Source organism: Miscanthus floridulus, chromosome 9 (assembly GCF_019320115.1).
Source record: "Miscanthus floridulus cultivar M001 chromosome 9, ASM1932011v1, whole genome shotgun sequence".
In the NCBI taxonomy this organism is placed as follows: domain Eukaryota; kingdom Viridiplantae; phylum Streptophyta; class Magnoliopsida; order Poales; family Poaceae; genus Miscanthus; species Miscanthus floridulus.
Genome location: NC_089588.1, coordinates 137,658,028 through 137,730,116, shown reverse-complemented (window position 1 = coordinate 137,730,116; position 72,089 = coordinate 137,658,028). Strand labels below are relative to the sequence as shown.

General features: G+C 44.5%; 2 protein-coding genes and 1 long non-coding RNA gene across 9 annotated transcripts; 2 read left to right on the top strand and 1 right to left on the bottom strand.

The window, feature by feature from the left end:
* The first annotated feature begins 6,982 nt into the window (after positions 1-6,982).
* Positions 6,983-9,136, top strand: LOC136483219 (uncharacterized). The gene is made up of 3 exons (XR_010765356.1): positions 6,983-7,031; positions 8,522-8,670; positions 8,797-9,136. It is a non-coding gene; the product is annotated as an uncharacterized lncRNA (long non-coding RNA).
* A 3,814-nt stretch (positions 9,137-12,950) lies between these two features.
* LOC136484330 (disease resistance protein RGA5-like) lies at positions 12,951-17,922 on the bottom strand. Its single transcript, XM_066481574.1, has 4 exons — positions 16,861-17,922; positions 14,490-16,448; positions 14,295-14,363; positions 12,951-13,269 (listed from the first exon to the last, which is right to left on the bottom strand). Exons 1-2 carry the CDS (start codon positions 17,688-17,690, stop codon positions 14,501-14,503), a joined length of 2,778 nt encoding a protein of 925 aa, XP_066337671.1. The 5' UTR covers positions 17,691-17,922; the 3' UTR covers positions 12,951-13,269; positions 14,295-14,363; positions 14,490-14,500.
* Positions 17,923-40,290: 22,368 nt separating this feature from the next.
* LOC136484332 (cysteine-rich receptor-like protein kinase 25) lies at positions 40,291-53,857 on the top strand. Of its 7 annotated transcripts, none has more exons than XM_066481583.1 (13): positions 40,291-40,445; positions 41,204-41,409; positions 41,514-41,772; positions 42,383-42,452; positions 42,546-42,666; positions 43,346-43,546; positions 49,965-50,017; positions 50,620-50,776; positions 50,883-51,132; positions 51,340-51,547; positions 51,922-52,045; positions 53,069-53,267; positions 53,369-53,857. In XM_066481583.1, exons 2-12 carry the CDS (start codon positions 41,254-41,256, stop codon positions 53,261-53,263), a joined length of 1,794 nt encoding a protein of 597 aa, XP_066337680.1. In that variant the 5' UTR covers positions 40,291-40,445; positions 41,204-41,253; the 3' UTR covers positions 53,264-53,267; positions 53,369-53,857. The 7 variants fall into 7 exon arrangements, with proteins under 7 accessions (XP_066337680.1, XP_066337676.1, XP_066337682.1 ...); XM_066481579.1 differs by having other exon boundaries at positions 42,215-42,452; positions 53,369-53,855; XM_066481582.1 differs by having other exon boundaries at positions 40,292-40,445; positions 42,215-42,452; positions 53,081-53,267; positions 53,369-53,853.
* The last annotated feature ends 18,232 nt before the right edge of the window (positions 53,858-72,089 follow it).

Below are 72,089 nucleotides of genomic sequence, written 5' to 3'. Positions count from 1 at the left end.
TCTGATGGTGGCTAGGGCGAAGGAGGTGGTGCGGTTGCGTAGTGGCAGCCCCCGCAGCGTGCGCGGGCTCCCCTTTCGACCCCTTCTAGTCGACGCACGCAGGCTCGCCATCCCTCTCTCCTCCTATCTGCTCCCTTCAATAGTGGCACGGGAGGTGGAGGTGGCATGGTCACGCGGAGGCCGCCCCTAGCTTGCGTGGGCTCACCTGCTGCCTCTTGGCCCCTTCTGGGAGGCACACGTGGCCCTCTCTCCCCATTTATTCTCTCTTCGATGGTGGTGTCGGTGTCTGATGACCGGCAACCTTGTTACGGGGTTACCCGGAATGAGGATTGGTGGGGATCGACGTAAGCTAAACTCGATGATGAATGCAAGACAACGATTTATATAGGTTTAGGTTGCTGAATAGCATAATACCCTACATCCTGTGTGGCGTGTTGCCTTGCGTTGGATTGCTATGTCTGAAGAAGTTACAAGGGGATGCCCCTGTCTCTCTTTATATAGTCTAGAGGGCATGTGCATAATTTTAGTCCTACTTGGTTACAATAAAAGAGTTCTAATCCTATTACTGAGATAGACTTTCCGTAAATCTGACTAGGTCGGTCCTTCTTGCCTTGGAGGTCATGCCACCTTATTCTGCGCCTTCTTGGCAGACCGTGGGCCGGCCCATCTCCTTACAGGGTAGTTAGCCTTATGGGGAACCTTTAGGATCTTGGTCCGTTAGGTGGCTACGGTGGACAATGTGGAGCGGCCTCGTAGTGGCCAAAGGTGGAGTAGATGTGGTAGGCCGATGGTAGCGCAAGCATGGCATCACAGATGAAGCCCTGCTCTATGCTCATGGCCAATGTCATCTCGATCTGCGAGACACCGGCTAGATCTATGAGGACAAAACCTGGATCTATGATGTAACCTGGATCTCAACTTCTCAAGTAAGGCTCTCCTATCCTAGATCTCTATTTGCCTAGATATGCTGCAAGGAAGGAGGGTGGAAGATGGGCTCGACGGTGGCGATGGGATCAACAATGGGCTCGACGATGGATCTGGTCAACGACAATGCGGAAGAGACCGTGAGGCACTGGGAGGAGCGGACCCTATGGCGGGCTTGAAGTGGGTTTGGTATCAGGCTTGTCAGCTAGCCCCATGATGAGGACTAGGCTACATTTTTTTTTCTGATTTCGAGAGTTAGGTATTGTAGCCCGTCTCAGCATCTTTGATTAACAGAGATCATGTGCCACGGCCTACAGGAAGACAGTGGTGCCGCCTCGGTAAATGCAATTTGCCGGCCTCTAAAAATCAATATCCTACTAGTGTTAAATCTAGACTCTGACGAAGATATCAAAATAAGCAGCAACCATCTAAAGAAAAAGATACTCTCAAAGAAGATGTCACACCCCAAAATTTTCATTTTGGGTTGTGAATAGTTTTCACTGAATAAAATTAATGCTTTTATCATTTTTCTAAAATTTCCAAGATTTAATTAGGGTATTTGCAATTTATACTGTGAAAATGTAGATTTTGAAATAACTTTTATAATATAATATGAAGGGATGGAGACCCTATTCTGCTGGAACTCTGATGTAATTTTGTGTTTAGATTCTCTGGTCATTTTTGTAATATGTAATCGCTTTTGTAATAAACACTGCAATGTATCACTTTTGTCATCGCATGTGTGAATAAACAGATCCTAGCATACATGTGATGTGCATTCGGTTGTGTTTTTAAAATTAGGTGTGATAAGGTGGTATGAGAGTTGTGTTGACCGTAGGACGTCAGCCTAGTTAGCAATGGTCGTCTTTTGAAGCTATTTTAGTAAAAACAAAGTCTACTCTCTTGTTGTCTTTCTCCTTGATGCTTTGTTTCAAAGTAGAACTCTTCAACGTAACCCCTCGTATCTCCAAGACCAATGGAATGGAGCTGGAGATTCTACATCGAGAATTGAAGATGTTATGAGGATGAAGATTCAACGTCAACGTGAAGAATCGTCACACTAAAGAAGATCGAAGATTTCAAGATTGTTTTACCCCTATGCCCTTTATAGGAAGGTTTTCACCCCCCGAGCGTTTTTACGATAGCAACGATGCTAAGTTGTGTGCTAGTGTGCTTTCATCTAAGAACCCTACCATGTTAGTGTGCCCTTGTGCGGTTGAATGTTTTGTTATTATGATCTTAAGTGATTTGGTTCTTTGTTATGACTAGCTTCAGCAAATCTTGAGGCGAGATTCTTGTTAAGGGGTTAGTCTGTCACACCCTAAAAATTTCATTTTGGGTTGTGAATAGTTTTCACTGAATAAAATTAATGCTTTTATCATTTTTTCTAAAATTTTCAAGATTTAATTAGGGTTTTTGCAATTTATACTGTGAAAAATGTAGATTTTTAAATAATTTTTATAATATAATATGAAGGGATGGAGACCCTGTTCTGCAGGAACTCTGATTTAATTTTGTGTTTAGACCCTCTGGTCATTTTTGTAATATGTAATCGCTTTTGTAATAAACACTGCAATGTATCACTTTTATCGTCGCATGTATGAATAAACAGATTTTGGCATACATGTGATGTGCATTCGGTTGTGTTTTCAAAACCAGGTGTGACAGAAGAGCACTTAGCTTACCACTACTATGGAAATGGTTACCACTGCTGGGTACATCACTGGCAACTTATATCAGTGTCTACTATTTATAGCCAATAGTGATAGTGGATTATCACTGCTAGGTAATTTTAAAAGTGAGTGATGCTATCACTATTACACAAATGATTTTTAGCAACAGAGACATTTTTTAGTAGAGGCAGCTCAATCAAAATTTGTCTAAAAATGGTTCCCTTGTTGGCTCGCCTCTAGAAAACATTTTTAGAGATAACTTGGATTTACAACCTCCTCAAAAAAATGCTCCTATCTTTAGAGGCGGTTGGATCTGGAGCCGTATCTAAAAATAAGTGCAAGACAAAAAAATTAGATGAAGACAAACTTCGAGATATACAACTTTATAGTGGACACAATTTTCATTTGAAATTATTTAAATCTCGCAACTTTTGTTTGAAGTTCTCACAATTTGGAATTTGATTTTTCTAATTTTTTAAATGACCTCAGATGAAGAAATGATCATAACCTAAGGTGTAGATCTTGAAAAGACGTAAAACATTGTAGTTGATAACTCCTTTATTTGAAATAATGGAGGTCCCAAAATTTAGTTTTAAGTGCTTACAATTTGAAATTCAAATTTTGAAACGACCTCAGATTGAGAAATGACAAAAACATAAGTTGTAGATCTCGAAGGCCTATATAATAATTTTGTAGTTGACAACATTTTTATTTAAAGTTATTTATTCAAGGAAAATTATGTTTGAATTTCTTACATTTTAAAATTCAAGATTTTCAAATGATCTCGCATGGAGAAATGACCAAAACCAAAGTTGTTGATCTCAACAATATCTACAACTTTCCAGTTCAGACTTTTTTCATTTGATTTTGCTTAGGGTTCTAAATATTTATTTAAAATTTAATAAAGTGAATACGAGGGAATGTTTCTGTCCTTTAGCCATAAGTGGCTTTGAGATGTAGTATTTAGGGTATCTTCAAGAGACTCTTTATATCTTTTCTAATTTACAGAAATAGAGATTTTAGTGAAAAAACGATTTTTACTCAAATGACTCCAAATGACGATTCAGAGAGTAGATTTTACAAAAGGGTGTCGGAGATACTCTCAGGAGAAGAACACGCAAGACCTGAGATCGTGGACTGAAGCCTCCACGGCCGCCTCAAAAGTAGAGATAGCCGCCTCAATAATCTTTTACGCATTAGTATGTCACTACAGGTTAAAAGACATCACGGGTGGTGATAAAAGGGCATGGACGCAAAATTTTAGTCCAACACACCACGGACACCGGGGGCTTGGCGGCAGATGTGGGCGGCATGGTGGCGGCAGTAGCCGGTGGCTGATGCTTTCTTTTCTTTTCTTTTCTTTTTTCTCTTGGAAAGGATAATAGGGCCGGATTGCCTACTGCCTGTTGGCCAAACCGGCAGCGATGTCAGGTTGGCAACCGACGGTGATTATTGATTTTGTAATGGTGTACCAACAGCAGGTGCCACGAGTGAGATTTCACCAATTTGTTTAAGCCTATAATCTGAAAATTAAAGGTAGACCCTATCCCAGAGTCACAATAACAAAGCCGTACAATTTTCTTGACCCGTTGTTTTTGAGAAAATTTACATGGGTACATCAGTAAGTAACAGCGGCACTGAGAAAATGAAAAGGTAGAACGATTTTACACACATAATTCATGTACTCATTTTTTAGATAACGGATAAAATCTGACTTCGAGACATTTCAAAGAAAAGGCATCAGTCCAAATCATTATATAAATGCTTACCGACTCCATGCACTAAGCTTAACAGTAAACGTTAATAGAAAAAAAGGCCAACAATGGATCCAAAAAGGTCCATCGTCCTTGACACTAAGCAGGATTCATCTATTCATAGGGTCAGTTCGGAGTCATCCTGTAATGGTAATGATTGGATATAACCAAAAATCTATTATCCAGTCAATGGTGATGATTGCAGAAACATAGGAGAGAAGGTTGAACGAAAGCAGAGAAGCAAGATGCAAAAGTTGTACCCAGCATATCTTCATCTTTTCTTGCAGACATATAAAAAGTTGACCAGTTTGCATGGATTTCAGTGGTAATTTTTTTTGAAAAACAAGATTTCAGTCGTATTTGGGCATTTGGCGATCGGCAAATATAAACATCTGTATTCTGCTCCAGTCCGCATTCATCTGAAATTAGAAAGAAAGAAGGAAATTAAGGTCAGAAGAAAGGGGAACGGATCGGTGGTCTTCCTCTTCCGAGCACTCTGGCTCGTGGTGCGGCATGCATGTTCGCCTGCCATGCTCCTCCTCGTCTTGGACATGCGGTGACTGCTGGTCTCGGTGATCTTCGCGAGCTCCATTGGAGGCTGCCGGCGATGGTGCTACCCTTGGACGCCATAGTTGTGATGAAGACCTCCTCATGCTCTGGCGGCCACTGCTGATTCTGGTGCCAGCAGTGCTATGCTACGGTGACTGGTGATCCTGCCCCCATCCCCTCCCCTTAGCGTGTCTCTCTGTCTTGCCTTGTGCCCTGTCCATGGCGGACTCGCCGCCGTCTGCATCGGAGCTCCCCGGGCTCTCCTTCCGCCCTGGGCTTTTGGTTCAGTCTGATGTTTGGGACCGAATGCACAGGCCGATTTCTTGGTCGGTCCTTGGGGCTTCATCCTTTGCCCTGGTTGTCTCCTTTGGCAGGTGCAAATTCAAGCTTACTCCTGAGTCGGTCAGCCTAATCCTGCAGGCCACCATTGGGGGCTCTGCTCCCCACTTCAAAGTCTCGTTGCTTCAGGATCGTGCCTTCAAGTTTTTTGTTTCATCAAAACCCGTGGGTTTGTTCATTCATAGCTTGCTGTCTTTTGATTGTGAACTCTATTCACTTTCCTTCCACCTGTGGGGCAATGGTGGCCCAAATTGGCGAAAAGAGTTCCGCCTCTTCCAAGAAGAAGAGAGGCTCTCATGGCCATGGTTTCCAATATCGGCCGAAATCTCCTGATATTTTCGATATATCCTCTTTATCCATAGGTGCCGATAAGGAAATATCTATCTTTTTCGTACAAATTTTGTTTAAATTTACTTAGATTCAAATTAGATTTTATTTGAATTTGGTCCGATATTTCCGATATATCCTGTTTATCCTTTTTATCTGTGTCCCCCGATAAATTTTAATTTCCGAAAATGAAAACCTTGTCATGGCGCCCTGCTCAGAAGAAGGCTCCCAAATCCTTCGCGGAGGCGGTCAAGTCTACTCCTCTTTCAGGAGCCAATGCTGAACCCATTGGTAAACCTAAGATTTCAAATTCCTTGCTCAACCGCCTCCACTTCCCTCGGCGCTCGGTCTTCGATCGGCTCGATGCTTTCAAAGCTGCATCTTCCTCCACGAAGCGTGCTCATGCTGCCCAGGCTCCAAGGCGTGCAGACGCTGTCCAGGCCTCTGTCGTCTGTCCTCGATGCTTAATGGCCGGTCATCCGCGAGTCAAATGCCGTCGACCTATTAGGTGCCGCGCGTGCATGGGTTGGGGCCACACCGAAGCTAATTGCAAATCTTCTCTGCAGCCCGCTCAGGAACAACAATCTGAGGTCTTTAAGGGCAAGATGGCTGTGTCCCCTGGTTTAAATTGATGTCGGACAGCCCGTCCACCTCAAGCCCACCAAAATTTAATAGCTTTGGGGATTTCTTCTCCAATGAACCAACTAGGGCCTGCAGGGAGACCGTGCCGTCTCTTCATGTCCCTTGGCCTTGGGAACTCAAGGCAACGCAGCGGCCTAGGCCCAATAGCAACCCCGACCCAACTTTATTTGATGGCATTGAGATGGCCCTCGCTACGGGAAACAATCAAAATGCCGAGCGCTTTACGTTTGCCCGAGTGTATTATATCGGGCACTCGGCAAACGGCAGCTTTGCTGAGTGTTCCCTCCGAGACACTCGGCATACGATTACACTCGGCAAAATCGACGTCACCGTTCCATCTCATCAAAATTTTTTTGCCAAGAGTTTATTTTTGCCGAGTGTTTATTGACACTCGGCAAACTACTGTTTGCCGACAAATCAATGCCGTGTGCTGTATACCGAGTGTAACACTCGACAAAACGTTTGCCGAGTGTTTTTGGGACTTTGCCAAGTGCCCCTGTCACTCGGCAAATCTACTGTATCTCGTAGTGCCTCGAACCTACTTCTTGGACGCTTCATAACCCCTCGTCTTCCTTCCGTACCTCCACCGGCGCGGTCACGAAGGAAGCAGAAAACCCCTCTCACCTGATACAGTGCCACTCGCTCTCTGCTGCGCAAGCGCCTTCAAGCTCCCCCGACATGGCGTACCAGCGCGCCAACCCAGCTCCGTTTGCTCCAGAAGGAATGCACTATGAAGAAGTCCCAAATCGGGTGTTCATGGTTAGAGCCATGGCGCCGGCGATCAATGAGGACCTCGCCATCGCCATCATCGACCCTCTTCCGGGTAACGCCCTCAACTTTGGTGCTATCAGAGGAGTCATTAGATATTTTCTTTAGCTCGAAAAGAGGGTTGCTCTTCGTGATATTCAGCCTTCAAACCTGGGTCAAGCTTCGGTTCATTTTGGTCATGCTTATGATCGGGATACCCTCATTAGAGAAAGCCCACATCAGTTCGACAGTATCAATATCTCTTTTGTTAAGCATGATGAAGGGCGCAACTGGCGTAGAGCTGAATTCAACCATGAATGTTGGTTGATGTTGCTGGCGTTTCCTAGTGACTACTGTTCAGACAGGCATATTCAGAGTGCTTTGGGTGAGTTCGCCAGGGTTCTTCTTTGGGAAAAAGATGATAGGCTCCTTTGTCGGTTGATGGTTAGAGCAAGAGTCACTGACATTCAAAAGGTGCCCCAGTTCATTGTGTATTCTGACCCTGATACCGTTGATGATGATTCCTAGACTATACAGTGTGAGGTTATGCGGCATCACCAACAGGCAGAAGGCCCCCCCAGACGAGGACCCAATCCCAGAAGATATTGACATGGAAGCCGGGGTGCCCTTTGACTTGTTTGGATTGGGCCAGCCAGTGAATGGACTGCGGGGTCAAGCACAAGAAAACCAGCAAGAATAGCAGAATAATTGGGATCTCTGGCCAGCAGAACTTCCAGCACAGCAACAACCAGTGCAACAAGCTCAACTCATGAACCTCAATGACCCAACTGTCAATGATCAGGATGAAGGATTGGACATGAATCATCCACCTCTAGATCAGGACCTTCATGCAGTCATCATGCACCCTGTACTGCCAGATGATGGGCTGTTTATTGAACTCAATGACCTGCAAAACAACATGGTTGAGCAACACCTTTTGCAGCTAGAAAATGAAGTCTACCTGATGGAACCAGCACTAGAAGAGGTTGAGCTCGTGCAACTGTCAGATGATCTTCACCAGGGAATGATTAATGAGCCTCCAGTGGCCCCTGCACCCCCTGTCAACTGGATAGTGGATGAAATTCCTTTGGATCAGTTGGTTGGACCAGGAGAGGAAGGCTTTCCCGAACAGATAGAACAAGATCACCCTCAGGGGCAGGAGATCAATATGGATGTTCAGGATGAAGAACAGGATGGGGAGCAGCCTCAGTTATAGGAACAGAATATGCAGATGCACATTGGATACATGTTCAACCCCACGTTTGGCCCAGATCCTGCCTTCCTAGAATGGGAAAGATCCAAGAATGAGAAAGCTGCAGAGCTTTTGGCTTCCTTCTTTTCTAAAGCTAACCCAAATAGCCTTCATATTAAAATTCCTTCTCAATGGGCCCAATTTTTCACTGTGCTACTTTTGTCCCCCAATAACTTCTCCAGGGCCAAAGATTTTTTGTCTTCCAATGCCACCTCTTGTCTAAATTTGAACAATGAAACCATTGATTTTTTTTCTGCCACCAAAATGTCCTTCTGACAATGCCTTGCCTTGTCCTAACAACACTGATGTTTCAGCTCTGAACAATGACGCTGGAAACAAGCAGATCCATCAGGAGGAAAGCTTGTCTATAAACTTAAACATCACTCCTTCAAAAAAGAGTACAAGCAGAAGGGACACCCCTGTGGTGGATAGTGCTCTTAGAAGGAGCACCAGGCTTAAAGAAGTAAGCAATGGCTTCAAACCAAACTCCTGCTCAAGCAAAAAATGCTTAGCATGTTCCCCCAACCCTCCTTCAATTCCCATCCATTCCATTCAAACCATTGCCACTAAAATCTGTGATTTGAAACAGGATGAGGTGTCAGAAGAGGTCCTACTCAAGAAGAGAAGGCAGGCAATCCCCATAGCTCCCAAGAGAGGCAACAATGTCTCGGGCAGTCAGATCCAGGGAGTGAAGGTTGCAAATGGTGACCAGAAGCCAGGGAAGTACCAGGTGGAAGAATGAGGGCTCCCCACCTGAAGCAACAACAATTAAGAAAAGAATGCAGCTTTTGCTAATGCTATCAGATAGGCTTAATTCAGTTTCAATGCTCATTTTGCCAGTTGTAATGAGTAAACTAAATTTGTCTCAGTTAAGTTCATCAGATCTAAGGTTGTACTATTGGTGGGGTCAGACCACTAAAGAACCTAAGTTTCAGTCTTATGCTGTTACATCATGAATCAAGGTCATGAAAGAATCTGGAATGTTCTGAGTTGGAATGTGAGGGGTATAAATTCCCCCTCTAAGTGGAATGTTATCAGGGATAAGATCACTGAAACTGCATGTGACATTGTCTACTTTCAGGAAACAAAGAAAGAAACCCTTGATTTAGCCTTTTTTTAAAATGTATGCCCCTCTTGGATCGACGCTTTTGAATTCCTTCCTTCAATAAGGGCATCCGGTGGGCTACTAGTGGCTTGGAAAAGCTCCTTATTTAAAGGAGAACTAGTTTTCAGTAATGAGTATGCCATTTCGGTTGAATTCAACTCACAGCACAATGACAGTTGCTGGCTTTTGACAAATGTTTATGCACCCTGTCAAGCAGAGGATAAGTTAGCTTTCCTGGAATGGCTGAAAAGTATTCAGATGCCTGACAATATGGATTGGCTGATTCTGGGAGATTTCAATTTGATAAGAAGACCAGAAAACAGAAACAAGGAGGGAGGAAATATAATGGAAATGTTTCTTTTTAATGAGGCAATCAGTGCTTTGGGCCTAAATGAAATTGCCCTTCAAGGAAGAAAGTATACTTGGTCCAATAAACAGGCCTCTCCTCTTTTAGAAAAACTTGACTGGGCCTTTACCTCCAACTCTTGGCTTCTCTCCTACCTTGATACTTCTCTCTCTGCCCTTGACATGACCCCTTCAGACCACTGTCCTTGTGTGGTTAAAATTTCTAGCCATATTCCTAAAAGTGCCATTTTCAGATTTGAGAACTATTGGCTTAAACATGAAAGCTTTGTCAATATTGTTAATCAGGGGTGGTCCATCAATACTGCAAACCAAGACTGTGCAAAGATTATAACTGCTAAATTAAAAAATTTAAGGAAATTGGTAAAAGATTGGTGAGAATGACTGTCCAACCTGAAAATAGTCATCTCCAATATCAATAATGTTCTCCTTTTCTTAGATGTTCTGAAAGAATATAGACATCTAACTCTTGCAGAATGGAATTTCAGAGAAATAATTAAGAAAAAACTAAATGATCTCCTTGATCAGCAGAAGACATACTGGAAACAAAGAGGTGCAGTTAAATGGGTCAAGCTGGGGGACACTAACACTAAATTCTTTCACGCTAATGCCTCAATCAGACTTAGAGGCAACCTGATTAAGATGCTTGTTTCTGACCAGGGTGTCACTCTCCATTCTCATCATGATAAAGAAACTGCTATTTGGCATGAATTTAAAGAAAGGCTTGCTACCTCTAACTTTGATGCTTTCACCATTGACCCCTCTGCTTTTGTCCATGCCCATGATAACCTTGAATTTCTTGAAAATCCTTTCCACCCTCAGGAAATTGATGATATTGTTAAAAGCCTCCCAAATGATAAGTCTCCTGGTCCTGATGGCTTCAATAATGAATTTATAAAATCTTGCTGGCAAACCATCAAAGGGGACTTCTATAATCTTTGTAATGCTTTCCATCAAGGATCTCTATGCCTGAAAAGCATTAACAAATCCTTCATCACTCTCATTCCAAAAGTGGAAGCTCCAGCAACTGTGTCTGACTTCAGGCCTATTTCTTTACTCAATACCTCTTTCAAACTCATCACCATGCTCCTTACCAACAGACTTCAAACTGTCATCACCAAGCTAGTTCACACCAACCAATATGGATTCATCAGATCTAGAACCATTCAAGATTGCCTTGGGTGGGCCTTTGAATACCTGCACCTTTGCCACCACTCAAAGAAAGAAATCATAATTCTCAAACTTGACTTTGAGAAAGCCTTTGATAGAATTGAGCACCAAGCCATGCTGACACTAATGGAATTTCAAGGTTTTGGTCAAACCTGGATCAATTGGATGAAACAAATCTTCTCATCAGCCACTTCAGCAGTGCTGCTCAATGACTTGTCTATTCTGGAAGGACAATTGGGCTGGACAATGCCTAGAAGCCACCTACCCAGAACTCTTCTCCTTTGCCAAGAAGAGAGACATATCAGTAGCTGAAGCCAATGCACATGATGATTTAACCCAGATGTTTTACTTACCAGTCTCAGAGATGGCCTATAATCAGTTACAAGCTCTGAACCAGACAGTATCTGACACACACATCAGTGAGGACAAGGACATTTGGCAATATAGTTGGGGTAAAAACTTCTCATCTTCCAGAGCTTACAAGATAATGATGGGTCACACACAACATCACACTTCCATCCAGTGGATTTGGAAGACACCTTGTCAGCCCAAGCACAAGTTGTTCTTCTGGCTCGTGCTCAAAGACAGACTCAGCACAAGAAACATTCTTAGGAGGAGAAACATGTTCTTACCTTCATATAACTGTGTGCTCTGTGGTCTGGAAACTGAAGAAACAGTTCAACATCTGTTCCTGCAATGCCAATTTGCAAAAGAATGCTGGCACATTTTGCAGATTCACATTCCATCTGATGTTGATTTTCCAGAAGTCATGCACTTTCTGAGGGATGCCCTTCAATCTCAGTTCTACATGGCTGCCATCATTCTTATGAGCTGGGCTATTTGGACTTCACGCAGTGCTTGCATTTTCAATGGCTTGGTGCCATCAGTTGATTACAGCAGATCAACCTTTTACAGAGATAGAGTCAGCACAAGGCACTCACAATTGTTTGATCAATGGCTCCACTTGATATCTTAGTTGTTGTTCTCACTACCGGAATGCCCAGTTTTGCCGTGCTCCACGGCACACGGCGAAGCCCAAAAAACACTTGGCAAAGCCTTTGCTGAGTGTTACACTCGGCAAACAGCACACGGCGTACACAGTGCCGGCAAAAGTTTCTTTGCCGAGTGTTTTTTATCGAGCACTCGGCAAAGACTTTGCCGAGTGCTAAAACCGACGCTTGGCAAAAAAAAAAGCAACGTGACAGCGCGAATACGGTCACGGCGCATTTGCCAAATTTCTAACGGCATGGGCACTCGGCAAACATACCCTATTTGCCGAGTGTCCACGGGAAAAAAACCTCGGCAAACATGCCTTGTTTGCCGAGTGTTGCAGCTGTGACACTCGGCAAAGACTGGCCATTTTAGGACCAGAATGTACAGATTTTAGTCTCTTTGCCGAGTGTCACAGCCCATACACTCAGCAAAGATAGCCATTTTACGCCCAGAATGTATAGATTTTTGTCACGTGTCCTCTTTGCCGAGTGTATTTAGCATGGCACTCGGCAAATAGGTCTTTTGCCACCAGTGTAACACTCGGTAAAGCTACCATGTATATCCAGTTTATTTGGTTCGGTCACATATAACGTACCACACTCAAATGAACATTACATCCATCATAGATAGTTCATAATAAGCATCACAGACAGTTCATATAAATATATCGACAACACATAAATGTAAATAAACTTCAGAATCACAAGTAGGTTCATTCAAAATTACAAATGCAAATAAAATTCAGATTCGCAAGTAAGTTTGTTCACAGTCGCTCTCCAGGCTCATCAGAAATGCAAATAAACGTAGTCACTGTGACCACGGTGACCACTATGACCACGGTCGGTCATAAGGCTCATTCGATGCCGCAGATTGGAAATAGAGCAACATGAAAGCACATATATATGTAGAGTAGACTATGAAATTAAGCATAGTAACATGGAACCACATTTTTTGTCTACTCATTATAATTTCATTTAGCGGAAGATAGCATGTATCATTAAGTTTTAAATTTATAAAATTAGCAGCGATCAAATAATTTGGATTCAACAAAAGACATTAAGCTATCTGATTGATCAAGGGATGTCATGGTATTAACATCAAGCCTTCTCTATGTCACACCCGATTCTGAAGAGATAAACCAGGTGCATATTACATGTGTGCCAGGATCAATTTCCACACATGCAACGACTTCATTAATGGTCCAAAACACAGTGTTCGTACAAAAGAGCGTAAACGAGTACAAGTATCATTATTACAAGTCTTTATCAAAGTCTAGCGGCAACATAAACGATAGTGTCCAACGAAAGGTAAAGACGACGACGACATTGTAGCGGATCCACCTCACCGCAGGAAGGTCGACGGCAGGAACAGGAGCCTAACACCCAGGTAGATCTTCAGGAAACTCCTCCCAATCTTGTGTATCCGAGCAGCCTTTATTTTGTGATTATAGCAAGGGTGAGTCCTTGTCGAACTCAGCAAGTACATGCAGAAAATAAATGATATGCAAAGCTTAAAACCAAGGTAGGCTGACTCAGGCTTACTGCGGATTGGCATTTTAGTTGGCAAATTTTATTAGTACAACCTGATTACTAAGATAAGTGAAAGATCCCAACCATTAATTATCATGAAGAACATTATTATATCATCATCATATACCGAGGTAGCCACCTCCATCTGAAGAAACATCACCTGTTGTTCAACTGTCCATATTCTAATCATGTGAGGGTCTGGGCCGCTCATAACCATGAGCACGGCTGATATACCAGGTTTAAAACTCTGCAGAGATGTACATCTTTACCCTCAAGTCGTGATCCCCATATGCCCGAGGTAATCAGCCCCGAAACACTACCGAGGTGAGCAGGGTCTCACTACGAGACTCTTCACAGGTTCTAATTAATAGAATGCAACCCGCAAGGTTTTCCCTAGGCGCCGAAAGTTGTCCCCGTAGCCACGGGACCCGGACATCCGCAACTTAATATTCATTACCTATGTTACTCTCTTACGCCTACCCGGTAAGCTGCACCCTACTAGTAGAGGTCCTGCTAATATGTCAAGCCAGAGCCATATGGCTTGAGGATGTACGGTAAGTCCCAGGTGGTCGCTCCACGAACCGGTCCTTAGGGAGAGTAGACACGAGTACACCTGAAACAGGGAAGGGCTCCGGTGCACGCTCCCCCTTTCACCTTAAACCAAGTTGCTATAAAAGCATCTTTTAAACATCATCATGTTGCAATAAGCCATTAGTCAAGATTACATTTATCATCATGTGTCATTGCGGGTGGAGCAGCTAAGCATAACTACACAACCCATTATAAAACCCCAGGGGTAACAAGGAAGGAAAAAGTAGGGCTAATCAGGTCCATAGGGTTTACATAATTGAGACACATGCAATGTAAGTAAAGGTGAATTAAATAGTGAATAGGTAATCAAGATGATCAAACGGTGCCTGCACTTGCCTTGATCAAGCTCAGGCTGCTCAAACTCCTCCGGGACTTGCTCCTCGTCTCCCACGAACGGATCGTCCTCTAAACGCATCAAGCATCACACACGGGAGCAAAACATGCAAGCAAACATGCATTTAATTAGAACAGTACACCATTACAATGAATCAGAAGTAAACAAGCTCATAAAAGTGTTCTACGCATCGAGACCTGGATTTTTTTCATCCGCATATCTGATGCTTGGGAAGATTGGGATGGATTTCAGCTGCATGCCTCAGCGCAGCCTCCAATTCCCTTACCTCTTCCTTGCTAGCGCCTCTAGAACGCAAATAAATTTTGACATCCTGGAGTGATGGCAGGTTTCCCAGACCCAACTCAGGACCATCACCATTGCAGGTGATTTGTCTAGCCGCCTGTACACAGAACTCAAAGTTAAGAATTTCTAGCCTTGGCATAGCTCCTTGCTGAAACACTATAGGCCCTATAGATCCTCCGAACTGGAACAATACAAGGCATGGGAATAATCCAGCACCAATGATGAATCCCCCAAGGGTTCCAAGATTTTTTGGATCCACCGACAGTTTTAGCAGACGGAGAGCTGGCAACCTCCCAAGGGTTTCGAGATTGACCTGCCCGAAATCCCTGACAGCAATGGATAGGTATACAAGGTCCAGTAGATAAGACTGATTCATCCTTGCTGGCAGTGTTGAGAACCAGCATGGCCATTCTATATCCAATCTACAGAGATGTCGAGGGGCAACCCAGGCATCCAATCCACCAAAGTCCCATTGATTATCTCCAAATATCTTGATGTATAGATATTCGATATTTTGCAGCTTGGATAGGCACTCCACCAGCCTCCCACTCCAACCAATGAACAGCAAAATATGAAGCACTCTCAGTTTCATTAGCTGGCCCAACTCTTCTATAATGTCAATGGAGACGGTAATGTCTAAAGTTGACAGCACTTCAAGGTTTGTTAGGCTCCCAATCCCATTTGGCACTCTTGTAAACTCATCAATGTACAGGCACATCAAATTTTTGAGCTGAACAACAGTTGATGGCAAGCTAAACATATTGTTGCCCCTCACATCCAAAGTCTGTAGAAATTTTAGGTTTCCTATTTGTTGAGGAAGCTGAGCAATGTGTGTGGCACATAGTCCTAGGTACCTCAAGTGAAATAAATCCCCAAGGTACTCAAGGCTGTAGCCTCGTGAAAGATCGCAATCTTGTAAATTCAGGACTCGTAAAACTCGGAATCTTCGAAGGACTGGCATTACACAAAATGCTGATGGAAAGACAACAGCTGACCTTACATGTTCCAAGCTTGCAATACGTAGAGGCTTAGAGTTATCTTCTTTACCATATTGAAGAGACAACCTCCCAAACAACTTTGATGGAGATGTGTACCACACACCATTTAATATAGTAACTAAATTTTCTTCACTTGACAAGAAGCAAATAAGATCGTGCACCATATCATGTACATGACAAGCATATATCAAGCCAGTGTACCTCTCATATATAGGTTGGATCATACTTCTGTTCATGAGTTCATTGAAGTAACTGTCGCCAATTGCAAATAGACTCTTACCTTGGTTTTCACATTGAATAAAGCCTTCGGCTATCCACATCCATATCAAACGATCTTTTTCAATTTTATAATCTTCCGGAAACACGCTTAAATATAATAAGCAAGTTCTCAGATGGGAGGGCATTTCATAATAGCTAAGTGATAATATCTTTCTCATATTAACCACATCAGTACTATCGCTAAGACCAGTGCCAATAGAGTTGTACACATCATACCAATCAATCTCATTCCTTGCTTTAGATGCTAGAAGACTAGCTGTTGTAACAATAGCCAAGGGAACACCACCACATTTCTGTAGTATTCTCTTGGATACTTCAGCCAGCTCCTTATTCAGACATTTGTCTATGTCTTCAATGTTGTCCTTGTTTTCGTTACCAAATATTCTTCTGTACAACAACTTTTGGGAGTTACTCAGGGAAAGGGGTTTCAACTTGTAAGCACCACCAACTTCTTCCGCAACACCAAAATTACGCGTTGTTGTGATAATTATGTATCCAATATCATTATCAGGCAAGGCACGTCTAATAGTTTGCCAGACTGAGATATCCCATATGTCATCAATAACAAGAAAATACCTACACACAGGGCAAGTTATTAGCGAAAACTAATAAAATTACGATGGGAAGTTCTATTGTTCATGAACTAAATTGTGCCAATTAAGCTAACTGGAACAATGCAAATGAACTCATGAGTTAGACAAGATTAACATGTCCATAGACAAAAGAAGTCGACTCAGAATCTTAACCAAAAACAAAAAAAAGACACCCAGGGAAAAAAATTACTGTCATTGCTCATATTATTTCCACTGAACAATGATGTTTAAAACATAAGTGGCTGTATTTTTTTATTTAACTAGGACATGCATGCCCGTTTCTCATTAACCTTGTTTTTGGCCCTAGGACGTAGTATTATTGGAGGGCAAAACTTAACAGCGGCAAAACAATTCATATGCACACACTAATTGCAGGAATGCTTGGGCTTCCATACCTTTTATGTTGAAGGAATTCTCTGAGTTCATTGATGAGCTGCTGCTCGTAAACAAAAGTTTCATTGATGCTGTCATCGTATTTATTCCTATCAAGTTGATACAGGATGTCCTTGAATAGTTTATTCAAGTCAGGAGTTTGAGACACTGATACAAAAGCATAGCAATCGAATTGTGCACTAATCTTCTCATACACTGCATTAGCAAGAGTTGTCTTGCCCATCCCACCAAATCCAACAATGGAGACTATCTTGCCTTGCTGTGAGGGCATTCCGTTCTCTCCCATCAAAATCTTGATTAACTCATCTCTAGTTTCATCAATGCCAACGAGGTCTTTAATCATTGTGTACTGAGAAAATAAACGTGGGTCCACAGTAGGTTTGGTAGGTTTATCAACACCAAGGTTAACATCGTACCTGGGACACCTCTTGCGCACCTCTGAGACACGGCTCTTGATGTCTCTGATCCGAGTAGCAATCATATGTCTGTCCGTAGAAAATTGGAATATAATATTCATTTTGGCTTGTAATCTCCTCACAAGACTCAACTCTGCTGACTCGTTGAGCATGCCTGGCATCATCATGATTGTGTCAATAATGTCCTCTATGTCATCAGACAGCTTGCTCAAATCTCTGGCCCAGATCTTGTCCTGGATGTTAAGCTGGTCTGTCGGTGTATTGGAGAGCTTCTTGAGGGCAAACTCCATGCTCTCGAGCAAAGGTTGAAGAAACATAATCTCCTCTGTCATCCTCTCTGGCAGATAGTACTCGTCGGTGAGAAGAACACCAAGCCTGGTGATGACCCTCGATAGTGCCCCCGTTGCGGTCTCCATGGATCAGATCTGTTTGGATGGGCACAAAGGACGGAAGAGCTATTTGGAGTGAACCTAAGCCTGGTGATGACACTCAAAAGGCAAAAAAATAATGCTCCACCGCATTAATTATCTATTCCACCCATGATATCGATGCCCTCGCTTGTTCCACATGCCGCAGCATCTTTCTCTTTGCGCCGGGTGCCTACTGGTGACAGCTTTTTCTAGGCCCCTCCCATAGTGGCCATGTCATCTTCTTTCCCCATTTCCATGTGGGTAAATTTGCTGTAGCACATTATTTAATATTGATATTTGCTACTCCCTCCATTCCAAATTATAAGTCATTCCAAAAATCTTGGAGAGTCAAAACATCTCTAGTTTGACCAAAATTATAAAGATAATTACAAAAATTTATGACCATTAAATAAGTATACTACGAAAATATAATTAATGAAGAATCTAATGATACTTAGTTAGTATCATAAATGTTATTATCTTATCATATAAATTTAGTCAAACTTGAGATGCTTTGACTCTCCAAGATTCTTGAAATGACTTATAATTTCGGATGGAGGGAGTACTTAATATTGGCTTTGCTAGGAACACTTTTTGATCGTGGCAATTAGCGCCTTAGACACTATATTTACAAAATTTTGGAGAATTTACTAAAACTCTAATGTGTGAACAAATGTTTGGATTTTAGGGTCAGGTTTTAACGTGGGATCCACATATAGATCTATCCACACCGATCTCCATGAAGCTTAAAACTGTATGGCACATCATTTCGAAAAACTTCTATCAAATTTGCTGAAACTTTTACAAGGAACATGAAATTTTAATTCTTTTAATCTGGGGCTCACATGTAGCCATACTAATTATGATACTCCCTCTGTCCTAAAAAAGGTTGTAATTTTAAAACAGTGTTGTGCTATATTAAGTTTGACAAATTTATATAGAAAATAAAGAGTAAAATGCACCCTGGGTGCTTAAACTTTTCATGGATTCACACTTGGGTCCTTGAACTAAAATAGTGACCATCGCGTCCTCAATCTACTGTAGACTATCATCTAGGTCCTCCAACTAAAAACGTGACCATTTAGGTCCTTAAACTAATGTGGCACCCGAGTAGAGGTCCATATCTTACCACATCAACTCTATAAGCCTATTTTTTTAGGAACTCTATAAGCCTATTTAAAGGCAATATGATATGATCAGGTTCGAGTATATTTTCAGGCCATAATTATTTTCGGATTAAAGGCATTTTTGCGCACATGCATGCAAACATATTTACGTCGCTAGCCAATCATTCAGCAGAGCTCTCCGTGCATGTTGATTATCTCCTTTGCTGGGGTACATGCACGTCACGTTTCTGGGTACATGCACGTCACGTTTCTTTAACCGATGAAACGGCCAGCCAATATGTACGTATAATAATATATACAATGCTGAATATAATATGTGACTCGTTTTCAATCTTCATCCGTTCGTCCTTGCTCGGCAAGGGGGTCAATCGGCTTTGCCTCCTGCTAGTTTTTTATTGGCACCCGCCGCCATCTATACGAGTGCACCTCGACACATCTTATCCGTAGCGTCGTCAAGCATGCCGTTACTCTTCCGGCATCGGCACCGTCGTAAAAAACTCCGGCAGCTCGATCCTCATGGCAGCACGCACTCATGGTGAAGAGGCGCGGCGCAACAACGGCGATCCGACATTCTATAAATATTGGATGGCCGCTCGATCCTCATGGCAGCACGCACTCATGATGTATGTACACACACCTTGCTACTCTCTGTAGATCTCAGTTGTATACCACCACCAGGTTGTAGTCTCCTCTCCTCGCCCTTGGTGAAGCCGAAGCAGTCTGATGAGGAGGACAGGGGTTGTCTGTATAGTCCTAGTCCGTGATGGTGGTACCTAGCGCGCTACCTAGCAGCTATCGTGTGTGTGAAGTGTGAACCCGGGGGCTCGCATAGATATACACCATATTCGCTTGATCGTTTCTGTGGTTTATAAGCCGACTGATGTTATTTTGTTGTGAGAGAAAAATATTGTATCATTGCAGATAAGCATGACTGATACGACCAAAGCGATACATCTCGACCGCCGCTGGTGGACGATAGCAGATAGTTGGACCGGGGCCGGCCGATAGAGAAATCAATAAATGACGCTGGTGGAGGTACATGAAAGGACTGTGTGAAATCAATAATCGAAGAAAATCTAGCAAGTAGGTTTCTTAGAATAGGTTTTGTGTCCTATCATCTATCTTTTCTATCCTATCATATGCCTATCACACTTAGCCCTTGTTTAGTTTCACCAACTTTGCACCTTCAAATTTTGCACAGTGTAAGATTCTCTATCACATCACATCACATCAAATCTTTGAACACATGCATGGAGTATTAAATATAGGTAAAAAAATAACTAATTACACAGTTTGGTTGTACTTTGGGAGACGAACGTTTTAAGCCTAATTAGTCAACGGTTGGACAATTATTACCAAATACAAACGAAATACTACAGTACCACTACAGTGTTATGCGCTTTTTGGATGCCCAAAGTTTGGGCAACTAAACACACCCTTAGTCCTCGTGTAGACATAGGTTTTTTATAACATATTGGTCCTCATGTAGGCATAGTTTTTTATAACCTCGAAAACAGAAAATCTAGCAAGTACACTCTTAATCACCATTTATAATAATAAGTGTTGGATCAGTATTGTTTTCTAAATAATTACTAACCTATGCTGTTATGAACTGGGTTTGAACTTAACTCGATGATAAAAAAAACTCTAGTAATAATTAAATTTAAAATTTGAAAATTAAAATCTAGACATAGGATGCAACAAGTAGTTCCACTATAACTAAAATGAAAGTTTTAACTAAATAGATATTGAAGATACACTGAGGTGTCATGTTGAGGGAAAGAACTATGTATATGGAAGACAAAACATATGGATCAATAATTGATAGGTTTATCATAATTGAAGAGAAATCACATAGTATCTATACACATGTTGAGTTAGAAAATGAACAGAACGAAAAAGCATGCTAATTAATATACACATTTTTATTAGTTATAGTTATAATATGAACTCGGAAACTTATGTCTTATATAAGATTATAGGCCGCGCAAAGCACTGCTGAGAGCAAGTATAATAGCAGGCTGTAAGCTGGTTAAATGCTGAGGTGGAGGAGAGGGGAGAGGAGACAGAGAGGAGAAACGGGCTATAAGCTTACAGCCGGCTTAGGCACAAGAACTAAAAAAAACTTTATGGGATAGACAAGTGGACCATGTATTAATAGTGAAGAGCTAACTATTATATGAGTGGGCTAAGAGAAGGCTATAAAGAACCCAGCAAGCCGGCTATATTATTAGCCTTGTTCTGCTGTTCTAGTTAACAAAGTACTCCTATATATTAAGCACACATTTTGATATTTAGTTGGATAGTTCCACGAATGTGGAGCCTCCTTCAACCACCAGATGGTCCTTCTATTTATTCTATTATATTTTGATATTTAGTTGGATAGTTCCACGACCGTGGAGCCTCCTTCAACCACCAGATGGTCCATTTATTCCATTATATTATGAGTAATGGCAGCAGCTCTCCGATCCACTGCTTCTGATTGTACTAGGCACGCCATTGGAGACTTTTGTCCATCGGGGCTGCTGGCTCAATAATTCCGATGCATGCCTGCCTGATCAGCTGGTCGATATGTCTTCATCAGTCATCACTCATGACCGGTTTTTTAGGTGCTTATCCCTATCCGTCCATGTCACCTACCAGCTACACAGTAGTACTAGAAATTGATTGATCCATCGGATAGTCACAGACTTTTTGTTTGTCAGTCTTGTTCGTCGGCCTCGTTACTCCAGTAGACAATGCAATCAGTAATTAATCACCGTCTGTACATGTCTTCGTCAGGGCTGGTCCTGAGTTTTTTTTTTCACTAGAACGAAACTAAAATTTTAAGCCTTTTTATATAAATATGATAATACTACTACTAGTACTACTCACTGCTAGCCAGTTATACACACATATATGAAATGTTACTAATAAGCAGTTAATTGTATGCAAAACAATATTTATATGAAATAATTTGATCACGTCACGGACAGGAGTGTCGCGTGTGGTGCGGTTGGTCGCAGATATGCCCGGCCAGCCATATAAATTTGGTCAAACTTGAGATGCTTGGTGTCGGTTCATAAACCCGGGGTCCCTCATAGACCGGTTTCTCAACAAAAGCTCGGCCCAACAGACGACGGTACGAACGACGCGCAAACTTCTGGGCCGGCCCAAGTGCCTAATCAAAAGGCCAGAAGGGCGATCCATTCTCGGACCGGAAGGCCTCGCTAAAGAGGAACAACGCTCGCTTCCGACTCCGGCCCGTCTCTCCGACCGGAAGGCCTGGCCAAACACCACTTCTGACTCTGACCCACTCCTCCGACTGAGAATGTGCCGAACCCCTGCTTACAGCTCCTCTCCGACTGACGCAATAAGAGCCGACTGGGACCAACCGACCGGGGACGCCCGCTCGGTAGGGGCCAGGAAACGGACGGAGAAAGTAAGGCAGGGCATTCAAGTCAACCGCAAGACCGAGGACCATACCCTATACACCTGTAGAACAATACCAAACAAGGCATGTCAGAAGGGTGTCCTGCAACCTTCCTGACATGTCAGGGCCCAAGCAGTGTTGTGGGCGTCGACATTTTCCCTACAGTATTGTGGACGCCATCAACTCCCATTCCAGACAAACACAGTAAGGCTCTCCACACATGCCTCTGGGCATCAACAGTGTTGTGGGCGCCGACATTTACCGTACTAGGCGAACATGGTAAAACACCCTACATACCTCTGGGGATCAACAGTATGGCAGGCACCGACGTCTGCCATACTGGAAGAAGACGACACAACCTCCCACATGCATCTGACGTTAACAGTGTTATGGGCCCCTACAATCATCCTGTACCTGACGGCGTGTGCAACAAGACTTAGCATATGTACACTCACTCCCTCTCACTTGTAAGGCCATCCCCTTCATCTATAAAAGGGGATGCGCTCTCTCCCAACAGATAGATCGATCAGTTCACTTACATTTGATTCACCCTCTATAACTTTAGACACTCTAAAGTTATACATAGCACACGCTCGAACACTTAGCACATAGCAGAGCTCCCACCACTCACGGCCCTTCAGACCAGAGTCCGACCGGACCTCTTGTACACCCCATCTTTCTCCTTTCCGTTTGTAACCCCACAACAAACTTCGAGCACCTGGGCTTAGGAATAAAGTCACCGATTGACTCAAACTGGACGTAGGGCATGTTGCCTGAACCAGTATAAACCCTGTGTCATTGACTGCTAGGCTACCTCCGATCACAACATACGACAAAACTACAAATATTTACGTGTTGGTCACTTTCTGGACCGACAGTTGGCGCCATCCGTGGGGAAGATGCTTTATGTTCACACTTTTGGTCATCGGATGGCCCACTTTTCCACCACCTTCGCCATGGCGGGCTCAAGCGATATGACTCGCTTTGGCTCACTGGAGTTTCCCACACTCCCACCGGTGGGGATGTGGGTTCTGCCCGTCTTCGAGCCATCCCAGGCCTTCCTCTTTAGAAGCCTGGACTTCGTCACCGACTGGCTCGGCATATTACACCTCCGCGAGGAGGCACTTGTTCCGGCACCCATCGGAGGGGCGCCCTCCATCAGCTCCGGGACGCACGACGACTTCAACGACGAGGCACCTACGCTTCATTCCGAGCAAACTCTCTGCTCAAACCCCGCCGTGAGTAATGTGTATACTGTTATTTACTCCCTATTTACTATCTCCCGCTGATTATCCAGAGGGACTATATTGTTGGCACCACAAACACCGTACGACCGCTTCCCCTGTGCCCTCGTGTACCCCGTGTACGCGTACGCTCGAGGGCTCCGAAGGACACTGGCGTCGCCCCCTCTCACATCCGAATTCATGGGAATGGCGAGCTATGCTCCCACCACTTTTCACGAACTCCTGGAGGACGAGGTTGAGAGCGACGGCTCCAGCATCGGCAACGTGGCACCTAGCCACCGTCTGTTCTAGGAGTGCACTATGGTGGACGCTCCGGGATAGCCGCCGGTGGTTGCGGAGTCTTTGTAGACACACACCCCTCTAGACCCACGTGTGGGGGGCCTTGCGCTCACACAAGAGCATGCCGAGGAGCTACAACAACGGCGGTAGAACCAGCCACCGCCTGCGCCGGCGTGCTCGGTGCAGCACGTTGCGCCCCATGCGCGTGACCCGATGAGCGGCGCCTGGGGTCACGCCCGCCAGGTCTAGTGCAACATCTTGAACGAGGGGAACGACCCCCCATAGTTCGCTCAGGCTAGCCAGAACATCGCCGCTGCGACAATGCTTCTACGCGGTGTTCCTGAGCCCGTCGACCCCCAGGAGCGGGCGGTCTATCAGAACCTCCGGGCACTGGTGGAAGCCCTCGCCATTCAACAGGTGGAAAGCTCCACATCACGACTCCGACTCGCACCCTCTCTCCCCACTGGGGGAGTGGGGATGCACCAGACTGATCGCTCTATCCGCTCACCGCTACAGCCGCCAAGCGCGACATGGGAGGCCACGGCTGCATCGCTGTCCAACCTGGCACCTGCTCCACACCGATCGCCGGTACATGAATGGCTCGGTGCGCACCAAGACTCTTGTAGCGTCATCAGCAACCGGCATCAGGCTCGGTATGATGATGACGTCCTTCGGGTGGCCACAAGGGCAGGCGACACGGGCCCCAGCCAGACCATCGAGCAGAGCGGTGAAACACGCCCCAGGCACGGTCACCGGCCAGACGACCAGAGTCCAAGCCTCAATGGCCCAGGACCATGGGCCTTTGGCTGACATATCCGGAGAGCGCTGTTCCCACAGCTCTTCCGACCGCCCACCAACATCGCCAAGTACACCGGGGAGACAAACCCCGGTATTTGGCTCAAAGATTTTTGGCTCGCCTGCCGAGCCAGAGGTGTGGATGATGACCATTTCATCATTCAATATCTCTCCATCTACGTGGGGGAACATGTTCGGGCGTGGCTTGAATTCCTCCCACACAACAACATCCGCGACTGGGCAGACCTCAAGAGGGTCTTCGTCGGAAATTTCCAGGGGACGTATGTCTGCCCTGGTAACTCCTGGGACCTCAAGAGCTGCCAGTAGGATCCCAGCGAGTCCCTACGGGATTACATCCGTAGGTTCTCCCAACGATGCAACTCCCTCCCTGATGTCATCGATGCAGATGTCATCAGCGCATTCCTCTCCAGGACGACCCACGAGTCCCTGATCCACAAGCTTGGCTACCTGAAGCCCCGTACCACCCGCGACCTGCTCGACATCGCCACTAACCATGCCTCCTTCGAGGAGGCAGTCGGAGCGGTCTTCAACGGAGGTCGGGACAAAGGCAAGGCCAAGCGCGTGGACCAAGATGAGGGCCCCTCCACACAGAGGGGCAAGAAGAACAAAAAGGATCGGCACCGACCGAACAACACCGCGTTGGTCGCCGTAGCTGATCGCGCGGGCAAGCAGCCCTAGCAGGGCCTGCCTGACCACTTCAACAAGCTCATGGATAGCCCGTGCACCAACCACGCCTACCCCATCAAACACCTCTACAAGGACTGTGAGCTCCTCAAATATTTCCTGCGACAGGCTGGCGGACCAAAAGAAGGAGATGGCAAAGAGGCGGCAGCCAAGAAAGGAGGCATGGTGGGCAAGGACGAGGACAGCTTCCCTGACCCTTTGGAATGCATCTTGATCTTTGGCGGATCCAATGCCATATGCTCCAAGTGCCAACACAAGGTATGCTATAGGGAGACATGTATCGCCGAGACGGCCGTCCCCTCCTTCCTTAGCTGATCGAAATCTCTGATCACCTTCGATCAGATGGACCATCCCTCCCACGTCGCGAGACCAGGACGCTACCTGCTCATCGTCGACCCCATCGTCTGCAAGAAGTGCCTCACCAAGGTGCTAATGGACGGAGGCAGCAGCCTCAACATCCTCTACGTCAACACCCTCAACGCCATGCGCATCCCCTGGTCAGAACTTCAGCCAGCCGGCTCTCCCTTCCACGGGGTGATCCCAGGAGTGTAGGCATACCCGCTCGGGCAGATCGACCTACCCATCACGTTTGGCAACCGAGCCAACTTCTGCTCGGAGGTCTTCACCTTCGAAGTGGTGGACTTCCCAGGGTCCTACCACGCCATCTTGGGGCGGCCATGCTATGCCAAATTCATGGCAATCCCCAACTACACCTACCTCAAGCTGAAGATGCCGGGACCAAACGGCGTCATCACCATGGGCATCGCCTTCTCGCACGCCTTCACGTGTGACCGCAAGCATTTCGAGCTCGCCACCGTGGTCATCAACTCATCCGAGCTCCCACAGCTTGGGGAGTCATCGACCCCAGCAGTCCTAGACTGCAACAAACCAACCTCCTCGACGGCCATCCGCCCACTCGAGGAAACCAAGGCGGTGGGGATCGACCCCACTGACCCAACCAAGACAGTGCGGATCGAAACCCAGCTCCTGGCCAAATAGGAATATGAGCTCGTTGACTTCCTATGCGCCAATCATGATGTCTTCGCATGGAAGCCATCTGACATGCCGGGAATACCGCGGGACATCGCCGAGCACGCACTACGTCTCATCCTAGGCTCGAAGCTCGCTAAGCAACGCCTACGTCGCTTCGACGATGAGAGGCATAGGGCCATAGGCGAAGATATCGCCAAACTCCTGGTAGCCGGATTCATCAGAGAGGTATTCCACTCCGACTGGCTTGCCAATCCCATTCTTGTTAAAAAAAGACCGAGAAATGGAGAATCTATGTTGATTATACTAGCCTCAACATTCCTTTGCCACGCATAGATTAGATAGTCGACTCCACCTTGGGTTGCGAGATCCTCTCCTTTCTGGATGCCTACTTGGGCTATCACCAGATCATGATGAAAGAGTCCGATCAGCTCGTAACCTCATTCATCACCCCGTATGGTTCGTACTGCTACGTAACCATGCCTTTCAGCCTAAAGAACGCTGGTGCCACCTACCAAAGGTGCATGCAGCAATGCTTCACCAACCAAATTGATCCGCTCAATCAGCCCGATCAAGCCGAGCGACCGAAACAAACAATCGTCGTCTATGTTGATGACATAGTGGTCAAAATGGCTCAAGCCTATGACCTGATCGCAAACTTGGCCGCAACGTTCTAAAGGGGAAGCTGCTTGGATACATTATGTTCGAGCGCGACATCGAGGCCAACCCTGAAAAGATCACGACCATCTCCAACATGGGCCATATACGCAACGTCAAGGGCATACAAAGGCTCACCGGCTGTCTGGCTGCCCTGAGTCGATTCATCACCCGGCTCGGCAAATGAGGGATGCCACTCTACAAGCTCCTCAAAAAGATGGATGCCTTCGTCTGAACTGAGGAAGCTTAGCAGGCTCTGGAGAGCCTCAAAGCATCCCTGACATCGGCCCCAATCCTTGTCGCTCCCGAATGGGAAGAACCCCTCAACCTCTATGTCGCAGCAAGCAACCATGTGCTGAGCGCCGCCCTAGTCGTTGAAAGGGAGGAGCCGGGACACCACCTTAACGTCCAACGGCCCATATACTTTGTCGGGGATGTACTCACCGACCCCAAGGTCTAGGACCCCTAGGTGCAGAAACTCCTATATGCTATGCTGATGGCGACCCAGAAGCTCCTACACTACTTCACCGACCATGAAGTCGCGGTCGTCACTTCATACCCGCTCGGGGACATCATCCGCAACCGTGATGCCACGGGACGGATCTTCAAGTGGGCATTCGAACTCATGGGCCACAACATCAGGTATATCCCCCGTACCACTATTAAATCTCAGGCTCTCATGGATTTTGTTGCTAAATGGACGGAGGTGCAGCTACCTACCCCGAACGTCACCCACGAGTACTGGACAATGTACTTCGACGGGTCTGTAATGGCGCCCGGCTCGGGGGCTAGAGTGGTTCAGATCTCCTTAGATGGGAGTAGGCTCCGCTACGCCATCTGCCTCCATTTCTTGGCCTTAAACAATGCCGTGGAATACAAATCCCTCATCAACGGGCTGCGCATCGCCATCGAGCTCGATGCTATGCGACTCTACGTCCGCGGCGACTCGGAGTTGGTCGTTGACCAGGTCAAGAAGGAGTCCTCCTGCAAAAGCCCCTCATGGTAGCATACTGCCAGGAAGTGCACAAGCTCGAGGACAAATTCTAGGGGATCGAGCTGCATCACGTCCCCCGAAAGGACAATGATGCCACCGAATTTCTCGCGAAATTGGCCGCCAGGCGGGATCCATCTCTGAGCGGGATCTTCATCAATGATCTCCATGAGCCGTCTGCCCACATCCTAGAAGGTCCGATCGAGACACACCTCGACACCAAGCTGGCACCCAGGGGCTTTGACCCCGATGCCAAGCCGGCGCTCGGGGGCTCCGACCCCAGTGCCTCCGTGATGACGTCACCTGCTGACATCGCTGTGTTGGCACTCGATCAAACTAACTAGCGAGCGCCACTACTCGCCTACCTCCTCGAGGAGGTTCTCCCACACGAAAGGACTGAAGCCCGATGGATCGCTCGACACGCTAAGACCTTCGTCGAGCTCGGTGATGAACTCTACAAACGGAGTCTATCAGGGGTACTCATGAAGTGCATCCCTACCAACTAGGGGAAACAGCTCCTCCTCGAGATCCATGCTGGGATCTACGGACATCACGCAGCCCCAAGGTCGCTGGTCGGAAAAGCCTTTCACCAAGGTTTTTACTAGCCCACCGCATTACAAGATGTAGAGAAGGTCGTCTGTAGGTGTGAGGGATGCCAATTCTACGCTCGGCAAACTCATTTGCCGGCACAGGAGCTTCAAACTATCCCCATCACCTGGCCATTCGCGGTCTAGGGCCTCTACATGGTAGGACCCCTCAAAAAGGGTCCGGGCAGCTTTACTCACCTGCTCGTAGTGATCGACAAGTTCACCAAGTGGATAGAGGCCAAGCCCATCACCAACATTCTCTTGGAAGAGGCGGTCAAATTCTTCCTCGACATCATCTACCAGTTCGGCGTTCCTAACTACGTCATCACTGACCACGGGACTAACTTCACCGGGAAGAAGTTCCTAGACTTCAGTGATGGATACAGCATCAGGATCAACTAGGCCTCGGTCGGACATCCACGTACTAACGGTCATGTCGAGCATGCCAACGGCATGGTCCTCCAAGGACTTAAGCCGCGCATCTTCGACTGACTCAACAAGTACGTCGGGCGATGGGTTGTAGAGGTCCCAGTGATCCTCTAGAGCCTAAGAACGACCCCAAATCGATCCACAGGGTTCACACCCTTCTTCCTAGCCTACGGAGCTGAAGCAGTGCTGCCCTCCGACCTCGACCACGGTGCCCCAAGAGTGAAGGCTTTCGATCGCGACTGAGCCGCGAAGGCTTAGCAAGACACAGTCGACCTACTCGAGGAGGCCCACGAGACGACCATCATCCGATCCGCTTGCTACTAGCAAACTCTCCACAGGTACCATGAAAGGAAGACAAGGGGAGGATCCTCGAAGTCGGTGATCTCGTACTCTGAAGGACCCAATCAACGAAGGAGAAACACAAACTCTCTCCACCATGGGAAGGACCCTATACGGTGATCGATGTGATCCGATCGGGCTCCTACAGACTGAAGGACAACAACGGCAACGTTCTCATCAACACTTGGAACATTGAACAGCTACGTCGTTTTCCCCCCTAAATTCGGTCTTACCGCTTTTATTCAACACTTGCTCCTGTAAAGCACCCCAGCCTGAACACTTTTATCCCAGGTCACTCAGGGGCTCAATGAGTGTACAATACTAAATACTACCTCTCTTTTTTACTATCACAAGATAGAAAACTTTTTGCCTGAACGAAAGCGCATTCCATTCCTTTGATTACCCTACGTGACTTTGTTTTTACTCCAGACCGAGCGCACCCCGCCACGACCTACGGTTATGAGCAGTCGAGCCTTGTGGGCCATGCCCAGGTTCTTAAAAAGTTGTAGCCTATGGAACAAATGGGCAGGTGCCAAAAAGAAAGGATAAAAACAAAGCTATGCTAGGATAAAAATCAAGGAACGGATAGTGATTCTATCACATAACAGAACTGATGTATTCATTGATACAAAAACTATTCACACGCCCCCCCCCACGAACTTAACGATTACATTTGCTGACTACTTCTACTCCAAATACTACTATGGCCGCTCGGTGACATCGGTTGATGCCAAAGGAGAGGCCACGACACATGCCGTCGGACATAACCACCGCCGCAAGGGCCCTACCTAGTTCCGCTCCCTCGACTTCGGCGAGCGTAACGGGTACCTCAAGGGCCCCGCTCAGTTCCACTCCCTCGACTTCGGTGAGCGCAACGGGTACCTCAAGGGCGTCGCACCCATAGGTGCTCAGCAGAAGAGCATGGAGCTCCTTACCTTCTCATGCAGTCAAGGTAGCTCCTAGGCAGGGACGCTGCCCGCTGAAGTATGGCCACCATGGCTAGAGGATGACTCATCAAACTTTATGAACTAGCCAACCTGAGCAGCTGTAGGGGTGAAACCTCCCACTAGCATAGTCCTAAGCGTCTTCCCCTCCGACGAGGCTCGCTCGAATAAGATTCGTTGGAAGGAGTCCACGTATGGCTCCAACTGGACGAAGGCCTCGTAGACGGTGATGAAGCCGGCGATGTACGGCACCCTCCGGTGTGCCACCTCCTTCGGAAGAACCAGCCCCTTCTCGGTGAAGGCGGCTAGCACCATCTCATCTACATTAGGGGACCTCCAACTTGACATCGTGCTCTAAAATCACGAACAGGTCTGTGAGTTCTCCTTTCCTTCTCTCTTCCCCTATTTAAAGAAGAGGCGGAGCAGTTGAGGAAAAGTGAAAGGATTGGGGTGAGAAACCCTCTCCCTTCCCCTATTCAATGCGGATAGGAAACGACAGGACGCGCCCTGATCGATGGGACATACCCTGCTCGACGGAATGGCGCCTGGTCAGACAGGACGTGGCCTAGGTATGGCCCACCACTACCGCACGCCGAGCGCGAGAACCAAAGCGCCACCACGCGCAGGCGGCCCTTTGCCTTCTTAGGCGAGACTTAGAAAGGCCCAACCATGGGATCTCCGCCCAGGAGGGACCATCGGGCTTCCCGAGTTGATCGGATGGCTCAGACAAACACCGAGAGATAGGTAAGGAGCAAAGGGATGCCCCATGTGGGCCATGCCGACTCTGTCATGAACGATGAGCGTGGATCCCGGTCAGACATTTCTGATTAGAGCTCCTCAAACCCCGTCACTCGAGTCATCAATGTAACATTACCAACCCCCACTATTTCTTTATATAATCATTCATACATCTATACACGCACTCATTCATTCCATACATCCAAGGCATCGCATATGCGGTTAAATGCATCATAATGCTCTGTGTTGCGTCACGAAGTGGTAGTTGCCTCATTCAAACATGAGCAACAACCGACCAGGGTTCGAAGGCTAGCCCATGAAGGGCTCGAGGCCGCCTCGCGTCAAACAGAGGCAGGGGAGAAAACGTAGATGAGCCCCGAGCGGCCCTCGCCTAGTCTGCCCCGAAGTAGACAGGGTCATCTCAACCTTTTCGTTCAATCCTAACCTCTACCAAACCCACAGAATCTTCATCGAGGGGAGGCCAGGCATCTACCGGGTTGTAGGTTAAGGAGCAGTGGAATGTCACATGAGGGCACCCCATCACGAATGATGGACCTGGATTTCACTCGATCATACCCGTTAACCAGCTCACTGAGCGCGTCACTCGAGCCCAAGCCATCGAGGCAAGCGACGTTAGCTCAGCCCATCCGGTTGTGAGAAACCGCGAATGGGGTAACGCACAAAACTCAACCGACCCCCACCAAGCCCAACAGGGCTCAGGGGCTCAAGACACCTAAACTGCCTCGGCTGCGCCCGATGCCAGGATCCACAAAACTCCATCTCTCTCGATCCCTAAACTGCCTCGGATGCACCCAACACGTGCGCCCGATGCCAGGATCCGCGAGCTCCGTCTTGCCTGATCCCTAAAACCGCCTCGGCTGCGCTCGACGCCAGGTTCCACGAGCTCCATCTCACATGATCCCTAAACTACCTCGGCTGCGCCCGACGCGTGCACCCGACGCCAGGATCCGCGAGCTCCGTCTCGCTCGATCCCTAAACTGCCTCGGCTGCGCCCGACGCCAGGATCCGCGAGCTCCATCTCACTCGATCCCTAAACTGCCTCGGCTGCGCCCGACGCGTGCGCCCCACGCCAGGATCCGCAAGCTCCGTCTCGCCTAATCCCTAAACTGCCTCGGCTGCGCCCAACGCGTGCGCTCGGCGCCAGGATCCTCAAGCTCCGTCTTGCCCGATCCCTAAAACTGCCTCGGCTGCGCCCGCCGCCTGGATCCACGAGCTCCGTTTCGCCCGATCTCTAAAACGTTCGACGCCAAGATTCACGAGCTCCATCTCACCCGATCCTTGAAAACTACCTCGATCCCTAAACTGCCCGCTGACAAAACCCCCTAGGCGATTCGTCCCCAATCACCCGGGGGCTACACCCACGGGTGCGCTTGCGCACACTCGCTGATGAAATAAAAACTTCCCCCACCGACAAACACAAAAAAACCCTAGACGATTCTACTCGAATGGTCCGGGGGCTCGGGGGCTACACCCACGGGTGCACTCGCGCGCACCCACCGTCAAGACAAAAATCCTCCAGACGATTCTACCCGAATCGCCCGGGGGCTCGGGGGCTCCAATCGGGTTCATAAACCCGGGGTCCCTCATGGACTGGCTTCCCAACAAAGGCTTGGCCCAGCAGACGACGGTGTGAACGATGCGCAAACTCCTGGGCCAGCCCAAATGCCTAATCAAAAGGCTAGAAGGACGATCCAATGTCGGACCGGAAGGCCTCGCTAAAGAGGAACAACGCTCGCTTCCGACTTCGGCCCATCTTTCCGACTGGAAGGCCTGGCCAAACACCACTTCTGACTCTGACCCGATCCTCTGACCGGGAATGCGCCGAACCCTTGCTTATAGCTCCTCTCCGACTGGCGCAATTAGAGCCGACTGGGATCAACCGATCGGGGACGCCCGCTCGGTAGGGGCCAGGAAACGGACGGAGAAAGTAAGGCAGGGCATTCAAGTCAATCGCAAGACCGAAGACCATACCCTGTACACCTACAGGACAATACCAATCAAGGTATGTCAGAAGGGTGTCCTACAACCTTCCTGACATGTCAGGGCCCAAGCAGTGTTGTGGTCGCCGACATTTTCCCTACAATATTGTGGGCGCCATCAACTCCCATTCCAGACAAACACGATAAGGCTCCCCCCACATGCCTCTGGACATCAATAGTATTGTGGGCGCCGGTATGTACCGTACCAGGCAAACATGGTAAACCCCCCTGCATACCTCTAGGCATCAACAGTATGGTGGGCACCGACGTCTGCCATACCGGAAGAAGACGACGCAACCTCTCACATGCATCTGACGTTAACAATGTTATGGGCGCCTACAATCATCCTGTACCCGACGGCGTGGGCAACACGACTTAGCATACGTACACACTCTCTCTCTCTCTCACTTGTAAGGCCATCCCCTTCATCTATAAAAGGGGATGCGCTCTCTCCCAATAGATAGATCGATCAGTTCACTTATATTTGATTCACCCTCTGTAACTTTAGACACTCTAAAGTTATACAGAGCACACGCTCGAACACTTAGCATATAGCGGAGCTCCCGTCACTCTCGGCCCTTCAGACCAGAGTCCGACCGGACCTCTTGTACACCCTATCCTTCTCCCTTCCGTTTGTAACCCCACAGCAAACTTCGAGCACCTGGGCTCAGGAATAAAGTCACCGACCGACTCAAACTGGATGTAGGGCACGTTGCCTGAACCAGTATAAACCCTGTGTCATTGAGTGCTAGGCCACCTCCGATCACAACATACAGCAAAACTACAAATATTTACGTGTTGGTCATTTTCTGCACTGACACTTTGACTCAAGATTCTTGGAATGACTTATAATTTGGGATGGAGGGAGTACTTAATATTGGCTTTGCTAGGAACACTTTTTAATCGTGGCAATTAGCCCCTTAGACACTATATTTATAAAATTTTGGAGAATTTACTAAAACTCTAATGTGTGAACAAATGTTTGGATTTTAGGGTCAGGTTTTAACGTGGGATCCACATATAGATCTATCCACACCGATCTCCATGAAGCTTAAAACTGTATGGCACATCATTTCGAAAAACTTCTATCAACTTTGCTGAAACTTTTACAAGCAACATGAGATTTTAATTCTTTTAATCTGGGGGCTCACATGTAGCCATACTAATTATGATACTCCCTCTGTCCCAAAAAAGGTTGCAATTTTAAAACAGTGTTGTGCTATATTAAGTTTGTCAAATTTATATAGAAAATAAAGAGTAAAATGCACCCTGGGTGCTTAAACTTTTCATGGATTCACACTTGGGTCCTTGAACTAAAAAAGTGACCATCGTGTCCTCAATCTATTGTGGACTATCATCTAGGTCCTCCAACTAAAAACGTGACCATTTAGGTACTTAAACTAATGTGGCACACGAGTAGAGGTCCATATCTCACCACATCAACTCTATAAACCTATTTTTTAGAACTCTATAAGCCTATTTAAAGGCAATATGATATGATCAGGCTCGAGTATATTTTCAGGCCATAATTATTTTCGGATTAAAGATATTTTTGCGCTCATGCATGCAAACATATTTACGTCGCTAGCCAATCATTCAGCAGAGCTCTCCATGCAATGTTGATGATCTCCTTTGCTGGGGTACATGCACGTCACGTTTCTGGGTACATGCACGTCACGTTTCTTTAACCGATGAAACGGGCAGCCAATATGTATGTATAATAATATATACAATGCTGAATATAATATATGTGATGCTACGTATCTAGCGATAGACTCGTTTTCAATCTTCATCCGTTCGTCCTTGCTCGGCAAGGGGGGCAATCGGCTTTGCCTCCTGCTGCAGCCGCCGCCGCCGCCATCTATACGCATGCCAGTGCACCTCGACACATCTTATCCGTAGCGTCGTCCAGCATGCCGTTACTCTTGCGGCATCGGCACCGTCGTCAAAAACTCCGGCAGCTCGATCCTCATGGCAGCACGCACTCGTGGTGAAGAGGCGCGGCGCAACAACGGCGATCCGACATTCTATAAAATATTGGATGGCCGCTCGATCCTCATGGCAGCACGCACTCATGATGTATGTACACGCACCTTGCTACTCTCTGTAGATCTCAGTTGTATACCACCACCAGGTTGTAGTCTCCTCTCCTCTCCCTCGGATACATGGAAATAAAAGGATTATTGGATGGCCGGGCAGCCCTTGGTGAAGCCGAAGCAGTCTAATGAGGACAGGGGTTGTCTGTATAGTCCGTGATGGTGGTACCTAGCGCGCTACCTAGCAGCCATCGTGTGTGTGAAGTGTGAACCCGGGGGCTTGCATAGATATACACCATGTTCGCTTGTCGTTTCTGTGGCTTATAAGTCAATTGATATTATTTTATTATGAGAGAAAAACACTGTATCATTGCTGATAAGCATGGCTGATAAAATTAAGCGAACAGGGTGATAGATCTCGACCGTCGCTGGTGGACGATAGCAGATAGTTGGACCGGGGCCGGCCGATAGAGAAATTAATAAATGACGCTGGTGGAGGTACATGAAAGGACTGTGTGAAATCAATAATCGAAGAAAATCTAGCAAGTAGGTTTCTTAGAATAGGTTTTGTGTCTATCATCTATCTTCTCTATCATATCATATGCCTATCACACTTAGTCCTCGTGTAGACATATGTTTTTTATAACATATTGATCCTCATGTAGGCATAGTTTTTTATAACCTCGAAAACAGAAAATCTAGCAAGTACACTCTTAATCACCATTTATAATAATAAGTGTTGGATCAGTATTGTTTTCTAAATAATTACTAACCTATGCTGTTATGAACTGGGTTTGAACTTAACTCGATGATAAAAAACTCTAGTTATAATTAAATTTAAAATTTGAAAATTAAAATCTAGACATAGGATGCAACAAGTAGTTCCACTATAACTAAAATGAAAGTTATAACTAAATAGATATTGAAGATACACTGAGGTGTCATGTTGAGGGAAAGAACTATGTATACGGAAGACAAAACATATGGATCAATAATTGATATGTTTATCATAATTGAAGAGAAATCACATAGTATCTATACACATGTTGAGTTAGAAAATGAACAGAACGAAAAAGCATGCTAATTAATATACACATTTTTATTAGTTATAGTTATAATATGAACTCTGAAACTTATGTCTTATATAAGATTATAGGCCGCGCAAAGCACTGCTGAGAGCAAGTATAATAGCAGGCTGTAAGCTGGCTAAATGCTGAGGTGGAGGAGAGAGGAGAGGAGAGAGAGGAGAAGCGGGCTGTAAGCTTACAGCCGGCTTAGGCATAAGAACTAAAAAAAACTTTATGAGATAAACAAGTGGACCATGTATTAATAGTGAAGAGCTAACTATTATATGAGTGGGCTAAGAGAAGGCTATAAAGAACCCATCAAGCCAGCTATATTATTAGCCTTGCTCTGCTGTTCTAGTTAACCTATGTATTAAGCACACATTTTGATATTTAGTTGGATAGTTCCACGAACGTGGAGCCTCCTTCAACCACCCGATGGTCCTTCTATTTATTCTATTATATTTTGATATTTAGTTGGATAGTTCCCCGACCGTGGAGCCTCCTTCGACCACCAGATGGTCCTTCTATTTATTCCATTATATTATGAGTAATGGCAGCAGCTCTCCGATCCATTGTTTCTGATCGTACTAGGCATGCCATTGGAGACTTTTGTCCATCGGGGCTGCTGGCTCAATAATTCCGGTGCATGCCTGCCTGGTCAGTTGGTCGATATGTCTTCATCAGTCATCACTCATGACCAGTTTTTGAGGTGCTTATCCCTATCCGTCCATGTCACCAACCAGCTACACAGTAGTACTAGAAATTGATTGATCCATCGGATAGTCGCAGACTTTTTGTTTGTCTGTCTTGTTCGTCGGCCTCGTTACTCCAGTAGACAATGCAATCAGTAATAAATCACCGTCTGTACATGTCTTCGTCAGGGCCGGTCCTGAGTTTTTTTTTCACTAGAACGAAACTAAAATTTTAAGCCTTTTTATATAAATATGATAATACTACTACTAGTACTACTCACTGCTAGCTAGTTATACACACATATACGAAATGTTACTAATAAGCAGTTAATTGTATGCAAAAACAATATTTATATGAAATAATTTGATCATGTCACGGACAGGAGTGTCGCGTGTGGTGCGCAGGGTCGCGGATGTGCCCGGCCAACCATATAAATTTGCTCATACTTGAGATGCTTTGACTCTCCAAGATTTTTGAAATGACTTATAATTTGGGATGGAGGGAGTACTTAATATTGGCTTTGCTAGGAACACTTTTTAATCGTGGCAATTAGCCCCTTAAACATTATATTTACTAAATTTTGGAGAATTTACTAAAACTCTAATGTGTGAACAAATGTTTGGATTTTAGGGTGTGGTTTTAACGTGGGATCCACATATAGATCTATCCACACCGATCTCCATGAAGCATAAAGCTGTATGGCACATCATTTCGAAAACTTCTATCAAATTTGCTGAAACTTTTACAAGGAACATGAGATTTTAATTCTTTTAATCTGGGGGCTCACATGTAGCCATACTAATTATGATACTCCCTCTGTCTAAAAAAGGTTGTAATTTTAAAACAGTGTTGTGCTATATTAAGTTTGACAAATTTATATAGAAAATAAAGAGTAAAATGCACCCTGGGTGCTTAAACTTTTTATGGATTCACACTTGGGTCCTTGAACTAAAAAATAGTGACCATCGCATCCTTAGTCTACTGTGGACTATCATCTACGTCCTCCAACTAAAAACGTGACCATTTAGGTCGTTAAACTAATGTGGCACCCGAGTAGAGGTCCATATCTCACCACATCAATTCTATAAGCCTATTTTTTTAGAAACTCTATAAGCCTATTTAAAGGCAATATGATATGATCAGGCTCTGAGTATATTTTCAGGCCATAATTATTTTCGGGTTAAAGGCATTTTTGTGTACATGCATGCAAACATATTTACGTCGCTTATCTCCTTTGCGGGGTACATGCACGTCACGTTTCTGGGTACATGCACGTCACGTTTCTTTAACCGATGAAACGGCCAGCCAATATGTACGTATAATAATATATACAGTGCTGAATATAATATGTGATGCTACGTATCTAGCGATAGACTCGTTTTCAATCTTCATCCGTTCGTCCTTGCTCGGCAAGGGGCAATCGGCTTTGCCTCCTGCTGCAGCCGCCGCCGCCGCCATCTATACGCATGCCAGTGCACCTCGACACATCTTATCCGTAACGTCGTCCAGCATGCCGTTACTCTTGCGGCATCGGCACCGTCGTCAAAAACTCCGGCAGCTCGATCCTCATGGCAGCACGCACTCATGGTGAAGAGGCGCGGCGCAACAACGGCGGAAATGGGAAGAGTACGATGTGTTGTAGCCTCGTAGGCAAAGCCACCGGGTGTGCTTGACACAAATTTGACCAGTAAAGTGTGCTCCGCGCAAACCCAACATTCTTTAGTGTCTCATGGACATTTGAAGCGATAAACAAACCAACAGAAGAATTGTGACTGGGCACGTTGCTCTGAAGCACAGAACAGAGCGCACCGAAAACAGAGGATGCGGTCAACACTGTCCGCACACTAAAACAGAGCATGTCGCTAAAATACCTCCGTTTTTCCCCCTCTTCATTTCTGTGTTTGCAGGTTCATCAGGCCGGCACATTGGCCTACCACCCCCCCAAAGGAAGATCCCAGATTTCCCCGGCACCGCATCATTGAAATCAACAAGCGAAATTTGTGTTTGGATAAAAGAGTGACATCTGCCTAGAACGACCTCCAAGCTAGCTGTAAGCGTGTGCTAGACACACATCATAGTACTGTAGCGCTTAATCAACCAAATTTAATCCAAACAAGTCATCATTGTAAAGGATAGGACTCATATGAGATTGCAGCCACCAGAGTACATGCTTTTACTTTAACAATCACAGCTGATTCTGTCATGTCCATGTTATTAACATCTTAGCTAATGATACAGACCTTAGTTTTTTTTATCATGACACAGTGCACATCCACGTACATGAGCTAGGCCCATGCTATGTCACAGGTCCAAACGGGTCCAAGCTAGACCCGTTTGCTCACATGGTAGTCCACGATGGCACCAGCGATGCTAGACCAACACCTAAACTTGATAGACTGTGTCACCTAGGTTCCTAAACTTTCAAAATGCATATCCACATACATGAACTAGGCCCACGCATTCAAAATGAATATTCATTTTAGTGTCAATATGGATATCTGTATTCGTATCCGTATCCATATCTTGTTCTGAGATCGAAAAATATGAGATATGGGATAAAATGAAGGATCACTCATATCCATCTGTATCCGATCCGGTTTCGTTCCTACCCCTGGTTATGCACACAATAGCACTTGCATCTTTGAAAGATACTGCGAGTATGACATAAGCTTGCATCGTATCAAGAGCAATGTAGACGAATCTCGTAGCAAACTTTTGACGGCGTTGAAGTAACCACAAGTCATAAATTAAGTTATCATTTAAGTTTTATTCAACTTTTATTAGGACAGGATAGAACATACAAGGAGTTTTTAAATATACGGACATATTTTACTAATCTATTCATACGGCTAAAATTTTCTTTTATATATGTTCTCATACGAGAGTTCGAATAAATTCTTGTGAATCGAAGCAGAAGTAATATGGTTGACTAGGCCCTACACGTACCTCGGATGCCTTTTTCTAATGCCTGGATAACCTGAAGGAGTATTTTACTCGCTCTATTCACAAAGTTGTTTTAAGTCATTTTTATATTTGACGAATTTATAAAAAAATATAGATATTTGTGATAACAAATAAATACATTATGAAAATAATTTTATGGTGTATTAAATGGTGCAAATTTCGTGTCATAAATCTTGAAAAATGTTTTCTATGGATTTGAAAAAACTTTAAGAAGTTTGATTTAAAACAACTCTAAAAATTAACTTATTCAAAGATAAAGTGGGTATTTGATTAGAGAAATAACTGTAGCCTTAAGAATTTACTAACTATTCCCTGAAACCTAAAATAAATGCACATTTTATACTTTGAAGAGTTAATTAATTTTAAGTTTAGCGAAATATATATAAAAGTGTACTAATATGTAATAAATATATATCATTAGATTAATTATAACATATATTTTTAAAGTAAATATATTTAAAGATACAAATGCCTTGATTCTATTTTTTAAAATTTAGTTAAATTTAAGACTAATTCACTACTCAAAGTGTGTGAGATATGTATTTATTTTAAGACGGGAAGTGCTCGTACGGGAAGAGAGCCGGATGGCACATAGGAGTGCCAACTAACCACTCGATGCCTTCACTAACCGACCACTAGTCATTGTCCGCTGACCAAGTGCACGGAGCAAGTCCCCTCCCTTCAGGCCTTTTGTTTCTACGCTTTCCTCTTCCTCCGGTCTTGTGTGTTGCGCTGCGAGCAGCTCCTGGTTTCCCTTCCAGCAGGTTAGTGCTTCTGGAAGATCCACCTCTTTTTTGAACCATTTCGGAATGCTTAATACTCCTGTTTTTACACTTTGTGCATGTCCATCTGAATCCCTAGTTAGCACTGATTTCTGCGATTATCCACTGCTAACGCATTAGATCTACAGCATAGATGAAATAGAGATTTTGTGTCAAGCGGAAAACTCAAACCAGCAGCTTGTTTCGAAATTGCAGATTTAAATCTTCTATTAATCGTGTGCGTCTGCATTACTACTAGTATCCGAAAAAGCGGGTATGAGTTTAATTTATTGGAAGTCTGGAAATAGTTCTATGTTTCCAAGGGAATCGCTGCCCGTAAAGGAGACTAGGCAAGGTTATTTTTTCCCCCTAAACTTAACTAAAATCGAATTTATTTTCTGGAATACACTTGTTATAGAAATTTGTGACATTGCAGTTCAGTTTTACCCTCTGACTGTCAAATGCGTCAAGATCCACTTATTTGCAACAAAACTGTTCACTCTAAGCTCCAGTAATGGGCAGCCTTTCGACAACCACTGCTCTCTCTGTGTTTGGAATTATTGTTTGATGTTTTCTTATTTGATTGGTTAAATTTCTTAGTTTCGCCCACGAATATGTACATTGCATTTGTTTCTGGTGAAATGGAAGAGGCATTTGGTTAACATGTTACAGTTCATGGTAAAAGTTGCTTATTAGGGGCTTCTTTTTTATCTTTGAAGTCCTATATTCTTCAGCAGAGAGTTCAATTTATTGTTTGCCAGGAAGAAAAATTGCAGTCGTCCTCTTCAGCAATATTTTGCAACTTATATAAATGAGTGACCAACAAGCAAGTGAAGTTGAAGACCTGGAGCGCATATTTGCTGATGCGAGCAAGGACCCCATCCAGATATCATATGGAGTAATTAAGTCCATCACAAAAAATTTCGCTCAAGTGATTGGTAATGGTGCATTCGGTGTTGTTTACCTGGTATGCTATTGGTCTTGATTGCCTTGCTAGTTGTAATCTGTCATACTGTGCAGAGTAAAATGTTCAGATCAGTGCTTACAAGTTACATGCTCTGTGTTAAACAGGGAGCTCTTAAAAATGGGATGGTTGCTGTGAAGAAGCTTTCCCAGTCTACGAATGATCTTTCTGACACACAATTTTTGGCCGAGGTTAAATGTCTAAAGAGGGTAAAGCACCAAAATATTGTAAGATTTCTGGGGTATTGTGTAGAATCGCATGGGGAAGTGATAGAAATAGATGGAAAACATGTGATTGCTGAGGTACAACAAAGGTTACTCTGCTTTGAGTATGTACCGAATGGAAGCCTTCACGATTATCTTCAAGGTATAAAGGTTGCTGCACTGCATTGTTCCTCCTCATTTGCCCTAATGAACCCCACGAAATCAGCTATTCCTTCACCTGTCCATGTTAGACATGGCTAACTTTCAAAGTTTATAATCATTAAAATATGTCCAGCTACTCCAATGAATTAGTTTGAGCCCTTTGAATAGTTTCTGTATATTTAAGCATTTGCGGAAATCATTTAATATACAGGGGATGATATGAATGTGGAATATAACTTTCATGATGCGATGTGCATAGCATGTGTACAGTGTGGATTATCTTAGAAATGTCACCGAATACTACATAAAGTTGAAACTAACTGAATTATTTATCTGGAGTATTTGTCATCCAAAAATAATGAATGTGGAGCTTCAGTAACAGTGAGATTCTATATTCAGATTTCACAATGAACACTGAAAACATTAACCATTTTGTGCCCCAGGCTTCACTTCTACAGAGAAAACTTATGGATTTGAATGGAATATTCGCTATCAAATAATTAAGGGAATTTGTGCGGGTTTGCATTATCTTCATCAAGCACGTATTTATCATTTGGATCTCAAACCTGGAAATGTGCTGCTGGGTACTCACATGGAGCCAAAAATTACAGATTTTGGTGTGTCAAGGTGCATTGATGAAAATCAATCTACGATATGTACAGTCAATCTATATGGAACACCGTAAGCTCATCCTCTTGGACCTCATTTCTTTTATTGAACTGAAACTGTGAATTATGCCGTGATGCTTCGTTCAAACCATATTATTTGCTGCAGGGGATATATTGCACCAGAATTAATTGATAAAAATACAATATCATTCAAGTCAGACATATTCAGTTTTGGCATTATCATGGCCAGATTATTGACAGGGAGTAACGGGAGTATTACTGAAAACGTAAGAATAATTTATCTAACCTTTCTAGTTACATTTTCGAAATAGAATATTCAGATTGTTACTTTTGTTATATAAAAAATAAGTGCAAGTCAAGCTTTGAAGGCCTGAATATTACCACATGGAAAGTTACAGCCAGTTTTCTGTACAGATTCTAAACCCTAAACCCTAGGAAGTTAGTACAGATTCTGTTAGGCTCCGAATCTTCGGTAACTCCATCTCCTAGCCCCGAAGGTTACATGGAGATGGACATCTAGGAGGTATGATATGTTATTTTGACTACAAGAACCACTTGTCAGGTCCCGAAGGTACATGCTAGGTCTCGAAGGTACGTGTCGAATCCCAAAGTTACGTCTCAAGTCTCGAAGGCACCCGTCAGTTGTTTAGGTTCTTTGTGGCGGAATTTCCAATGAGGTTCAGTCCTACACTTGGCATAGATGCTCGCATTCAGTTGTAGGTGAACTTGCATTTCAATAGTGATGCGCTTGTGGATTTGTCAGCATAGTTTCTTCGAGGTGTTTATATTGGAAGGTATGTTTCATAAAAAAAAGTTGTTTACTAAATGTGTATTTTAATCTTGAGAGCCCCATTAGCATCTTAAGACGTGTATTTTGTGTTACTTTGTGTTTTACTATTATACATTCTATCATAGTTACCCTTACTATATGTTTGAATTTTGCAGTGGCATGAAACATTAAATACAGACTGCCAACAAATGAAGAGATGCATTGAAGTAGCAAAAAATTGTGTCGAATCTGAACCTTATAAGAGACCCACCATTGCTGACATAGTCCATAAGCTTAATGAGATAGAAACCACAATTCAAAAGGTTCCACAAGTTGTTAATGAGCCGAGAAATGACCCAAGCTCTTCATTACATCAGGTACGATGGTTCAAGGCAACAGTCAATGATTCTCTTCTTTTCATGCTGGATATACATCTTAATTTGTCCAGTCCATATTCCACCCTTTTTTCTTAGGCAATATATTTGGAGTTCGTAGTTGAAGTAAACACACAATAAGATCATGCTACTCCCCCTGTTCCAAATTATAGGTCATTTTGACTTTTCTAGGTATCTAGGTGCAAAGCAAAAGTTATGTACCTAAAAAAACAAAAAACGACTTATAATTTGGAACATAGGGAGTAGGATGATTAGAGTAGGCGATTACAAAGAAGGCCTAGGAAAAAAAACCTTTAAAATTCCGATAAATTTGGCATTATGCACCTTTTATAGCGTAACAATTTGTTATACTGAAAAACGATTCTAGTGCTCAGGTACTACCTCGGTTCCAAAATGGACTTCTGGCACTTAAATTTGGAACTAAAATATCAGGACTTCTAAGGACCAACCCCATAAGTTAATTAATTTCTCCCATCCAGGGGTGGTCCTGGCTGTCATTAAGCCAGTCACAATTGATCTCAACCAGGATTTACCCAACAGTCGTGAGTCGTCCAACAACTAAGCTTATTAGGAGTGGCCCTGGCTATTTAAAGAAGGGCATAATGATAACCGTGGTGCTTAGTTCCCAGATTCGTTATATTTTGCAACGGAGTACTAAAGTTCACACACACAATTACTGGATATGCAACCATACCAATGTTGGCTCTTTTTGGAAGTTATATACACTCCAACCTTTCAAAAAGTTATGGTGTTTTAGTCATTGATCTAGTCTACAGCAGGGAACTCACCATTATTTTGCATTTATGAAACTAGTTTATCAACCTGTGCTCCCACATGGATAAACCTCATGAGGCATAATCATTATATATTCATGTTTAATACCTACAACTAATAAAAAAAATACTTATATTTGTTTGCCCTTTTTGACTTTATTCTTTCTAACACAATATGCATACACATACTTCATAATCTTTATTCAGTTGTAAAAATCTTTTCAATTATTGATATATATGTTTTTATCCATACAACAACAACAAAGCCTTTAAGTCTCAAACAAGTTGGGCTAGGCTAGAGTTGAAACCCAGCAGAAGCAATCAAGGTTCAGGCACGTGAATAGTTGTTTTCCAAGCACTCCTATTTAAGGCTAAGTCTTTGGGTATATTCCATCATTTCAAGTCTCCTTTTATTGCCTCTACCCAAGTCAACTTCGGTCTTCCTCTGCCTCTCTTATCCATATACTTAGGTTTTTTCCTCACTGCATGGCACCTGAGTGTGTCTTCATTATGCATTTGGTTGAAACATTAGCTGAAGTGTCTCCTATTGCAACACATGTATGTCTTATCATGCCATGAATATTGATTTTAATTTTCAAATTTTAAACTTCTTAGTTGCTACAAATTTTTATCATTGTTTATTGTATCTTTTATTAACCCCCACTTTGTATTTTATTAAAACTAAAGATTTTAGGTTTTAGAATACACTCTTAAGTGTTACGATGACATAAATGGTCATTTAAACATGCACTACCTCACTCAAATCAATGGTAGAACCTGAATTGAAATCTGTGTCGTAGTGCTATGCACAAGAGGATATTAATATTTAAGCCTTATAATTAGGGTTTACTACAAAGAAATCTTAAAGAGGATATTAATATTTAAGCCGTATATAATTACGGTTTACTACACCGATATCTGAAAGACTGGGAAGGCCAAAGACACCTTTGTTTTACACGAACCTCCTCGACTTTGTAAGATGTAAAAAACTTTAATGTCTAGTAGTATTGCTTTGTTATAAACAAATTAGTACTTACAATTGTGCTAACTATATAGATATGTGAAATGTGTTAGTTAAAACGTATACATTTACCTAAACTAACCATTTACATAAATTATGTCATGGATTTTAATATAATTTTAAACAACTTGTGAGTACCATTAGTATATGAGTTGTTAAAGGAATATTTTTCGTGATTGCCAAAACAGAACATAGATATTTATCGCTCAGACATGCATGTATATTTGATCCGCATGATGTGGCAAAACATGTATGTATACTTTAGTCAGTTTTAAATATATTATTATTAATTGAATTGGATTGTTTAGAGACATATATGTATAATTTCTAGTTATTAAAACATTTTTTGGTAATAGCATAGGATGGTAATTAGATATATATTTGAGTAGATATTTTTATTCTTTTTACTAATGACAAGTGATAATTTAGATCCAAATCAAATGGTTACTTAGATTAGGTATCATAATGTTAGGTGAATACTTAGATGCAAATATAGGTGTTACTTTAGGTTATGTTTCACAAGGGCATACATTGATTCATATTTAGTGGGTTACTTATGTTGTTTTCATAATGATAGAGGTAGATAATTATTAAAAACATTATATATCCAATGATTATTATTATCAATACTCTTATAGTCCTCCCAGTTGGTCTTTCTAATTTTTGTGAGAATCTCAGCTTCGACGCACTCGGTCTGCTGGAGAAGATGGTCCGTGGGCTGCCCCACATCAAGCATGCAGGCGAGCTGTGTGACAGCTGCCTGGCTGGGAAGCAGAGGAGGCTGCCTTTTCCCAAGGCAGCCAAGTATCGCGCGGCGGGTGCTCTCGAGCTCGTCCATGGCGACCTTTGCGAGTCAATCACGCCGGCCACAAACAGTGGTCGACGGTACTTCCTTCTGCTCGTGGATGATTGCAGTCCCTACATGTGGCTGCAACTCCTGACGAGTAAGGACGAGGCGGTGGACGTGATCAAGAGGTTCCAAGCGCGGGCTGAGGCAGAATCCGGGAAGAAGCTACGCGTGCTGAGGACAGATCGCGGCGACGAATTCACTTCGGTGGAGTTCGCTGCGTACTGCGTGGATCATGGTGTGGTGCGACACCACATCGCGCCATACTCGCTGCAGCAGAATGGCGTAGTGGAGCGGCTGAACCAGACGGTGGTCGGCATGGCTCGATCCATGATGAAGGCCAAGAGCATGCCGGCAAAGTTCTGGGGTGAGGCGGTGACCACGGCGGTGTTCATCCTCAACCGCGCGCCCACGAAGGCCCTGAAGGGCGTAACGCCGTTAGAAGCTTGGTATGGGTGTAAGCCGAGCATGTCCTTCCTCAGGACGTTCGGTTGCATCGGCCACGTCAAGAAGATGAAGCCGGTTCTCAACAAGCTGGAAGACAGGAGCACGCCGATCATGCTTCTGGGCTATGAGGAGGGCACCAAGGCATATCGGCTCTACGACCCGCGTGGAGGCAAGGTGGTTGTCTCGCGCGACGTCGTGTTCGACGAGAAGGCGGCCTAGGACTGGGATAGTCCGGGCACGGGGGAAGCTGGAGGCTTCAGCAGCACCTTCATCGTCGAGCACTTGGTCATCCACGGTGGTGGAGACGCTGGAGAAGTGGTGCCGACCACTCTAGCGGCAGAGCCGAGCACTCCGGCAGAGGCTCCGACCACTCCAGGAGTGGTGCCGAGCGGTCCGGGAGTGGTGCCGAGCACTCCGGGAGTGATGCCGAGCATTCCGGGAGGGGTGCCGGGCGGTCCTGAAGTGGTGCCGGCCAATCCAGGAAGGGCGTCGAGCGGTCCAACAGTGGTGCCGAGCACTCAGGCGGAACAAGGGACTCCTTCGACGACACCAATCGAGTTCACCTCCCCTCCGAGCGACATCAGCGAGTTCGTGGATGCCTACCACGACGGCGATGAGGTGCGGTTCCGCAGGCTGGACAACATCGTCGGCAACATAGGGTCCTCAGGCCTAGCGAGTTAGCTGCTTGACGATCCAGAGCTGCTTCTCGTCAGTGGGGAGGAGCCACCCACGTTCGCGCTGGCCGAGCGCGACGCCAACTGGCGACGGGCGATGTTGGAGGAGATGAAGGTGATCGAGGAAAACGAGACTTCGGAGCTCGTCGATCCGCCTCCCGGATGCCGTTCGATCGGCTTGAAGTGGGTATACAAGGTCAAGCGGGACGAGCGCGGCGCCATCGTCAAGCACAAGGCGCGCCTCGCTGGCTTTGTCCAGCGCGAGGGCATCGACTTCGAGGAAGTCTTTGCGCCGGTAGCGCGCATGGAGTCCGTCCGATTACTGCTGGCTCTGGCAGCAGCGAAGGACTGGCGCGTCCATCACCTGGACGTAAAATCGGCCTTCCTCAACGGCGACCTGGCGGAGACGGTCTTCGTCAAGCAAGCTCCGGGCTTCGCCATCAAGGGAGAGGAGCACCAGGTGCTCCGACTGCGCAAGGCGCTCTACGGGCTACGACAGGACCCGCGGGCGTGGAACGCCAAGCTTGACGCCACGCTGGGCGAGCTTGGGTTCACACGGTGCGTAACCGAGCACGCGCTCTACACGCGGCGACGGGGGAAGGAGGAATTCGTCGTCGGCGTGTATGTGGACGACATGATCGTCACCGGCGCGCGTGCGGAGGACATCGATAGCTTCAAACGTGAGATGGCGGTTCGTTTTCGAATGAGCGATCTCGGCGTGCTCTCCTACTACCTCGGGATCGAGGTGAAGCAGGGGAAGGAGGCGCTCACGCTCGGTCAGAGCGCGTACATGTCGAAGCTGTTGGAGCGGAGCGGCATGGCTGACTGCAAGCCATGCGCAACTCCGATGGAATGGCGGCTGAAGCTGACGAAGGCCAGCACTGCGGCGAAGGTAGATGCAACACTTTATCGGAGCATCGTCGGCGGGCTACGCTACCTAGTCCACACGAGGCCGGACATAGCGTTCGCCGTGGGCTACGTCAGTCGCTTCATGGAGGATCCCCGAGAGGATGATTGGGCCGCGGTGAAGCGGCTGTTGCGCTACGTCAAGGGGATGGTGGATCAGGTGATCGTCTTCCCCAGGACCGGTGGAAGTGGGCTGCGGCTCACGGTCTTCAGTGATGCAGACATGGCGGGGGACATCGACGGACGGTGGAGCACCTCCGGCGTGGTCGTCTTCCTCGGGTCGGCTCCAATCTCATGGCTGTCGTTGAAACCGAAGGTAGTGGCGCTGTCTACGTGCGAGGCAGAGTACGTGGCAGCGGCCACAGCGGTGTGCCAAGCTGTGTGGCTGCGTCGACTGCTGGGCGAGCTGACCGGCCGGGAAGCTCACCTACCAGCGCTGATGGTGGAGAACCAGCCCGCCATCGCCCTCGTGAAAAATCCAGTCCTCCACGACCGGAGCAAGCACATCGACATCAAGTTCCACTTCCTCAGGGACTGCATCGATGGAGGGCAGATCGTCATCGATTTCGTCAAAACTGGCCGACAACTCGCTGACGTCCTCACCAAGCCACTCGGCCGTCTTCGGTTCTCGGAGCTGAAGAAGATGATTGGCATGGTGGAGGTGTCTACCTCGGGTTAGCAGCAGGATTAGGGGAAGAATTGTAAAGTAATCTGCTGCTCTCCCAGTGTACCCGTAGCAGGGGTTGGTGCCGAAAGTCACCCCTGCTGTCACTGTAGCCACAGTAGGAGCAGTCGCTGAAAGTCAGGCCTGCTGTCACATCCAGTCACTGTAGTAGCATGGCGATAGGACATGTCTGTGTACTAGGATTAGATGGCTAGAGTTGTATATACCGCCCTTAGGCAACTCAGTAAAGCAGTTTCAGTTTGCCATCTCCCGTGCAGAGTTCCCGGCCAACGCTGGTGCCTGTGTTGCATGTGTGTGCTCTGTTCTTACTCCCTCTTCAACCTCTAGCCTAGTGTGTGTGCGAGAGCACCGGTGAGTGGATTGCTCACCCGTGCGAGAGATCTCGGGCCAACAGAACATGGGAAGCAGTGGAAGACTTCAAGGAACACTACCCTTCATTTCAACTCGTGGATGAGCTATTTGTCGGGGAGGAGGGAAGTGTTGTGGACTCGTTTGTGGGCCGGCAGTACCGGCGCCATCCCAAGCGTCCCACCAGCCCAAGCCATGGCTAAGGCTGGGTTCTTAGGAAAGGAGGAATTAGAGGGAGGATTTTTAGGAGATCAGTTTGATTATTGTTGGCAAGTGCTCCTAATCTATAAGGGCGCACTTTAGGATTGTAATCAGTTGTCGAAGAAGGAAATAAACCTCCCTGTGTTGGGGTGGGGTTTTCCCTTCGACGGTGGCGTCAGGCAATTCAGCCGCTGTCACCGGAGAAGAGTCCACCGCCGCCCTTCCTCGCTACCTGCTCCGCTCCAGTTCCCAATCCTGGCTGTTCTTGCACTCAACCCTCCGCCACGCCGTATCAGTCTAAAAATAGTTTTCATAGGAAATCATTTATACTATTTTATTGTGACCAATCAAAATAGATTTTATTTAACTAATCGTCGAAGTTGGAGATGTTTAACTACACATTCTAGGATGTTATGCTTTATTTGGATTTTTGTTTTTCTCTACTTAAATTTAAGATGACAAAATAAACATGCTTATCTTTTTTTCTTTGAACTACAGGTTGTTAAAAGATTCAAGGCACTGTCTGTACAAACTCTTCATGAATATTCTAGGTATACACATGCTATGTCTTTACTAAGTTGCTATGCCACTTTGACATAGGAACCTGTAGGTTCACCATATATTATTGTGTACTCTTATATTTTCTTAATTTGCACAAGCCTGGTTTCCTTTTTCTTCTGTTTTCTCAGAAGAACCAGGTAATAATAAGGTCATGCTAGTGCTTATCCAACTGATGAGATTCAATTGCATTAACTAGTATGGCACCTTATAATGATCTGATTTTGCCAGTCATATTCTCACATACAAATGATGGTTAGTAGCTAGCTGAATCGACCCATATTGAATTTCTGTTGCTTGTGGGGTAATAATGTGCAATGAATAGAGTACCTGCATTAATTTATTTATGTTTCCCATTGCCATCTAACCAGGCCGAATAACTAAAACACTAGTCTGACTTAAGTTGAATGGTTTTGAATAATCTACTACTTACACGGTGCCAGTGAATGATATTGAGTTATATATGGGACCAAACTGAAAAAAATAGATTTTGGGCATTTTAAGGAATATGTGAAGCTGTACCGGCTAGTTTGCTCTATTTAGGAAGCAAGCTGATTTTTCATTGTGCCTAACTTTGAACACGTGGTTTACATAGATTTGCTGATATATATGAGGATCTAAATGTGTTGGAGCATATAGTTGAAGGAAGCGAGAATCCAAGTAATCTGTCGTATCCACTTTTACAATTCATCACTGAAAACTTCTCTGATAAGCGAAAGATTGGTCATAATGAACTCGGAGAATGTTTCAAGGTAAAAAACTAATCTTTTTGTTGGACTATTCCAACAAGTTTCGATACACCATAGCTGGACTTCATATGATCATGGCCACGCTAACACATATAATGTTATTAAACAGGGTATCGTGCAGATTGTTGTTGTGACAAGGCTTTCAGGGAGCCTCAATATTAACGATGGGGTGTTTCATCAGCAGATTGGAAATATAATGATGGCTCGGCACCAAAATGTAGTGCAGTTTCTAGGATACTGTTCTTATGCAGTAGAAAAGAAGGTAGAAATAGGTGGTGACGTTGTCATTGCTGAGAAACGCGAAAGATTGCTCTGTTTCGAGTATTTAAGCAAAGGAAATCTTAGCAATCATCTTTCTGGTATGATAATATAAATGTAGCTGCATTTACATAATTATATAATACATTTAATATAATCATTTTACTTCTTTTATTTTATAACCTTCATTTTTGCCGGTTCTTCATTTTTATTTCACTATTGATTTGTTACACGTCAAACACAGAAAACACAAAATGCCCATTTGGTAGATGCATACAGTACATTCATATTGTTATTTTATTTCGCAGATGAACTAAGTGGACTTGAATGGCATACACGTTATCAGATAATTAAGGGAATCTGTGAGGGTTTGTGTTATCTTCACAAGGAAAAGGATATCATTCACATGGATCTCAAACCTGCAAGTATCCTACTAGATGATGACATGGTTCCAAAGATTGCAGATTTTGGTATATCAAAACTCATATGTACGAGTGATGAACGTCTGCGGCAGCTGTAAGTTACACACTAGAGTAGGCTAATTCATAAGGTTCCATAGAATTATCACTCTAGTTTGCCGGTCAGAAACTGGATATTGCTAAGATGCATAGGTAATAATTGTTTTTCTTTTTTTCCCACTGCATGGTGCTAGTGTGAGTGGACAACAAATGCTTTGTATGATTCATGTTAATTGTCTCTTCTGACTTTCTAAACGTTCTTTGTTATTCTATATAATATCATGCAAGCTTACCATGGAGTTTGTTGAAAAACTCATTCCACTTTGAGGCATATGATTGATTTCCATGTTTGGAATGGTGCATTTCTTCTTTCTCTATATTTTCATACATTCCCTTTTCTTTATGTCATGAACTTTCATTTTTATCATGCAGTGGATACTCAGCTCCAGAGAGGATGTCTGATGGCGTGACATCACGTAAGGCAGACATTTATAGTCTGGGCGTCATAATCACAGAGTTGGTGACTGGAAGTAAGACGAAGCCTAGTATTACTAATGTACGTGTGATTTGTCTCGTTTCATTTAAACCCTTTTTCATAAACCATGCCAACATTATTTTTTCTACATATTTATGCACTTTTAACTATACATTCAGACTACATTAATCGTCTATTGCATTGGCGAAGGCAAAGGAAGTCTTATTTATACTAAAAAAACTTCTTTGCACAAAAACTGGCAATCTTTTGTGAAGGGTAACAAAGTCTTCAACCAAAATTTTGGCTGGTGCTATTCAAATCTTTAATTTGGCTGGGCCAGGAGACTATAATGTTTTAGTCATGTTTAATCTAACTAGGAAAATGTGGGCCAACTATATATTGCAAGGGTTATAACACAGCAGGGCTTCGTGTTAATCAATACTTTGGCTGATTTTGTCAATGATTATTGACGATGGAGCCACCGCACTAGCCACTTGATGCTCAATATTGTTGCTCAATTACCACCCACCCCCTTGGGTTTCGAACTGTAAGAGTTAGACCTTCAAATTCCTTTCTCTGTCCTATTGAAATGCTCGGCAACACCAACCAACCAAGAAAATTTAAGTCTCCACCCACAAAACACACATTGTGTCTACTAATTCTCCCATATCAAATGCACATTCGACAAAGGGACAGCTGAAGAAAGAAAACTGCACTTTTAGTTTGTTATGAAATTATAAGAGTTTTATTGTGCACGACAAAGAGCTGCACTTTTGCTAGCTCTGAAAAAAAAATTTGTTCATGTTACTAGGTAAAATGACAATTTCATAATACGAGTATGACAAAAATTTATACTTTGAATTTTTTTCTTCTAGTATCCATCAAGGGTCGTTTTGATTATTTTTTCCTGGCACTGTAGATTTTACAAGAAATTATCACTGTAATATATAGTTCAGAAATATTTTGGTCCCATAATTTTAGGATGCTTGAGTTTGGCATCAAACGATAATTCTGGTGTTACCCAGATAGTTTGATGAACTCCAAACGGTGTGGCTTCATGGTAATTTGTACTAAATATTCAGGTACTATTCTTAGTCAACTCAGATAAAATGGCAGGTACTTTGTAGATGGGAACAAAGGTGGAACAAATCAGGAGAACGTATGCCATCGGTTCATCAAGTGACAAAATGCCTCGAATTGGCTCAAAGCTGCTTGCACAAAGCCCCGAACAGAAGACCTTTTGTATGGGATATAATACGTGAGCTCAACAAACTGGATAAAGAAGATTTATATATTTGACCCGGTAAGTTCATACATGCTCGCATAAAACCGACAACCTCCGTAAAAGTCGTCTCTTGATAGGCAGCGAGTATATCACCTCGTAATTTATCTCTCGACTCTCAGGTAAACCTTGCTTGGAGGACATATTTGGAACTGGGTCACGTGAGCTTTGAGACGAATTGGAGACTGGACTGGATGCTTAGTTGAGCAGAAATGTGGCACCGAAGAACGCTTCTTCGGAAACACAACATCGAGCTCATTCTCGTGGAACATACTGGAATCCATAATTCAGATTACCATGCCAATTCACAATTTAGAGTACAATAATCTAAAGTGATCCCAATGGTCCCTAAGTTCGGTGAATGGCATTTGCTCTTCGACAATTAAATTACTGTGGACTGTCCACTTTGTTAGATATTAATGGAGGATATGACTGAAAAAAATGTGATTTACTCATAGGATCCTTAGAGTTAGAGAGGTCATAAATGGATATAATAAATATATTTATTTCTAAATGTTCATTTTTTAAAACATAGGACAAATATGGAAAATCTCTTTTTTTGGAACACAAGAAAGATGTATGTAATCTGAACGTTGCCAACATGGAAAATTTGAAAAAAAAAAAGTATGTAAACCTTCTCGGTAACGCAGTGGAGAGAAGATGCCTGTAAGCATACTTCTGGTATAGTCGCCGGAGTTCACTCCAGAGGCAGTGTTGGAGGCGCAGTGGAGGTGGTGCGGTGGCTTAGACGCCAGCCTTGGTAGCGTGGGCGGGCTCCCCTCCCGGCCCCTTCTCGGTGACGCATGCGGGCTTGCCATCCCTCTCTCTTCCTATCTCCTCCCTCCAATGGTGGCTAGGAAGGTGGAGGTGGCGCGATCATGCGGAGGCCGCCCCTGATAGCTCACATGGGCTCACCTCCTGGCCCCTTCTGGGAGGCACACGTGGCCTTCTCTCCCCATCTCTCTCTCCGATGGTGGATACGATGAAAGCTTTAGTTTTGTTTTGGTGAATTGATGAAACCCTAAGTGCTCACCTAGTTTATCAAAGTGATTATGAGATAGGTAGCACATTCCAAGTGGTGAAGCAAATGAAGATCATGACATGATGATGGTGATGCCATGGTAATGATCAAGTGCTTGGACTTGAAAAGAAGAAAGAGAAAAAACAAAAGGCTCAAGGCAAATGTATAAGTGGTAGGAGCCATTTCATTTCCGTGATCAAGACACTTAGCGAGTGTGATCACATTTAGGTTCGATAGCCGTACTATTAAGAGGGGTGAAACTCGTATCGAAATACTGTTATCAAAGTGCCACTAGATGCTCTAACTCATTGCATATGCATTTAGGATCTAGTGGAGTGCTAACACCCTTGAAAATGTTTGTGAAAAACATGCTAACACACATGCACAAAGGTGATACACATTGTGTTTAGCACTTGGGAGTAAGGGTTCGAAACTTCACCGGTGGAGTGTCCGCCCGAAGAGTGCGGACAGACCGACGATGCCACCGGCGCCCTGTACAGAAAAGACACGGTTTCACAGAGTGCACCGGACGCTGGTCACGCAGTGATCGGACTCTAAGAAGAAAAGTGACCGGACTCTGGCTGAACACTGTTCAGCGTCCAGTCTCGCTGATGTGGCAGCACAGAGAAGAGGAGAAAGGATAGGACGCTGTTGCTGCGTCCGATCGTGACTGACCGGACGCGTCCGGTCGCAGTTGAGCAGCTCGGGGAGCTCTCTGAACTCGGCCGGACGCTGCCCCTCCTGCGTCCGGTCGTGATCGAACTGATGCGTCCGGTCACGAGTGGAACCTTACTGGAAGTGACCTAACGCTGGGGTCCTGTGTCCGGTCCTACACTGTAGAGCGTCGGGGCACAAATTAAATGTACTGATGACCGTTGAGATCGTGCGATCAACATTTGAAGCAGGGGCCACGTGGCGTGCATCGCGCGACCAGACGTTGGGGTCCTGCGTCCGGTCGATCTGACCGGTGCGTCCGGTCGCCTTGATTTTCAGTGGACTGAGGAGCCAACAACTCTATTTCGTGGGGGGGCTTCTATTTAAGCCCCATGGCCGGCTCAAGCTCACTCTCTTGACCATTTGCATTGACATAGCAACCTAGTGAGCTTAGCCAAAGCCCTCCCACTCATCTCCATCATTGATTCATCATCTTTGTAAGATTGGGAGTGAATCCAAGTGCATTGCTTAAGTGTTTGCATCTAGAGGCACTTGGTGTTCGTGTTTCACTGCGGAATTCGCTTGTTACTCTTGGTGGTTGCCGCCACCTAGATGACTTGGAGCAGCGAGGATCCTCGAGCGGAGGTTGGTGATTGTCTCTGGCTCCGATCATGGTGATTGTGAGGGGTTCTTGACCTTTCTCCGGCGGAGAGCCAAAAGGTACTCTAGTAAATTGCTCGTGGCTTGTGTGATCCTCATCTTGTGTTGGTTGTGCGGCACCCTATTGAGGATTTGGCATGTGATGCCAATTAGCGCGTAAACCTCCAAGTGAGTGAATCACCACAACGAGGACTAGCTTGCCGGCAAGCAAGTGAACCTTGGTAAAAAATCATTGTGTCAACATTTGATTCCGAGGTGATTGGTATTCATTGGTATTCACTCTTGTGATTGATTGGTTCATTCCTCGACTCGACGGTATAACCATCTTGCTCTCTCTCTTTACATTACCGCAAACTAGTTGTCAAGCTCTTTAGTGTAGCTAGTTGTGAGGGCTTTTTAGTTTGGTTAGTGTGGCTCTTTAGTTAGCCTTTGAGAGTACACAAACTTAGTATAGTGATATAGCCATTGTGTGAATTGCAACTGTAGAAACTAGAATTGTGATAGGTGGCTTGTATTTTTAGTAGGCTAGCGCAACACTCGCTTCGGCTCATATTTGTCTAACCGGTTTGCTAAGTGTTGTAGAAATTTTAATAGGCTATTCACCCCCCTCTAGTCATTAGGACCTTTCATACGATGGACAAGGTGGAGCGGCCGCGTAGTGGCTGAGGGTGGAGTAGACGAGGTAGGCCAATGGTAGCGTGAGCATGGCACAGATGAAGCCCTGCTTAATGCTCATGGCCAATGTCATCTAGATCTGTGAGGACACCGGCTAGATCTATGAGGAAAAAACCTGGATCTACGATGTAACCTGGATCTCAAGGATCTCCTATCCTAGATCTCTATTTGCACAGATTTGCGCATGATGGTGACAGTGTGTATACTGCAAGGAAGAGTGAGGGTGGAGGATGGGCTCGACGGTGGCGATGGGATCAACAACGGCTCCATGATGGATCTAGTTAACGACAATGCGGAAGAGAGCTTGAGGCATTGGGAGCCTCCTTCATCCTGTGTGGGCAATGACAAGCGAAGAGTGGAAGACCTAGGAGTGGACCCTATGGTGGGCTCGAAGTGGACTTGGTGTCGGGCTTGCCAGCTGGCCCCATGATGAGCCCTAGGCTACATTTTTTTTTCCTGATGTCCAGAGGTAGGCATTGTAGCCCGTCTCTGCTGCCTCTATCATTGCAGTTTGTCGGTCTCTAAAAATCAATATCTTACTAGTGCTAAATCTAGACTCTGATGAAGATATCAAAATAAGTGGCAACCATCTATAGAAAAAGAAACTCTCAAAGAAGAGCACTTAGCTAACCACTGCTATAGAAATGGGTTACCACTGCCGGGTACATCACCAGCAACTTATATCATCGTCTATTATTTATAAACCGATAGTGACGGTGGATTATCACTGCTGGGTAATTTTGAAAATCGAGAGTGACGCTATCACTACTATACAAATGATTTTTAGCAACAAAGACATTTTTTAGTAGAGGCGGCTCAATCAAAATCTGTCTCTAAAATGGTTCCCTTGTTGGCCTGCCTCTAGAAAACGACTTTTGGACGTAACTTGGATTTACAACCGCCTCTAAAAAAATGCTCCTATCTTTAGAGGCGACTAGATTTGGAGCCTCCTCTAAAAATTAATTTTTGGAAGTGGTTGGGTCGAGAGCTAAAAATCAATATCTAGAGGCAGCTGGATTTAGAGCCTTCTCTAAAAATAGGTGTAACACAGAAAAATTCAAACTTTTCAAACAAAGTTAGATGAAGACAAACTTTATATAAAAGTTGTATATCTCGAAGAGATCTACAACTTTATAGTGGACAATATTTTCATTTGAAATCATTTAAATCTCGCAAATTTTGTTTGAGGTTCTCACATTTCAGAATTCAAAATTTTTCAAAATTTTCAAACGACCTCGGATTGAGAAATGACCATAACCAAAGTTATAGATCTCAATGGTCTATATAACTTTGTAGTTGACAATATTTTTATTTAAAGTTATTCAAGGAAAATTATGTTTGAATTTCTCACTTTAAAGTTCAAAATTTTCAAACGATCTTGGATGAAGAAATGACCAAAATCAAAGTTGTATCAACAATATCTACAGCTTTTCAGTTAAGACCTTTTTTTATTTTTTTTTGAGAATTGCACAGTACAACGCACGCACACTCACCATTGTGAACGCACGTACGCAAACTCTACCCCTTTGAGCTTTTTCGAAGACTGGGCCGGCAAATCCTCGAGATTAATGACCCTACCCCTATGAGCAGATTGAGCTGACAAATCCTCGAGATTGACGAAGTCGCCACAGACGTCTCCTGAAATATTCGCTCCTACGAGGAGTCGAACCTAGGACCTGAGGTGCTATTGATGCTCTTATAACCACTAGGCTACAGTCCCATTTGCAGACCTTTTTATTTGATTTTGCTTAGGGTTCCAAATATTTATTTTAAAATTCAATAAAGTGGCTTTGAGATGTAGTATTTAGGAGAACATGCAAGACTCAACGGCCACGTAGAAAAGTAGAGACTACAGGTTAAAATACATGGTGCACGGACCCAAAATTTTATTTAGTGATCCAACACACCACGGACACCGGGCTTGGCGGCAGATGTGGGCAGCATGATGGCGGCGTAGCTGGTGGCCGATGCTTTCTTTTCTTTTTTTTTTCTTGGAAAGGATAATACGGCCGGTTACTCAACCGCTAGTGATAAGTCAGACTATTGATACGGATTGCCTACTGCCTGTCGGCAAAACCGGCAGTGATGTCAGGTTGGCAACCGACGGTGATTATTGATTTTGTAATAGCCCTGGTTTAGTTCCATGAATTTGGATTTTGGGACTACTGTAGCATGTTCGTTTTTATTTGACAAATAGTGTTCAAACATAGACTAATTAGGCTTAAAACGTTCGTCTCGCAATTTCCCACCAAACTGTGTAATTAGTTTTTCTTTTCGTCTACATTTAATGCTCCATGCATGGGCCGCAAACATTCGATGTGACAGATACTGTAGCAACTTTTTGGAAATTGGGGTGGAACTAAACAAGGGCATAGTGTACCAGCCGCAGGTGCCACGTGTGAGATTTCACCAATTTTTTGGAGGCTATATTCTGATAATTAAAGGTAGACCCTAACCCAGAGTCAAAATCACAAAGCCGTACAGTTTTCTTGACCCGTTGTTCTTGAGAAAATTTACATGGGCACATCAGTAAATAACATCTGCACTGAGAAAATGAAAAGGTAGAATGATTTTATACACATAATTCATGTACTCATTTTTTTGATAACGGATAAAATCTGACTTCAGGCCATTTCAAAGAAGAGGCATAAGTCCAAATCATTGTACAAATGCTTACCAACTCCATGAACTAAAGCTTAACAGTAAAAGTTAATAGAAAAAAACAAAAGGCCATCCATGGTGCCGAAAAGGTCCATCGACCTTGACGCTAAGCAGGATTCATCTACTCGTAGGGTCAGTTCGGAGTCATCCTGCAATGGTGATGATTGGATATAACCAAATATCTATTCTCCAGTCAATGTTGATGATTGCAGAAACATAGGAGAGAGTTCAACGAAAGCAGAGAAGCAAGATGCAAAAGTTGTACCCAGCATATCTTCATCTTTTCTTGCAGACATATAAAAAGTTGACCAGTTTGCATGAATTTCAGATGTATTTTTTTTTTGAAAAACAAGATTTTGGTCATATTTGGCGATCGGCAATCTGTATTCTAGTCCAGTCCGCATTCATCTGAAATTAAGAAGACGACGAAATTAAGGTCAGATGAAAGGGGAATGGGAGAGAAGCAAGAAATAACAAACAGCCAGAGATATAGCAGACCTGGATTTTTCATCCGCATATCTGATGCTTGGGAAGATTGGGATGGATTTCAACTGCATGCCTCAGCGCAGCCTCCAATTCCTTTACCTCTTCCTTGCTAACGCCTCTAGAACGCAAATAAATTTTGACATCCTGCAGTGATCACAGGTTCCTCAGGCCCAACTCAGGACCATCACCATTGCAGGTGATTTGTCTAGCCGCCTGTACATAGAACTCAAAGTTAAGGATTTCCAGCCTCGGCATAGCTCCTTGCTGAAACACTATAGGCCCTATAGATCCCCCGAACAGGAAGAATACAAGACATGGGAATAATCCAGCACCAATGTTAGAATATGATCCGAATTTTCATGTGAGTCTTGCGGGGACGGCTGGAGGGCCCGCAGTTTGGATTATATATTTAGCGGATTTGTTTCCGTATTTGACTGCAGTCAGTTCGTTCTATAAATACATCTTGTAAGCCGCACGGGAAGAGCTGACCACTTATTGTATTCCCTGCGTTTTGTAAACTCTCCTCATATAGCGAAGATCGCCGGTTGACGCCCGTGGTTTTTTCCCGCAAGGGTTTCCACGTAAAAATCTATGTGTCGACAGAATATCGTCAACAGTCCTCTGAGGGGTATCCAATGAAGGTAGATTGATCGGCAGAGGTGCGCGTAATCAAAAACAAGAAGACAACAGAGACACAAGAGTTAGACAGGTTCGGGCCGTCTGCACGACTTAATACCCTACTCCTGTAGTCTGTTGATTTGTATTGGCTATCGTATGATATTGCGTGTGTTTTGAGGGGCTCTCCTATCCTCCTTATATAGCCGGGGGTAGGGTTACAAGTCGGTTAGATCTAGGAGATAACCGGTAAGTAATAACAGGTTACAGAAAATCACAGGATCGAGCATATCCTAACAGATCTTGTTGCATCTTCATGATATCGCCCTTGATGTCTTGCGGTACATGCCGAGCAGTACCGTGCACCGTAAGCCTTTGTCTTGTGGGCTGGACCACCCCTGGCGGTGCAGCCTATGTAGCCTGCCGTGGGTATCCGGGATCATACCCCCACAGCTAGTCCTCGAGCATCTTGTATCCGCTGTGCAATGCCGTCTTGAGCTTATCCGAGCAGGTGTAAACAAAGCCGAGTAGTCAGACTTATAGTACAACCACCCAAATGAGTCGCCGAGTAGTTGTGGACCGTAACCGACCAGCGTAACTGTCTGGCCGAGCCCGGGCTTACCCAAGTAAGGTTTGCTAGAAGGATGTAAGGAGCTCAAGTTCAAAATCAAAATTTTCCTCGCTGTGAACCAAGTGTGCCCACTTAGAGTCCAACCACGAGAAAAGGGAGATAATCTTCTTCAACTTCGGGAGGCATGGAGTCTTCCAATGAACAGATTAAAGAAAAAACACTCACTGCAAGGTGAAGTGTGCCCACTTAGTCCCCGAGTCTGACAATAGGTGACGTGGTCACGTGGTGCCAGGGTCCAGAAAAGTAGAAGAAAGACGGAAGACCAGCCGAATAGGCAACCAGTCCATGGGCTGAGCCCTGAAATGAAAAGCGCACATTCACCGCAAGGTGAAGTGTGCCCACTTAGTCCCCGAGCCTGCTAGAAGATTTTGAAGATTATCTTGTAGCAGGGTCAAAGAATTTGTAATGAAAGCTTGCCAACGTTATCTGCCATGTACTTCATAAGACCCCAGACGTGCTACCCAAGATCAGCACCCTGGTCCGAACAGCATGGAGCAATTTGATAGCACATCTATGAGACGTAGCAAGATCCGACCACCAAGGGAGTCTCCAGCTTAGCTAGCGACACATGCACGAAGAATCCAAACACCGCGGAGTCCCTAGCGTAGCTGACGAGCCCCCAGCGTAGCTGACGATGAAGCCCATGTGATGAGCAGTCGAACCAACTAGTCGGCAGCGAAGTGAACGCCGAGTAGGAGTGACTGCCGAGCAGTCCGACCAGTTGGTTGGCGGTGAAGTCCGTTCGATAGGTGGTCTGACCACCCGAACGATGATCATCTTGTCCAGTCCCTGAACGTAAGCTCGTTGACCGAACCGCGGCCCTGCGAAACAAATGTGTAGAATGGGTAGTGCATGATGTAAAAATAAAATATATGAACTCCGGAGAAGAATCAGCAATGATGATGAAATAGCGTATGTAGCTAGACGATCAGTTGGTGTGAACACTTAGTGTTATTCTAAAGATGTGTTTATATTTAATATAAACCGTCCGACCAGTTAGTGTGTAGCTGAGTCTCCAGCCCTAGCTAGCCTGTTAACCATAACACAGAGCACGGAGCTCGTGTGCGTGTAGGAAGAACAAAGCGTCACCAAGGAGCCACTACCGGCCACCCATAACGCAGAGGGCAGACGCTCGTGAACGTGTAGGGAGAAGCCGGAGACATGGCCGTCTCTAAAAACATCCGAGCGTCAACATGACTGTTCGGAGATTTGCCTTAGGCGTAGTTTGCATGTCATCTTTAAGATGGTATACATAGAAATTAAATGGAGTATCCGAAAGATACTAAACATGGAGAATGACCAAAGAAATAATAATTGGAGAAGCACCGAGGAGAAAATTGTATTAAATACGTATATAGGAAGGGTACTTATCTTTGGTCAGAATGGTTGGTCAGTGGCGTATGATGTTATCTAGTCGGCGTCGATGAAATTGCCCGGCCATCGAGCTTTTTGGGCTGTCGTCATGGCGCTGGTCACGGTTATCATAGTGTCATTTTTCGCGGCGATCATCATTGCGATGCAGCAGGCGATCGGAGCGAGTAGTCCGGACGATGTCGTCCTTATATTACTGGTCGGCGAATTTGTCCCTTAGGGCATCCTGACGGATGGTGGCCGTATCCCCTGGAGTTTTTCGATTGACTTTCGATAGATCAGAATCGAAAGGTGGTCGGCGCCAAACCGGAGTGGTCAGAGTCAATTCCGTGAAGGAGAGGCAGTCAACGAGCTTCTGGCTGACCTGATCAATGGAAGCGATCAGTCGTCATTGCCGACCTGCTTCCTCGAGTAGCGGGGCAGCAGGCAGCGAGTTGTTGGTGAAGACGACCTCGAAAGCGGTTCTGAGATCGGATCTGCTGTTGCAGGCGTTGGTGTGGTCGGCGCAGAATCGATCTGCACCGGCTTGAAGATCTCTCCGTCTCCGTCAACATTGATGACCCAGGAGATCGATCCTACCGTAAAGATCTGGCCAGGCTCTAGAGAGGACGAGAGCTTGAAAAGTGTACCATCTTGTTCGTTATGGAAACAGCATGAACACCCCTACCTGGCATGCCAACTGTCGACAGAATATCGTCGGCAGTCCTCCGAGGGGTATCCCATGAAGGTAGATTGATCGGCAGAGGTACGCGTAATCAAGAACAAGAAGGCAACAGAGACACAAGAGTTAGACAGGTTCAGGCCTTTGCACGATGTAATACCCTACTCCTATGGTCTGTTGGTCTGTATTGGCTATCGTATGATATTGCGTGTGTTTTGAGGGGGTCCCCTACCCGCCTTATATAGCCAGGGGGTAGGATTACAAGTCGGTTAGATCTAGGAGATAACCGATAAGTAATAATAGGTTACATGAATCACGGGATCGGGCATATCCTAATAGATCTTGTAGCATCTTCATGATATCGCCCTTGATGTCTTGCAGTACACGCCGAGCAGTACCGTGCACTGTAAGCCTTCGTCTTGTGGGCTGGACCACCACTGGCGGCGTAGCCCATGTAGCCTGCTGTGGGTATCCGGGGTCGTACCCCCACATTATGTTCATCATGATTTGCATTATTTGCTTACAAGTGGTATCGGAGCCGGACACGAGATTGAGAAAAAAAAATTAGGGTTTTATTCGCTGTTCATCGTGCTGCCGCCGCCGTCATCGGATCCATCTGCAAGCCGGCGTGCTTCCCTGCTATTCGACTAATTCATCGCGCCGCCGCCCGTGCAGAGTCAGAATCGATTTTGCCGTGGCTGAGTTTGTTTTGGAGTTGGCCTGTTCATCTGATCTACTCCATATAAAAAGCTGCAGCACCGTCTGTGGCGTTTGCAGCCGAAGAAAATCAGGCTTTGTTCGGCTTGTCTATAAGTCGCTTGTGCCAAATTGGATGGCTGATTTGTTGTGAGAGAAAAATACTGTAGCATAATTGATAAGTTCAATATGGTGCTGCCGTCCTGTTCCTGGCGTGTTGCTGTGCACGTGGGTCGAGGAGATCATCACATCGTGTGGCCTATCTTCCGCGAGAGAAAAATCAGATTGGGTGAATTTGCTGCGCACGGGGACTGAGGCAGGAGACAAGCAGTCCTATTGCCGTTGGGTGCTGTGATTTTTGGTGGAATTTTGCTAAGTGCACACGGTGAAAGCTACAAGGAGATCTCTTTCTTTAGTTTATTGCTGAATGTACATAGATATTGTACCAGGCTACAGGTTTTTTTGCTAGGGTTACACCTAAATTTCTGCAGATTATTTTTCTTCTGGTTATTGCTGTTATTTTCTTCACCATATCGATGAAGTATGATATTCCTCAACTGGATCACGACACAAGGTTCGCTCTATGGCAAGTCAAGATGCGGGCTATTCTTACGCAGGCTGAAGTTGATGATGCTCTTGATAAATTCGGTAACAAGGATTCCAAATCTTGGACTGACGAGGAGAAGAGAAAAGATCGTAAGGCCTTGACTCAAATTCAACTTCATCTTTCAAATAATATTTTGCAAGATTGTTTGCAGGAGAAAACTGCAGCTGCGCTATGGCTCAAGTTAGAGTCAATTTGCATGTCTAAGGATTTGACAAGCAAGATGCATTTGAAGATGAAGTTATATACGCACAAGTTGCAAGAGGGTGGTTCTGTGCTTAACCATCTTACGGTCTTCAAGGAGATCCTTTTTGATCTACAGGCTATGGAGGTAGATTATGATGATGAGGATTTGGGTCTCATTCTTTTGTGCTCTTTGCCTAGTTCTTTTGCAAACTTCAGAGATACATTGTTATATAGTCATGATACTCTAACGCTTGATGAAGTTTCTAAGGCTTTGCTCGCCAAGGAAAAGATGAAAGAGATGGTGTCTTGTGAAGGTTCTGCTTCCAATGGAGAAGCGTTGTCTATTCGTGGGAGGACAGAAAATAAATCAAACAATGGCAATAGAGGCAAAAGTTCTAATGGTTATAAAGGCCGATCAAAATCTCAAAGCAAGGGAGATAAATTCTGCAAGTATTGCAAGAAAGATAATCACTTTATAACCAAGTGTTATAAGTTAAAGAATAAAGAGAAGAGAACTAGCACATATAGAGAGAGATAAATCCAATGATGAAGGTAATGCTTCTGTTGCTGCTTCTAAGGCAGATAATTCTACTGGTGATAAGCTTGTTGCTTTTGCTGGATGTGCAAATAATGGTGATGAATGGATTCTTGATTCCGCTGCATCTTTTCATATATACATTAATAGACATTGGTTTGTCACCTATGATTATCTCTAAGGTGGAGGTTCTGTTAGATTGGGTGATGACAGTCCACGTGATATTGTTGGCATTGGATCTGTTCAAATTAAGATGTATGATGGCATTGTCAGAACTTTGACTGACGTGAGGCATATTCTAGATATGAGCAAGAATCTTATTTCTCTGAGTACTCTTCATAGTAAAGGGTACAAGTACTCTGGTGGAGATGGAGTTTTAAAGGTGTCAAAAGGTTCTCTTGTTGTTATGAAAGGTGAATTGAAATCTGCAAACTTGTACCATCTTCGTGGTACTACAATTACAGGTGATGCTGTTGTAATTTCCAATTCATTATCTAATTCTGATGCTACTAGTCTTTGGCACATGCGTCTTGGACATATGAGTGAACAAGCATTGCATGAATTGTGCAAGAGCGGGCTTCTTGATGAACATAACATCAGTAAGTTGAAGTTTTGTGAGCATTGTGTGTTTGGCAAACACAAGAGGGTTTCGTTTAATACCTCTACTCATAAAAGGAAATGTATTCTTGATTATGTGCATTCTGATTTATGGGGACCATCTCGCAAGCCTTCTATTGGTGGTTCTCGTTATATGTTGACAATCATTAATGATTATTCTCGTAAGGTATGGCCTTATTTGTTGAAAGATAAATCAGAAGCATTTTCAGCATTTAAAGAGTGGAAGGTTATGATTGAAAATCAAACTGAGAAGAAGGTTAAAAAGCTTCACACTGATAATGGGATGGAATTATGTTCTAATGAATTTAAAGCATATTGCAAGTCCCAAGGCATTGTTAGGCACTACACTATTCCTTATACACCTCAATAGAATGGTGTAGCTGAGCGTTGGAACAGAACTATCATCTCTAAGGCCCATTGCATGTTGTCTAATTTGGGTTTGGATAGGCGTTTTTGCGCTGAAGCTACTTCCACTACTTGCTATCTTATTAATTGTTCACCCTGCATTACTCTTGGTAAGAAAACTACAATTGAGGTACGGTCTGGTTCTCTAGCTGATTATTCACAATTGACAGTTTTTTGTTGTACCGCCTATGCGCATGTTGATAATGGTAAATTGGAGCCTAGAGCTGTTAAATGCATATTTCTTGGTTATCAACCTAGTGTTAAAGGTTATAAATTATGGAAACCCCTGACTTGGAAGGTTGTGCTTAGTAGAAATGTTATCTTAAATGAATCTACTATGTTTTATGACAACCTATCTGTTGATGCTCCTGTTGAGGGGAAAAAAGTGTGCAGGTGGAGCACTTAATTGATGCACCAGATGTTGATAATGTTGTTGTCCAAGATGCACCTACTGCTAAAATTTCTCCAATTGTTGATAATTCATCTGTTGTTGAGCATTCTTCTCCAGTTGTGCAGTCTCCACAACGTTCTAATGCTGTTGATAGGGACAGAAGGCAGCCCAAACTAGTTAAAAGGTTGATTGAAGAATGCAATGTCGCATATGCTATGAGTGTTGCAGAAGAGATTGAAGGTAATTGTAACACCCTAAAATTTGCAACATTTTGAAAATAGGTGAATTGGATTTATTTATGCATTAGTGTGCGCATGTAGCATAGAAAAATAATAAATTTTATCAAATTAAAATCAAATATAAGGTTTACCTACATGTTTATGCATTCATGCTGATGCATATTATTTTTGTATTGTGTGGTTTGAAATCAGATTTCAAATTGATTTGAATTTGCATTCAAAAGTTGTTTGAAAATTAGTTTGGAAAATAGAAAAGGTTTTCATTTTCCCTTCCTTGATTTTGGCCCGCCGTAGCCAGGTCGTCCTGCTCTCCTCGGCCTGTTGGTCAGCCACCCCGCTCCTCTTCGCTTTTCGCGTGGCCTGCTCTCCCCTCCCCCGCGGCCCAGTTCCCCGCCACATCGCGCCCGCACCGTTCCCTCTCCCCTCTCGCTGACGGCCCAGCCCCACATGTCAGCAACGTCGTCTTCCTCCTCGCGCATGACCGGGTCGGACACTGCCACCGTCGGGAATCCGCGCCGCTCACGCCCCCTCCTTGTCTTGTGCTCCAAGCCGCTTCCGGCTATAAAAATTGGATGCCAGCATCGTGTCGTGCCTATCTCGAGCTTCGAAGCCACAACTGCCCTTGCATCGCGCCGAGCCTTGCTAACCCTAGCACCATCGCTATCTCCACTGCCTCGCCGAGCACCACGCTGCTCTCGTCCGCTCCATGCCTTGCTAAGTTACCTAGACGAGTTTGCCTTGCTCTCCTATAGCTTATGGTGTTTTTGGTTTGCTATTTCTTGGTCTATAGACTGTAATCCTAGAGCGCCGCCTGTCTTCGGCCATGGCGTCGTCGTGGAGCTTGCCAACGTCTCACATCTCTTCTAGATCTGTTTTGAGCTGTTCAATCGGAGATCAAGGGCCCAGATTAGAAGATCCCCCTTCACTGCAAAATTTGCAAAAAGGCCCATACAATTAATTGAATCATAACCTGTCGTCCCTGAACTTTTGTTAAAGAGACCCTGTCTTTTCTTCAAATTGTGGCCACAGTCCTTGTTTAGGTTTAATATCATATTTTAATTATTTTAAATCTGAAAATCAAGTTTCATCTATTTACAAGACTGCCACTATCTTCTGTAGGCTATAAAATCTTCATTTTAACACCGATTTGATCCGTTCAACTTGTGTGAGGTTCGTAATTCCATAATCTACATGTTCATACTACTGTTAAGTATGTTTTCAACTTTTAAAATTTGAGGTTAGATTTAATCTATTATTTTACTAAAGGAAATCTTGTTTAATTCATAACTTCTTTGTTTTAGCTCTGATTTTTGTGATTTTCACGTCTGTGTGTTCGTAGTGAGATGCAGATTTATTTTACAAACTTTTCATCTTGATTTTATGATGTTGGTGTACTGTTCTAATCTATAGCTTTCGTTTGCAATGCATGATTGCTTCTAGATGCTTGTATGTTGCTGTGATTATCGAGTATAGACGGTGAGCAATTCGTGGGTGACCAGGAGTATTACTTTGACGAGAAGGATCAGCAGGAGCATGTTGTTCAAGGCAAGTATAGCATGGGATTATCCTTGTTTCCTATCAACTTTAATACATTTAATTCATGTTGCTTGTGTCACCTTGATTGGGATTCCCTAGAATTGAACTTATACCTTGTCACCTATGGGCTATGCATTGAGTAGCTTTGCTAGTGCTAAATTAAACCATGATCTTGTTACTTGACTAATGGTATATGCAATAAACATTAAAATATGACATTTTAGCAACTTGGAAACAGGGGGCTGGAGTGTTTAGCTACTTTCTAAATGCTTCAGATTCCTCTCCCTAAGGACTTATCTGTAAGTGATCATCCGGGACTTACAGTACAGCTGTGAGGGCTACATGGCTCTAGCTTTAGCTCAGTAGGATGACCTTTTCTAGCTTGTTAGCAGTTGCCTTTATGATGCAAGAGGGGTGTGTTTTAAGTTGGATATAGTGCGGCCTCTGTCCGTCAGTGTATAGGTTGCGTGTCAATGTGCCTGTCGGAACGGGAGCCATACATTCGTAGGGCGCAGAAACCTAGCGGCCCTAACTTGTTAGATGAACCTTTGAAAGGGTTCATAGTGAACCCTACCTGCTCACCTTGGAAGTGTTTTGGGAGTTATAAACCCATGCATTTGGGTATATCATGACAGGGAGCGCCTAACAAAACTCCCATGAAGACTAGTGCCCCTAGCACTCCCAACAAGTGTTTCCGCTGTGGAAAAGAGGGTCACCTATCGTATAATTGCCCGGAGAAGCCCAACCAGCAAACCCCCTAGAGGCAGAATAGCAACCAGAAGCCCCTGCACTATGGGAAGGTGAACCATGTGTCTACAGAGACGGCGCTTGCGGAACCCGAAGTCATGCTCGGTACATTCGATGTAAACTCAGCTCCTGCCACCGTTCTTTTTTATTCTGGAGCTTCGCATTCATTCATATCACAAGCATTTGTTAGAACGCATAGCATAACCTTATGTGCCATTAAAGATCCTATATTAGTAAGATCAGCAGGAGGAAGTATGCAAGCTTCTTATCATTGTCTTCCAACTAGTCTATCCTTAAGGGGGTAGAGTTCAAAGTGAGACCCATTGTGTTGAGAACATCTAGTATTGATGTGATTCCGCGTATGGAATGGATGAAGCAACAACAAGCAGTCATTCAGTGTCAAGAGAAGGTAGTTGTTGTGACCACACCGAATGGGTATAAAATAAGTGTCGATGTTGTAGTACAAGCACAACCAATAGCTACAGTGAACCAACTTGATGAACGCATCAACAAGGACCCAGTAGTGGTTGAGTTTCCGGATGTGTTCCTTGATGACTTGTTAGGTATGCCACCTGACCGTGACATTGAGTTTATTATTGAATTATTACCTAGAACTGCACCTATAACTAAGCGTCCATATAGAATAGGGGTTAATGAACTAGAGGAACTTAAGAAACAAATAAAGGAGTTATAGGAGAAAGGTTTTATTCGTCCTAGTTCGTCGCCTTGGGGAGCACCGGTTATATTTGTTAACAAGAAGGATGGTACCCAGAGAATGTGTGTTGATTATCGGTCACTCAATGAGGTTACTATCAATAACAAGTATCCGTTGCCTAGAATTGATGATTTGTTTGATTAGTTGAGAGGTGCTTGTGTTTTATCTAAGGTTGATCTTCGTTCTGGTTATCATCAGTTGAAGATTCGTGCAACTGACATACCCAAGACAACATTTACTACGAGGTATGGTTTGTATGAGTACACCATTATGTCCTTTGGTTTGACCAATGCGCCTGCATACTTTATGTACTTGATGAATAAAGTGTTCTTGGAGTTTTTGGATAAGTTTGTGGTGGTATTTATCGATGATATATTGGTATTCTCCAAGACGGAAGAAGAGCATGCTGAACATCTAAGGTTGGTCTTGCAAAAGCTTAGAGAACATAAGTTGTATGCTAAGCGAAGCAAGTGTGAGTTCTGGTTGAAGGAAGTTTCTTTCCTAGGCAATGTTGTCTCTAATGGTGGAATCGCAGTAGATCCAAGCAAGGTGAGAGATGTGTTGAATTGAAAACCATCAACTGATGGGTGAGAGATTCGTAGTTTCTTGGGATTAGCTGGATACTATAGAAGGTTCATAGAAGGTTTCTCTAAACTTGCCAAGCCTATGACAGCTTTGTTGGAGAAAAATGCTAAGTTTGTGTGGTCCGAGAAGTGTCAGACTAACTTTGAAGAATTGAAGAAGAGGTTGACTACAACCCCAGTGTTGGTTTTGCTAGATTTGAGCAAGAGCTTTTTGATCTATTGTGATGCATCTCGTCAAGGTCTCGGATGTGTTCTTATGCAAGAAGGAAGAGTAGTGGCCTATGCATCCCGATAGTTGAAGCAAGCATGATCTAAACTATCATTCTTATGATTTGGAGTTAGCAGTAGTGGTTCATGCTCTGAAAATATGGAGACACTATCTTATCGGACATAAGAGTGATATTTACACTGATCACTAGAGTTTGAAGTACATATTCACTCAGACAAATCTAAATATGAGACAGTGACGATGGTTGGAGTTGATTAAAGATTATGATCTGGAGGTACACTATCATCTTGGAAAGACGAACGTTGTTGCCAATGCTCTTAGCAGGAAAAGTTATGCCAATGAGGTGCAAGTGGCACCTATGTCAAGTGAGTTGTGTGCTGAATTTGAGCGACTAAACTTGGGTTTTGTCACTAATGCAGTGGAGTTGGTGATAGAACCTACACTAGAGCAAGAGATACGTAAGGACCAGTTACAGGATGCAAAGTTGAAAGAGATAGCGAAAAACATAGTGATTGGCAAGGCACCAGGATTCCATATGGATGACAATGGAACTCTGTGGTTTGGGAAAAGACTATGTGTGCCTGAGAATAAGGCTATACGAGATGCAATTCTTCATGAGGCACATGAGTCCGCTTATTTTATTCACCATAGGAGTACCAAGATGTACTTGGATCTGAAAGAAAAGTATTGGTGGTACGGACTGAAGAGAGATGTTGCTGAGTATGTTGCTTTATGTGATACATGTCAGAGAGTCAAGGCTGAACATCAAAGACCTACAGGATTGTTACAACCAATGAAGATATCTGAGTGGAAGTGGGAAGAAGTTGGTATGGATTTTATTGTTGGGTTACCCCACACTCAGGGAGGTTATGATTCAATATGGGTGATAGTGGATCAATTAACTAAAGTTGCTCACTTTATACCATTCCAGACTACTTATAATGGACCGAGATTAGCCCAATTATATCTGGAAAGAATAGTATGTCTACATGGAGTTCCTAAGAAAATTGTGTCTGATCGAGGTACTCAATTTATGTCTCATTTTTGGCAGCAAGTACATAGTTCATTGGGAACAAAGCTGAATTTTAGTACAACATATCATCCTTAGACAGATGGGCAAACTGAGAGGATTAATCAGATATTAGAGGACATGTTGAGAGCTTGTGCATTGCAGTACGGTACAGGTTGGGACAAGAGTTTGCCTTATGCAGAGTTTTCGTATAACAACAGTTATCAGAAGAGTCTCAATATGGCACCTTTCAAAGCTTTGTATGGACGAAAGTGTAGAACTCCATTGTTTTGGAATCAAATGGGAGAAACTCAAGTGTTCGAACCGGATGTTTTAAGAGACGCAAAAGAGCAAGTAAGGATGATTAGAGATAACTTGAGAGTGGCTCAGTCTAGACAGGAGAGTTATGCTGACACTCAGAGAAGAGAATTGGTTTTTGAAATAGGGGATTATGTTTACCTAAAAGTATCACCTATGAGAGGTGTGAGAAGGTTTAACATGAAAGGAAAGTTAGCACCAAGGTATATTAGGTCCTTCAAGATTTTAGAGAGACGTGGAGAAGTAGCTTAACAGTTGGAATTGCCCGAGAGTTTGTTAGGTGTACATGATGTGTTTCATGTGTCTCAATGGAAGAAGTATTTGCGTATACCTGAGGAGTAGATACCGTTAGAGGAGCTTACAGTAAAGGAAGATCTCACCTATGAGGAATTTCCGGTAAAGATTTTGGAGACAGCAGAAAGAGTTACAAGGAGCCAAGCTATAAAGATGTGTAAGGTTCAGTGGAATCGGTATACAGAAGATGAGGCTACTTGGGAAAGAGAAGAGGACTTGAGGAAAACATACCTGCAACTTTTTGAGTAAGCATTGTACGAATCTCGAGGACAAAGTTTATTTTAAGGGTGTAGAATTGTAAC

Bases quoted from the DNA above. Each gene is read 5' to 3' on its own strand.
- LOC136484332 (XM_066481579.1), top strand. From the start codon at position 41,254: ATGAGTGACCAACAAGCAAGTGAAGTTGAAGACCTGGAGCGCATATTT. The intron at 42,453-42,545 runs GTAAGCTCATCC...TATTTGCTGCAG, and splicing joins GTCAATCTATATGGAACACC to GGGATATATTGCACCAGAAT. The intron at 43,547-49,964 runs GTACGATGGTTC...TTTGAACTACAG, and splicing joins CAAGCTCTTCATTACATCAG to GTTGTTAAAAGATTCAAGGC.
- LOC136484330 (XM_066481574.1), bottom strand. From the start codon at position 17,690: ATGGAGACCGCAACGGGGGCACTATCGAGGGTCATCACCAGGCTTGGT. The intron at 16,449-16,860 runs GTATGGAAGCCC...CCCTGTGTGTAG, and splicing joins GAATTCCTTCAACATAAAAG to GTATTTTCTTGTTATTGATG.